The sequence below is a fragment of the Rhinolophus ferrumequinum genome, chromosome 11, assembly GCF_004115265.2.
Source record: "Rhinolophus ferrumequinum isolate MPI-CBG mRhiFer1 chromosome 11, mRhiFer1_v1.p, whole genome shotgun sequence".
Taxonomy (NCBI): Eukaryota; Metazoa; Chordata; class Mammalia; order Chiroptera; family Rhinolophidae; genus Rhinolophus; species Rhinolophus ferrumequinum.
Window position 1 is genome coordinate 3,887,352 of NC_046294.1, and position 62,327 is coordinate 3,949,678.

The 62,327-nt window shown below is 53.6% G+C and overlaps 2 protein-coding genes and 1 long non-coding RNA gene across 3 annotated transcripts; 2 read left to right on the forward strand and 1 right to left on the reverse strand.

Moving 5' to 3' along the window:
* Positions 1-12,087: 12,087 nt before the first annotated feature.
* Positions 12,088-16,288, reverse strand: LOC117030930 (uncharacterized). Its single transcript, XR_004424459.1, has 2 exons — positions 16,172-16,288; positions 12,088-12,433 (listed from the first exon to the last, which is right to left on the reverse strand). It is a non-coding gene; the product is annotated as an uncharacterized LOC117030930 (long non-coding RNA).
* A 340-nt stretch (positions 16,289-16,628) lies between these two features.
* Positions 16,629-24,584, forward strand: MRGPRF (MAS related GPR family member F). Its single transcript, XM_033121185.1, has 3 exons — positions 16,629-16,791; positions 19,679-19,796; positions 22,686-24,584. Exons 2-3 carry the CDS (start codon positions 19,749-19,751, stop codon positions 23,664-23,666), a joined length of 1,029 nt encoding a protein of 342 aa, XP_032977076.1. The 5' UTR covers positions 16,629-16,791; positions 19,679-19,748; the 3' UTR covers positions 23,667-24,584.
* A 14,564-nt stretch (positions 24,585-39,148) lies between these two features.
* Positions 39,149-40,087, forward strand: MRGPRD (MAS related GPR family member D). The gene has a single exon (XM_033120994.1). It carries the CDS (start codon positions 39,149-39,151, stop codon positions 40,085-40,087), a length of 939 nt encoding a protein of 312 aa, XP_032976885.1.
* Positions 40,088-62,327: the final 22,240 nt, after the last annotated feature.

Below are 62,327 nucleotides of genomic sequence, written 5' to 3' on the forward strand. Positions count from 1 at the left end.
CTGAATTAGAAACTCTGGGGCCAAGGCCCAAGAATCTGTGTTTTGCGTGAGTGTTGGGTACGTGGGGATTGACCGCAAAGGACACCTCCCAAAATGGAACTCTGATAATGAAATTAGGATTAAACATAATTGAGGGTAAAGTTTAAAAAGACAAATGACACACTTGAAAAAATATTTACAACATATATAAAAAGTGTTTGCAGTATTAATATAGAAAGAACTTGTTTTCTGTTGCTGCTGAGACACATGACCACACAATTAGCATAAAACAACTCCTGTTGATTATCCCCGAGTCCTGGAGGTCAGAAGTCCAGCAGCTGGGCCAGGTTCTCCTCCGAGGGCCGTACAAGGCCTAAGTCAGGGTGTCAGAGCCTGGGGCAGGCTCATCCAGGTCGCTGGCAGAATTCACTGCCATGAGGCTAGGACTGAGGTCTCCATTTCTTTTTTCTTTTTTTTTTTTTAAGTTTTTTTTTGTTTGTTTGTTTTTTAGATTTTTTTTTTATTGGGGAAGGAGAACAGTACTTTATTGGGGAACAGTGTGTATTTCCAGGACTTTTTTCCAAGTCAAGTTGTTTACCTTTCAATCTTAATTGTGGAGAACACAACTCAGCTCCGCTCCAGGTCCAGTCGCCGTTACTAGTTGCAGGGGGCGCTGCCCACCATCCCTTGCGGGACTTGAGGAATCGAACTGGCAACCTTGTGGTTGAGAGCCCACTGGCCCATGTGGGAATCGAACCAGCAGCCTTCAGAGTTAGGAGCATGGAGCTCTAACCGCCTGAGCCACCGGGCCGGCCCAGGTCTCCATTTCTTGCTGGATGTTGGCCGGGGACATTCTCAGCTCCTAGAGGTCACTGCATTTCTTTGCACATGGCCCCCTCCATCATCCAAGCCAGCAGGAAAGCATTGGATCCTTCTCATGCTTCAAATGAGATGCTTCAAGATACTGCAAGATGCTCCCAGGCTCTCGGACTTCCCTCTGCCACATCTCTTTGCTGTCAAGGGCTCATGTGATTACACTGAGCACATCAGATAACCTTTACAGACAATCTGCTTACAGTGTTTAAGATCAGCTGATTAGTCAGTTTAATTACATCTGCAACATCCCTTCTGCCGCTAACCTCCCATAACCACAGGCCAGGAGCTGAAGGTCATAGGGCTAAGAGTCTGCCTCGCAGAGCTCTGCGAAATCAGTGAAAAAAGGAAAAAAGACTGAATTCTCCACAGATTGGAAAGGGGCAAGAACAGGAACCAGATGTTCCCAAAAGAAGAGCTATCAGTGACGAGTGCTTGAAACACAACAACACCTCATTAGAATACAGAGATGCCAATTCCAGTAACGATGAAATCATTGAGCACATCAGTCGGCAAGTATTTAAAAGATGGTGCAGCTCCAGAGGGTGAGACCGTGGTCTCCCAGGAGGGGAGAGAGACATCGCAGGATGTGTTCATGGATTCGATTTTTTTTTTTTTTTTAACAAGGAGCATGCGTTTTAAAATTTGACAAAAGTTAAGTATTTTTATTCTGAAAAAAGGAAATAATAGATGCATGCAGCTCTCTGCAAAAATGGCCCAGGCCCCAGGACTTGTCTTACTGCAATTAAAGAATTCCCTTGGTATTGAGGCAGGTTAGTTAGTGTGCAATCAGGCAGTTAGAGACTTCTTGGTAGATTGAACAAAAATAGAACAAAAACAGAACACACCAGGACAGCCGTACCAGGGCAAAAATATCATCCATCATGCTCTGGGGCAACTAGGTTTTTCAAAGGTCTCACCCAGGCTGAGCAGTAGAGCGAGTCTGGGAAACATCGTATCCATAGACACGAACATTCCAGCATCCTCCTCCCAGGTAAAAATAATGATATATAAACACCAGCTTTTTGCCTTAGCTAGTGGGCATCTCAGTTTCAGGTACTCCCTCCCACTCGGGAGCTGTAACTCTTTGCTTGCTATAATAAACTATCTTCCTGTGCAACTCTTTGCCTCTCCTTGGCCCGTGTATCCATTCTTCAGCTCCTGGCATTCACTAAGCAACATCCTACCTCAATATTTGGGTGCAAACTCACAGAGACGCAAGTGGCAAGTGGAATTCGGTGCAGTGTAAGCAAGCATTTACACCAACTACACGGGGTCAAGCGAGGCTTGTTTGGATGCAGTGGGGGCGGGGTGGCTAACAGAAGGAGCTCTCACAAAAGGGGAGCGAGAAATAAACCATGGGGGAGGGGGCCCAGCGTGGTCCAGCAGGAGGGCACTGAATCTCAGATCCCATTGTACTGCCCTTGGTCCAGCCAGATTGCCCCTGGGGTGCAAGCGGATGGCATCTGGGCTATGTCCGTCACTAGTTCTCAGTAAGTCAGTCAGCTGAGTACTTAGGGGTGCCTGCAAGGAGAGAAAGGGCCGGTGGGGCCTTCTGGGTAGCTGGGTCCTCACAGCAGGCTTGCTGTCCCATGTGTGGATCTGCTGGGCCCTGGAGCACTGAGTAACCAGGGCAGTGTCGAGGGAGCAGTGCTGGCCTGAGAAATGCCAACCTGGCCTCTGTATGACCATAACAAATAACCCCCAAATTTTGTGATTTAAAACTGCACTTGTTATCTCCCAGTTTTTCTTAGACTGGAATCTGAATGAGGCTTAGCTGGATGCCTCTGGCTTGGGGTCTCTCCAGGCTGCAGTCATCGCGTGGTCCAGGGCCGCAGCCGGCTCAAGGCTCGAGGTGGGTCCAGACTTAGCGGCTGTTGGCTGGACTCATCTCACGGGCTGTTGGACTGAGGGCCTCACTTCCTCGAAGTTTAGTGCCTGGAGGTGGCCCTCAGTTCCCTGCCTTGCGGCCTCTCCACAGGACAGCTCACGACACGGCAGCTGGTTCCATCAGAAGGAATAATCCAGAAAAGCCAAAAGAGTAGGACTAACAGTCCTTCTTGACCTGTCTCAGAAGCAACATCTCATCAGTCTCGCTCTGTTCTGTTGGTTAGAGGTGCACCGGGTCCAGCCCCGCTCAAGGAGAGGGAATGCAGCCAGTATGCCAGGAAGTGGGGACTTTGGGGTCACTTTAGAAGACTGTCTACCACAATAGGTGACAAGTGAGGCTTTGTTTTCATGTTATTCCTGTGCCCCTAAAATCATCTCCCCAAACCACAATTCTCATCTGGTTCTCACCTCCGCCCTGTGAACCAAGATAACGTCACTCTCCCCATGACAGATGAGGAAACTGAGGCTGGGGGGGGGCTCCATGACATTCCTCTCAGGGTTGCATTGCCCAGTGGGCTGGAGGCACCATGTCTGAAAACAGCTGTGGCCCGCCATCAGCTAAGTCCAGGAGCACAGGACCTGCTTAGGGTGGGATAAACCCCGGGTGGACAGGCCTGGGGAGGGGCCAAGCTGGGCCCTGCCTAAAGCAGGCTTACATCACTTTGCAAAGTCATAAAGCAGTGGCTCCCTCCTGCAAGTGAGCCCAGCCCAGAGGAAGCCACAGGGCAGAGTCCAAGCCCCTGGTTTGCAAAGTAGTTGACAAAGGGGGTCCTTGGCAGGAATCCAGTCCCTGCCCTGCCCCCAGGCAAGAAAACAAACCTGAGATTCATGAGAGGACAGTGTCCTCCTCTCTCACTCCACTCCACCCACAGACACACCATAAATGAATGAAGAATCTGCCCACTAGCCCACAGCTGCATTGCCAATGTTGCTTTTGTTGCCCGTCCTGTCCCGTGGAACCTGCAGTGGAGAAAAGCATCCTCTTGGTGGGGACACTGAATGGCTCAGCCTGTGGGTCAGTTCATGCCGTCCCAGGGCCACTGTTGGAGGCTTGTGCTGTCCACAGAGAGCTTTTTTCTCCCGGAATACGCACCTGGAGGTTGCACCAAACTTGGTTTGAATGTCAGAAGTATCCCCCTCGGCTCCCAAACGTGTGCCCCGAACTATGGTACTTTGGGACAAGTGTCAACCACGTCCGTGTTTAGTTCCCACTTTGCCTTACAGGTGAATAACAGAAACTTTCTACGGAAGCTGTGCAGGCTCCTAAGTGGTTCCAAGAGGGCCCCTGACACCCTCGCAGCCTGGAGGCCCTGGCCATTGCGGGCTGGGCAGTCTGGGCCCGTTCTAGACTCTTCTTGTCATATTCATTTCCTTCCTGGATGCATCAGGCCAACTGCCCAGGGCGGGGCTGGGTTTCCTGTTACCTGCATGAGCAATGAGCAAGGGACCCCCTGGGTCTTTCTAAAGATAGCTTCATGGTTGTTATTCATTCATTCACTCACTCATCCATGCATCTATTAGGCACCTACTGCATGCCAGGAACTGACCTAGGCACTATTAACTGATACAAAAAGTGCTTATCGTAATAGTTTCAAGTGATTTCTAAAAGCACATGGAGACAAAAAATCACCCAGCCTCGTGGCGACGTGGGAAAAGCACGGACCCTGAATCCTTCAGATCTGAGTTTATATCCCTCCTCACCACTGGCCTCGTGAGCTCTGGCAGCCCCGACACCTCACTGGGCCTGGTTTCTGCACCCATAAAATGGGGTCTGCAGCAAGACGGGACACACAGTATGGCCTCAGTCCCTTTTCCTGCTGTTCCATCCACTTCCCTCTCTATCATCTCTGGGAGAAAAACAACGCAGTGTGTTAAGATGACAAAGAACTCTCAAATCGTGGCACTTGAGCCTCGAAACTCCTGCCAAGGGAAGCACAGCAATTCTCTTTCTGCTGCTCGGGGGGAACCTGAGACTCAGAGAGGCCATGTGCTTTGTCCGAGGTCACACAGCGAGTGAGGGGCACCGACCCAAAGCTGGGCCCACGACCGGAAGGAGGGCATGTGGGCTAAGCAGGGGCCACAAGCAGGGGCAGTGGTGAACGCACCCCTTATTCATGCCCTGGGGGCCATATTAGGAAAACCAAATACTTCCCCACAGGCTGCATTGGCTATTTTGAGTTCTCTTACATGACACAAGAGACAAGAATCTGGGGAGAACCGAATCATTTGTCACGTTGGGAACTGAGTTGTGGTGGCATCCACAGGGCCTGAAGGTGACGAGGGCCAGCAGGGCAGGGCGGGAGAGCGGAGAGCCGAGGCCGAGCCCAGAGGCCTGCGGGGTTGGGCTGCAGCACTGGGGAGAAGGCCCATGGAGAGCCTGGAGTGAGGGCCTGGGAAAGGCCTGGGCTCTTGGGGCCTGACTGGAAGGCCGGCTGGCCAAGGTGGCACTTGGGGCCTTGCCAGGTGAGACCAAAGCACAAACATGTCTTCCTGGGCTGGGAACCCCTGAGACAGGGTCTGAGGATTAGGTCTGGGACGGAGAAAGCTGCAGAAGGGAAGTTCTCAGCTGGCAGCAATTAGGTTCAGTTCCCTTGGGGTCCTCGTAGAACGAGTCCTGGGGAGTCATCACCTCGGGACAAGGAAGCTAAGTGTCCCCCCCCAGCCCCCTGCAACACTGGCAGTTGGCCAGGGGCCACTCCTAGGGCACGGAGCTCCCTGCACAGAGGCGCAGGCATAGGCAGGAGGACACCATCGGCCTGGCCTGGATTGGTGACAATACCTCCGGCACCCATAGCATCCGAGGCAAAGAGACCGCCCCACCCAATCTGCCCGGCATCAGCCAGGCCCCCGGCGCAGTCAGGCCTGCCCTTGGGAGGTGGCCCTCTCATCAAGGAGACGAAGAATGAGAAGAACACCTGAGAAAGAATAGCACACATTGGTCCGGTGCCAGGAAGGGCCTGCTGGACCGATAAACAAGGTGTGGCGTGGCCATGCAAGGGCGTGTTATCCAGCCGTAAAAAGGCACGAAGTGCTGCACCTCGAAAATAATTGTGCTCAGGAAGAAGCCAGATGCAAAAGGCCACGTGTATGGTTCCATTCATGTGAAATGTCCAGAACAGGTAAATCACAGAGACAGAAAGCAGGTGAGTGGTTGCCAAGGCCTGGGGGGGTTGGGGGGGGGGGAAGAGGGAGAGGGAGGATGGGGAGTGATGCCTGGTGGTCCTGGGTTTCTTCTGGGGGTGATGAAAGTGTTCTGAAATTAGAGTGGTGGTCGTTGCATACATACTCTTGTGAATATACTAAAACCACTGAATTGTATACTTTAAAAAGGTGAATTTTATGGTGAGTGGATCATGTCTCGATTCTAAACAGCCCACACAGGGCAGGCCATCTTTAGATGAGATGGTCAGAGAGGGCTTCTGGGAGGAGGTGACATTTTAGCTGAGGTCTGAAGGAGGAAGAGTTGGCCATGGGGTGGGGCAGCAGGGGGTGTGGCATGTAGTGGGGGGTGACACCAGACTGGTGGCAATGAGCTTGAGAAGAGAGGACCACAGCAAGGTGAGGGGGCAGCAGAGGCCCCGAGGGGTCTGGCATCCATGCTGAGGGGTGCAGCTCATTCTGGGGAGGCTGCTGGAGGGTCTCACACAAGAGAAAGAGACATAATGGAATTTATGTTTTTAAACGTGGTGGGAGGGGGGTTGTGGATCAGAGGGGGCAGCAGGCAGCCCCCCAGGAGACCAGATGCCTCCTGGGAATCACTGGGACAGGGGCTAGTGCTACGTGGTACGAACACGCTGTCACCGCCATGCCTTAAGAGGGGCTGTGGGGGGGTCACCTTGCTCAGCTGTGGCCATTTGCATCCCACAGTGTCTTACAGGCACCTCTGCCCTCAGGTGATGAACCCCAGGTGGGGAGAGAAAAGTCTGGGGGTGCCACAGCACAGAAAGGGGGCTCATAAGGAGGCCCACATCAGGGCCACAGGGAAGGTAAGCTGAGGATGGACAATAGACGGGGCCGGAAGCTGACCCCATGGCGGCCTGGAAAGCAGCTAGACTTTGAGTCTGCTGCCAGGCCAGCTGCCCGGGGCTCCTCGGCAGAGCACAGATCCAAAGGGCAGAGAGGACCAGGACCAGGGAGCCTGGAAAGGGAGGCCCCGCTAGACTCGAGGCTGAGGAGGGACTGGCAGTCATCAGGCTGAGAAGGGCTGGTCCTGCCTCACCCTGCAGGGGTCTAAGCCAGGCTTGGGGACCTGGTGGTTCATGGTCTGTTCATGGAGAAGCCCCCACCCTGCTCAGGCGGCTGATGGACTCTGTGAGCCCCTCAGAGAGGAACCAGGAGGCCAGTCCAAGAATAATGCCAAGGGAACTTCTGCTCTCCTTCAGAGCTGGCTGAGTGTGCTACACTGGGGACGATGGTCCCATATCAAGTGTCTGCTGTGTGCCAGGTCTTCTTGGGGTACTTGGTCAGCAGAGAATCAGCCGTGGTGCCGTCCCTGTGGAATGGCAGGCAAACACAGGACAGTCAACTAAACTGCGCACTCCCAAGGGACAGGAGCCAGGACTGTCTCATTCACCCCACCTCAGAAGCTGAACACATAGTAGGTGCTCAACAAACGTTTGTTGAATGCCTGACCAAAGCCATGCGTGTTGAATGGAGGCAGGGGTGACAGCACTTGGAAGGAACGACAAACCGAGCGTGAGTGGAGAGTGAGGCTTTATGGGGAGGCTTCCTGGAGGAGGTGACATTCAAACTGGGTCCTGTGGGATGCATGGGAGTTTTCCAGGGAATAACAGGTACAGAGAACCTCACGAGCACAGACCTAGAGGTAGGAAAGGGCCTGCACCAACCAGGAAACTGAGCAGTCCATGCCTGGGGCAGGGGTTGGAAAGCTGGGGGACTCCTCCAGGAGGGGCTTGGCCCTAGGGTCCCTCTGCCAGTTCCGTCGGGCTGGGCCACACTAAGATGGGCCAGCAACTCCCTAACTGGTTGGATTCCTTTCACTCCCCCAGTTTCTGTCTTGGCAGAGGGTCCACCTGTTCCCAATTCCTGAAGCTTCCTTCCCAGATGAGGCTGCAGACACACAGGCCAGGACAGGGGTAAGGGAGCCCTGCATTTCTGCTGGAAGTCACCTCAGTGTAATTCAGAGCCAGGGGCGTGAGCACTCACCATCTTGGGAAGCATCCTCAGGCCCAGCCTTCACTTTGCAGAACCCCCTGCGTGGAATCCCCCCACAGAAAGACACCTCAAAGACATGAGGTCATGCCCTCTCCTATAGCCAGGGACGACACCAGTAATCACGGTGTGTCCTTGGGGTAGAGGGTGCAGCCCCAGGGCTCAGCAAACGGCCCGAGCTGGAATTCAGCCCCACTCACCCTCTCAGCCAGGTGCATTTCAAGAGGGCGCAGCCCAGCGACAGTGCACGGTGGCCCAGCTTGCAGCCCTCTTCCCAGGGCTTCTGCAGTCCAGGGACAGGGGCCTGGAAAGGCCCAGATCCCCCAGCGTGTCATGCTCTGCTCTTTGGCACTGCTCATTTCTTTGAAGAATGGCCCCACCGTGAGCTGTCAACAACCCTTTAACTTTCAGGACAGATGTTTCTGCTCCTATTTAGAAAGTGAGTGTGAAGGCAACTTTGGGGAGAAGGAACAGTGATGCTAAAGTGTTTGGATCGCCCAAAGTTCCCCTACAAAAATGGACAGAACACCTCGGATAGCCAAACCCAAACCTCATGGATCACATCCGCAGGGAAACCAAGAGGCAAGGTGTCCACAGCATGCCAGAAGGTGGGGACCAAACACCGACTGCAAGATCCACGAGAGTGGTGTCAGCCACTGCAAGAGAGGATAGGGAGGGAAGTCGGCAGGGCCCTGATGGTCCTGGGAGCTGGAGGAGCTCTGACCAGCAGACACTCACCGGCAAGCACGGAGGTCCCATCACAGAGCAGGAGTCACAACGGAGAGGGGGACCATGCAGGCTTCCATTGGCCGTGAGTGTAAGGGGACAGCAGTAGGCCCAGGTGTGGCAGCAGTCTAGGCCCCAGGAACTAACAAAAAACACAGCCTCCTTCCAGGACAAAGCCCCACAGATAGGAAACTGCTGGGGAAAGCATCCGAACAGACAGGAAGGGGACAGTGGGAGGATACAACAAATCTCTCCTTCAAAAATATTCAGAAAAATTCATCTCACTGGGAAACTCATGAGCAGCAGAAAAGAACTATAGTCAAGACCCAAGTACAAAGTCACTACATGGGGGAGAGAATGAGGAGCAGAATGACAGCCCATGAAGACACGCCAAAAAGATAATGCCCTCCAAACACAAAAGCCGTGAGTTTCCCAATCTGTTCTCTGTTTCAATGAGTTTGGTGTTTTGGGATTCCACACATACGAGGTCAGACAATTAAGTTCATGAACTCGTCCTAGAAAAAGTGCTACATACTTCATTGCTGAATATCACTAGTCACCTTTGAAGGACTCCCTTTGGGAAGCTATGCACTGATGCCAAGGCCTAGTCCACCCTTTAAAGCAGTTTTGGAACTCTTTTCCTGGAATGGCCATCAGAGCTGTCGTCGTATTACCCCTTGATGTCCTGAATGTCATCAAAATGTCTTCCTTTCCTCTTTTTTTTTTCTTTTTTAAGGCAGGCGCAGCTCAAAGTGGCCCATGCGGGGATCGAACTGGCAACTTTGGTGTTAGTAGCAACGCACACTAACCAACTGAGCTAACCAGCCGCCCAAAATGCTTTCAATATTTCCTTTATCTTTGGGTAAAGAAAGAAGTCATTGGGGGCCAGATCAGGTGAGCAGGGAGGGTGTTCCAATACAGTTATTTGTTTACTGGCTAAAAACTCCCTCACAGACAGTGCTGTGTGAGCTGGTGCATTGTCGTGATGCAAGAGCCATGAATTGTTGGTGGAAAGTTCAGGTCATCTAACTTTTTCACACAGCCTTTTCAGCACTTCCAAATAGGAAACTTGGTTAACTGTTTGTCCAGTGGGTACAAATTCATAATGAATAATCCCTCTGATATCAAGAAAAGGTTAGCAACGTCGTTGCAACAAGTTCATGAACTTAACTCTCAGACCTCCTGAGATCACAGTATTTGTCTTTTTCTGACTGGTTTATCTCACTCAGTATGATGCCCTCAAGATCCATCCATGTTGTCGCAAATGGCAGGATTTCCTTCCTTTTCATGGCTGAATAGTGTCTATTATTTTATATATTAAGAAACTAATAAAAATTGTACAAGAATAGCTTACATCAGAATCAGAAAAGAAACTCAAAAACAAAGCAAGTGGAGAAAAAGAAAATTTGAAAAGAGGTGACAGAACTCAGAAAAGAATTAAAATAAAAGAGGAAACCATTTAAGAAACTAAGACTATAACTAATGGAAACGTAAGAGCAAATGAGTACTACAAATACAGCTTTAAGAAAAACAGACTATGGAAAGCAGGAACATTTAAAAATCAAAAAGAAATGTTGAGACCAAAAAAAAAAAAAAAGATGTTAAGGGAAAATTACAGATATGGAAAATCGGCAAGGAAGATCCAAGAAACATACAATAGGAATCCCAGAAGAAAACCAAAGCAATGGAACAGAACAAGAAACAAAAATTATGATCCAAGAAAGTCTCCTGAAATAAAAGCATTTTCAAACTACACAATAGATGAGCTCACTGCTCAAGAGTAGGAAACCAATTATCAAAGAGCAAACAGCTGAGGGACATAGGGTGTTATGGAGAGGACGATGGAGACCACAAGAACAAAGGACATTACGCTCAGTGAAAGAAGCCAGGCACAGAGGGAAAAACACTGTGTGGGTCCACTTTCAGGAGGTCCCTGGAAGAGTCAGATTCACAGAGACAGAAATTAGGACGGTGGGGGGAGGGGGAAGGAAGGAGACAATGGGCAGTGAGTGTTTCGTAGGGACAGAGTTTCCACTTGGGAAGATGAAGTTCTGGGCAGGGATGGTGGTGATGGTGGTGCCACAGTGTGAAAGTACCTCATACCACAGAACTGTGCACTTAAAACTGGTGCGCATGGCAAATTTTACGTTTGCTGTCTTTTACCTTAATTTTTTTTAAAGATGCTGGTCGTTTTTTAAAAGTTTAATGACTTGAAATACACCCACACACACTGTAATCTGTGTGATCTGTTCAGCTGGCAGATGGAACCAGACCTCAGGGGAAATTCCAGATCAAACTGCTGTACCAGGAGCTAAACAATCTTGACTTTCATCTGGAAAACAGCTACTTCTGCCAGAAAGTTTGGGAAGCACGGCCTCCCACAACAGAAGACACCTGATCACTCAGACTTGAGCATAAGTCTGCAGTTCAGCACTAGTGCCAGGGAAAATTGTGACTAACTTGACGTGGGCGTCAAGGCACATTTTCATTTTATTTGCACATATGTGCCGATGGCAGGCCTGAACCCAACTCCAGAAGGTGATCTCGGGTTTAGTGCAGCACCACCCCTGGCCTCCCTCCCTCCTGCTCCCCCACCCCTTAGTCAGGAGTCTGTTACACCAGTGCCCAGGAGGGTCTCACAGCCACCTTGACGGCTGCTAGAAGCTTGACTCTTGCCCTGTACCGCCTAGTTTTCGCAGCTGTCACAATGACCCACTAAAAGGGGCGATGGTGAACTGAAGACAACTGGGATTTGCTCGGGCAGGGGTGGGTGTGGAGGGGAAGGAGGAAGGGTGCAGATGAGCAGAGGGGGACCGAAGCTGAGATCACGGTTGGCCATGCAGTTTAAGCTGAGCAGGGCAGTGGAGCTACGATGCTGGATGTGTGAGTAGCACACACAGTGGGGCAGAGAAGAGGCCAGGCCACCGGCAAGGAGTCGAGCAGGAGGTGCCAGAGACCTGCACCAGGAGAATGGCCGTGGGAAGGGAGAAAAGGGGACACAGCTGGGAAGTGTCTGGACATCAGGGAAGTGAGGAATTGGAAACTGAACAGAGTCTCAAACTAGAAAGACGGGAAACCAGTCACGGCCCAGGGGTGGAACATCCGATCTGTGGTTCCAGGAGGTGGCACTACACGGGGGGCTCACAGGGACCCGGACGCCCCCCCCACCCCCAGCCTTATCACATGCTCCCTCCCTCTCCTGCCCTCCAGCCACCCTTTCTGTTCCCCTAACACCAAATCCTTTCCCACCTGGGGGCCTTAGCACCTGCGGTTGTCTATCCTGCAATGCTTTCCTGTGGACTCAGTGAGTAACTGGCTCCTCGTCCTGCCCCCATTCAGGTCTCAGCTCAAGCAGACAGTGCTTCCAGCCTGCTCTTGATCAACAGGCCTACCTGTCATTCTGTATGAGCTTCCTGTTGCTACTGTCACACATGACCACAAACTTAGTGGCTTAAAACAACACACATTTATTCTCTTGTAGTTCTAGAGACAAGCAGCCTAAAAGCAAGGTGTCTGCAGGGCTGGATCCTTCTCGAACCCCTAGGGGAGAATCCATTTCTTTGTCTTTTTCAGCTTCTGGAGGCCACCTGCATCCTTGGCTCTGTGGCCTCTTTTTCACGTTCCTCCAGCCTCTTTCTTCAGTCATCACATCTCACTCTGACCTTCCTGCCGCCCTCTTATAAGGACCCTTGTGATTATGTGGAGCCCACCTGGATAATCCAGAATAATCTTCCATAGCTTCATCACACCTGCAAAGTCCTTTTCTCCATGGAGGGTCACATATTCTCAGGATCTGGGGATGAGGACATCACAGTGTTTAGGAAGCCATTATTTAGCCTGTGCCACACCCCTCCTAGCCCACCATATACTTTTCTATCACCACAACTGTTCGTCTTCTTCACCGCAATGATCCCAGCTGGAACTCTTCTGTTCATTTGTTTCTGTTTATCACCTGTCCTCTCCTCTCATGTCTGGTTCCTCCATAATTCTTTTCCCAGGATCAACATTGTTGGTGTTCAGTAACTATGTGTTGAATGAAGATAAGAATGGATGAATGGATGGATGGATGGATGGTGGATGGATGGATGGTGGATGGATAATGGATAGATGATGGATAGATGGATAATGGATGGATGATGGATGGATGGTTGGATGGATGGACAAATAAATAGCCAGTTTCCCACATGTGGGACAGAGGAAAACGTAGGCTTCTACAGAGATCCCAAGATGCACCTTCTATCACAGATGGTCCAGCCTGGCTGGAGGAGGGGACAAGGGAGGAGAAGGGGATCCTACTCACCCTTCCCCATCAGGAAAGCGAGCTAGACCTTGGAGAGACTTTTTATCCAAGGGTTGAAACCAAAGGGCCTCAGGGATTTACCTGAGACCCAGACCATGTACACATTTGCCTGGTCTCCTGGAGGATCTCAGCCACACAGAAGAGAGAGCGGCCTGGGACCACACAGACCTAAAAACACCGCCTCTCACCACAGAAAGGAATGCAGCACTGACACCCGCCACAACATGGATGAACCATGAAAACCTTATGCTCGGTGAAGGAAACGGGACGGAAAAGACCACAAAGTGTGTGATTCCATTTCTATGAAATGTCCAGAACAGGCAAACCCATAGAGACAGAAGTACATGGTGGTCCCTGGGGCCTGGGGCATGGGGGACTAGGGAGTGACTCTAAGGAGTATGGGGTTCCTTGAGTGGGGGGAGGAGACAAAAATGTTCTATGATTAGATTGTGGGGATGGTTGCACAACTGTGAATGTACCGAAACCATTGAATTGCACACTTTAAAGAGGCGAATTGTTTGGAGTGTGAATTATATCTCGATAGACCAGCTGAGAAAAATGACGAAGCAGCCTATCAGAGCTACAGTGAAAGGAGAGGACGGGGTACCATCGATCCCCACCCCCCTCTCCATGGCACAACTGGGGTTTCCCGAAGTTTATCAGAGGCAGAGCCAGCGCGAGATCCCAGGACTCTGGAGCTCTCCTCACATCTCGATGCTCCATGCCCAGGATAGAGATGTGGACACGGAGAGGTCCCAGCCCCGCACCTCCCCGTCCCCCCGCCCCCGTGCAGGTCCTGAGGTGGGGGTGGGGGTGTCTGACAGATACACAGAGTTACTCCCTGGGCCTCAGTTTCCTCATTTCCAGAATCTGGGTACCTCGCAGGCAGAGAGCCTCACTTGTTTCATTCATCAGTGGATTCCCAGGGCCTAGAACAGGGCCTGGCACATAGTAGGTGTTCAATAAATACATGTTGGATGACTCCGTAAGTGGGGGATGTTGTGAGGATTAAATGATTCAATTTATGCAGGCCCTGGCTCACGGACACGGTAAGTGGCAGCTGTAGTTGTCGTTACCCTCGCTGCACCTGTCCCCTGAGCAGATGCGACAAATGGCAGCAGGAAGGTGAGAACGGGATAAGGAGCGCAAGATCTCCAACGGGAGATGGGGAGGTCAGTCAGAGCTGCCGGACTTGGGCCTCATCCACCCCTGCCCTCTTAGCGTCCCCTCTGGCCTCATGCAGCCCCCTTCCCCCCAATCACCTGTGCACACACCTTCCTGCCTCATACCACACAGCCTTTGCTCACACCGTTTCCTGTGCTGCGATGCCTTCCTTCCCCTTCTCACCTGAGTCACTCCTGCCCAACTTTCCCCACGGGCTCCACTGTCACCTCCTCAGAGAAGCTGTCCTGATCTCCCTGGTACGCCTGGCTCTGGCGCCTTCTGTTCAGGCGTGGTTTCACTTGTGTTTGGATCATCTGATTTTGGCCTGCCTCCTGGCTTGCCATCAGCTCCCTGGGGACGACTCCTTGCCTGTCCTGTTCATCAGCCTGGGGCCCAGCAGGTGCTCTATGAATGCCTGCAGTACGAGAGGTGTGTGCAGAGGCTCTGGGGCCCGCTGGCTCAGAGGGGCTGACCTGTGACCCAGGGAGCAGCTGTGGACCACAGAAGGGCCCTGGCAGGAGGCAGTCCTGCCCAGAGCCCCCAGCAGGGGAAGATCTTGGCCTGAGGTGGCCCGGGGTGGGGTATGGGACCACAGAGTCTACCTGTGAGGCCTATGGCAGGGGACAATTCAAAATAAAGTTCCTTTCTGTCGGGAGGGACCGAGGACGGCACCTGATGGAGGGGTGGTGGCTGTTGAGTGTGAGGAAGAATGTGGGGGCAATGCAGAGGCGGTGTCCAATGTCCGAGTGGGCCGGCACTGGCCGGTCACCGCAGGACTGAGCCCTGAGCCTTGTGGCCGGAGGGAGGGAGTGACTCCCTGATGCCCATACACTGGCCTGGGCAGGGCCCTCTGAGATGCACAAGCACTTTTCTACCAGGATCTGATCCCTTCCTCACGGCCACTCTGTGAGTCATGTTTTCTTTTCCCCACCTGACAGGCGAGGAAACTGAGGCCCACCTGACAGGTAAGGAAACTACCGAGATTGCAAGCAGCCACAGAAACCCCACATGCCAGCTGGGCTCTCTCCACTGTTCCTGCAGGAGCCCTGCCTCCAGCTTAGGGACACCTGGTGGCAACAGAACAGCAGCAAACCCAGGCGAAGGACGGCTTTCCCACTGACAAGCACCTCTCATTAGTTTTGAAAGAAACAAATTTCCATACCAAATAAGGCGGTGGACTTCAGAGCCGCTGCCCGCTTCACACAATTCCTTTTAAGTGTCCAGAGGCAATTACACTCGGAACTTGCCTAGACTTGGCCTCCCCCAGCCTCTCCCCACCTCCCCCTGGCCTCCCCACGTAAACAAGACGCCCAGCTGGGCCCCAGCTGGCCAGCCCTGGGGAGGAAGGGAGGGTCACCAGCTACCTGCGGCCTGCCCAGTCTCTGCCCCTTCAGCGAGCTCCTAGAGCACTCCTTTTGCACCTTCCCCGCCCCAGGAGGTCAGCTGGGCCGAGCAGGGAACAACAGTCCACACTCCCTCCTCACCTGAGGTTTGCATTTGGGGACACCGGGTTCCTGGGGGGGGAAGGGGGGTGCCGGCAGGAGGTCTGCGGGCAGGCCCAGGTGCAGGGGAAGCTCTATTTCCGGTTGCCCACAGAGGCACCCCACACCCCACCCCCACACACAAACTGGGCACCATTTGCTCCCGCAGAGAAAGCACTGTTTGGAATTCCCTCGGGCTCCCTGGGCCGTGAGAAAGCTGGCCCAGGATAGGGGGCCTTTCCCGCGGGGCTCCCTGCGAAGCCACTCCTCACCACCCCGTCCTCAGGCCATCCCTGGGGTACTGCAACCCCCAGGCTTTGGCTTGGTGCCCTAGGACCCCGCGGGTGCTCGTGGGGGAAGGGGGGAGTCGAGGTTGACTCATCCCCCCGCTGAACGCGCGCGCACACACCAGGCAACACAGCCGCCAATTCCCTGCTCGGCCCTAGGCGAGCGCAGTGATTTTCCACTTGCACCATCTGATTGCCATTAGGGCCGGGAGAAGGGAATTCCTGGTTCCATAAGCCGGCGGGGGGCCCTGGGCAGACTGGGGGGGGGAGTGAGGTGCCACCTGGGTGGCCTCACCGACCTGCTGTCAGGTCTACCTCTCAAAAGCGCCTGCACCACCTCCTCCATGGAGCCTTCACCCTGCAGCCTCCCGGCTTTTCTGTGTCAGCCCCTCAGCACACTTGAACCACCGGGTGGGACCCGCCTCTCCTGGGCCTGCACGCCCCCGAGAGGCCCAGCTGGAGCCGCGCGAAGGCACCAGGCAAGTGGACAGCCAGGCGCTCCCTCTCCTGGGCAGCCCTGTGGAGCTGCAGGACGCTCCGGAGATTAACAGCTGGACACTGGCAAGAATGCAAGGGGCCAACGTGACGTCACCAGGCAGAGAGCTGAGTTCCCAGTGGGGCTCTGGGGGGGCTCCTGAGTGGGCATTCCTTCCCGAAGCCTCATCCCCGCTCAGCCCCTCCTCCTCCTCCCTCTCCCCCACCCCTCCCCCTCCCTTCCCCCTCCCGCCGGGCCTGGAATTGGGTTTGGGGCGGGTTCTGCTTCCAAAGCCATCTTCTCCGGCGGCAGGCGAGGGCTCTCCTCTACTCTGAGCTCGCATTTCCGAGGCTCAGGCCCTACTCTGCGCGGGACTGCTGCCTCGTGGGTCACAGCCAGAGGCAGGCGTCACCGAAGGAGCCCTCCACAAAGGGACAGCTGCAGGTAGCTCCGTGGGGCCCAGGGCGCGCGGGGGGAGGCGGGGGGGGGGGGGGTGCAGGGGAAGGCCTGCAGGGGGAGGCCAGGCAGAGGAGAATGAGGTGGGCACCTTCAGGGCAGGCACTTCCCAGAAACCACACAGCCCCAAGCGGGAGCCCTGACACCCCTGAGAGGGCTGTCCCTTCCTACAGCCTCTGAGGCTCCAGGAGTCCCAGGGACATTGGGGATCTTTGAGAGCCCCCCTCCTATGTGGCAGGCCCTGGCCTTCTGGAAGTTCCTGATCCCCAAGCTGTCCTCCACTTCCAGCTGCTGCCCTGTCCTGCTGTGGGTCGGGGCTCCCCTCTGTCCCTCCACCACCCTCACCAGCAGCTGTCCAGCCCTGAAAGGGTGGGGAGGGAACACCCAGCGGGCAGCATCCCAACCATGGCGAGATGGCTCCCACTGCTCTCACGCACTAGGGACACGCCCCTCTTTCCATCGGGTGCGGAGCTCCCACAGCTGTGGGGCCGGCTCCGGGGTGGACACCAGGGAGGGATCGGCCTGGGCAGCCACAGGAGACGGGGTGGCTGCATCCCTGTCCCCCAGGCCCAAAGGTCCTGATGTAGTGTTGGCGTTGGATGGAGGCCTGGAGACCTTCTGGAAGGTCTCAATCCCCCGACCCCCATAAACCTCTTCAATCCAAATTGTGAGCCAGGGAATTGAGGACCTGGAGTGAGAAAATGCTGGCTCTCTGCGTCTGGGGGCAGTGACAGCCAGCGCTCTCCAGCCCAGCCCAGGTGGCAGCCTGGGGACAAAGGAAGGGGCTGGGAAGATGGATTGGAGAAGTGGGGTCTGATGGTTCCCACCTGGGCCTCCTGGAAGCCAGCCTCACCTAGTAGCCTTGGAGCCCGGGGCATAAGTTTGGTGCTGGGTGCTGGTGGGGGCAGGAAGGAGGAGGGAAGAGATGAGGAGATTCCTGAGGCCCAGAGGTGGCAGACAGGTGGCCACAGGGACCCATCCTAGGGCTTGTGTTTTGAGGGGGAAGGTCAGGAGTGAGCTGAGCTGGCAGCTTTTTTCTTTCTTTTTTGTCTGCTTTAGCGGAAGCTGGCTGTCACAGGCCAGATCCTGACCTGAGGAGCACAGTATTCTCACATGCACTCACACACGTCCCATGCACATGTCACACACATGTCTTTTTATGGCCCATCTGGGGTCCACTTGGCTTCTAGATCTCTCTGTGTGAGTGCAATAGCTTTTCAGATTGCCAGTGGCAGGGCAGGGCTCAGAGACCACCCATCGAATCAGTCCGCAAAGGTGAGCTCAGGGCCCTGACCACATGCAGGGTCCAAGCTGGGCATCATGGGTAGGTCCCAGCCGGCTGCCTTTGGGGGCACCTGTGTAGTTGGGAGTCTGACCTGCCGAGGTGAAAGGGTGAGGCTCTGGATAGCGGGGAGCCCAGACCAAAGGGGTGGTGCACGTCTGGAAGGGCCACCGAGAATAGGCACAGTGCACGGGGTGTACCTGGGGCCAGGAGGGATAGGGGTGAGGCAGGTAGGTTTGGGGTTGCAGGCACCAGGAGAGCTTGGGCAAGCCCCAGCGCGGGGAGAAGCATGCCTGTCGGTGGCAATGGGGACAGTGGCCCAACTACAGTCAAGAGTCCAAGGGGGAGGGAACAGGCTCAACATGCGCACTTTCTAGCCCCCGCTCTATGCAAACCTGCACTGCACACGCATCACCACAAACTCTCACTTATTCTCGTGCACAAGGGTTCCCCGCAACCCCTGCGAGTAACGCCCTGGGGCACCTGTGCAACCCCCACACTGTCCGGGACAGCTGTCCAGGGTGGCGCCTTCCAAGTTCTCGGGGCCTCGGGACAGCCCTGGCGTGGGGTTGGGGATCCGGGGAACCAAGGGTTAAAGAGGGAAGGGCAACCCGCGCTTACCGCCCCAGCCAATAATGGGCGCGCCTGCCGAGGCCCCGCCCCGGACTGGGAGTGTGGGAGGGAGGGGTGGCAGCTGAGCGGGACGGGCGCGTGGCGTCTGCTGCCGCAGGGAAGAAGGAATTCCGGGGGAGTGGAGCAGAGCGGGCTGCCCAGCGCTCGCCCCAGGCTGAGGAGAGGTCTAGCAGCCTGCGGCCTGGGCTGTGCCCCTGCAAAGCCCCTTCTCTGCTCACAGCCTCAGTTTCCCTACCTGCACAGTGGTCAGGTGCTTGCCTGCGGGGGCAGAGCTTAGGTTGGGGGACAGAAGTCAATTCCAGGGAACCCCTGGGCAGGAGGACCAATGAGCACTGCCTGGCCAGGGTGGAACAGTCTTTGGCGGGGACGCTCCCACTCCAAGGACTGTCACAGCTCCCAGGCCTCCCCACCTGCAGTCCCAAAGGGGAGTGATGGGTGTGGGCCAGCTGGCAGTCATTGACACAAAGATTGATGGTGGTGACAATGATGCCGATGACCACGGAGCTGTCCTGCCTTCAAGGCACCTATAGGAGAAAGACCAGACACCTTAGCATCTTACAGACACAAGGCCCTGCCAAAGACCTCCTCCACCGGGAAGCCTCCCTGCCTTCAGGGCCTGACTGCTGGGAACCCTTGGCCCACCACAGGCTAACCACAGAGGCACCCAGGACATATGGGGGGGGGCTCCAGAAATCTGGCACCCAAGGGAGAAGGGAGGGGTTTCTTCCTCAGCAAGGTCTCACTAGCATGTCAGCAAGGGGTGGATGAGGGACCCAGGCAGGAGGTGACCTGCTCTGGCCTCTGCAGGACAGTCACTGTGCTTCCCAAATGGCCCTGCTTTTAAGGGAGCCAGGTGACTGCTTGTCAGCCTATCCTCTAAGGTGAGAGGCCTGGGGACAGGGGTCTAAGTGGGGCTGGAGAGCACAGCTGGCCTGATGTGGCCCTTTCTGCCTTTGGCAGGTGGGGTGTGCCAGTCGGCGGGTGAGCTGTGAGCCGAGCTGTGAGGAATCTGGACTCGCCCGGCCTGGAGATGGCTGGAAACTGTTCCTGGGAGGCCCATCCCACCAACAGGAATAAGGCAAGGCGGCACAGGCACGGCGGGGGGCTCCACGGCCCCAGTGCTGCGGCGTGGGTGCGGTGGGAGGGGGCACACGCAGCCAGCATCTCCCCTCCCACCCCTACGCACACTGCACTGCCCAGGTCCCATCCTCTAGCTCAGGACCCAGGAGGGCAGCAGGGACCCCCTGGGCTGTGTGGCCAGGCCCGTTACCTCAGATCTCCAGTGTCCTCATCAGTGATGCCACCACAGGGGACTGGGCGCCCTCCAGTCCCTTCCCCTGCTGACCTTGGGCATCTGTTACCACCCGAGAGTCCTCCTTCCATCTCCTCCCTGTGGAGATGGGGTAGTCAGCTACTTCCCACGGCCTGGCCCTGCCAGGAAGCCCTGAGAGGCTGGCTCCAAGGTGGCCACGATGTCACGTGCTCCACAGAGCACTGCCCGCTCTGGGCCACCCTCCCAGGGTTGCTCAAGGAGGATCCATGAGTTCTGGTTTACCTCCCATCTTCAATCACCAGCCCAGGCTGAGATTCTGACAACCCATCGGGCTGACCCACTCCTCCCGCCCCCACCTCACCCCCAGACCCCTACTTCTCCAAGGCCTTCGAATGCTCTGGAATTCCCTCTGAATTCGAGCAAAACACTGTCAAGTTGGAAGGACCTTGGAGTTTACCTAAAGCAGCCTCTTCCACATGTGAGGAAATGGAGGCTTCCACCAGCGTAGTAGTTTGGCTGGGATGAGCCCAGAGGTCGGGGCAGAGCCAGGACCCCTCCCTGGGGCCCTGAACCTCAGCCCCTGGCATTTCCCTCCTCCAGTAGTGACCACTATGGAGTGGCAGCCAAGGGGAGCAGAGATGGGACTGGCTGGGAGGAGTGTCCAGAAATCCCAGAGAAAGTCAGAGCTGGGGAGGGGGCCAGGCTCCAGAGCAGGCCTTTTACAAGGCGGTATGTGTCTGGGGGTGGCAGCTCCACGCCCAGTGACTCACCCAGCCCTCCCGCTCTGACTCGGGGGACGAGGACGAGGATTGCAGGCTTTTTCCAGCCTGGAGAGGCACTGACTGATCTGATCAGTGAGATCCAGCCCTGCAGCCTAGTCCACTCCCGGTCTTGGAGCTGGCTCTCCACAGGCCTGTTTAGGCCTCTGGTCTCATGAATTACTGGGTCTGGTTCCCCAGGTGAGCGGAGACTAGTCTATGGCCTCCAACCGGAAAGCCTAAGTAAATAGCGAGCTAAGGGGCTTGGGGGTTGACAGACAGAGACATTGAGCCAATAAATGTACTGAGAGGATGATGGGATGCCCGTCAAGTGCTTGCCCTGACCTCACGGAGTCTCCTCAAAGTTTGGCCAACACCCTCCAGTCCCTGTTTACAGATTCCCCTTGACCTGACCCAGAAGTTCTCTCCCTTTGTTACGAGGTATCAGATCCAGAGAGCAATCTGGCTTTCTGCCAGAGCTGGGGCCACCTAGAAAGTGGCAGAATTGTCCTGCTTCAAGAACCTTCCCGCTGGTTTTGTTTTGGAGAGTCATGAGTGTTGGGACTGATACCTAGCCTTAGATGGGGGGATGGGGGAAAGGATGGGGGCGCCAGACCAAGGCCAGCTTCAGGCTGTGTAGTAAGGAGCTGGGATGGATTAGTGATGTCTGCCAGGGTGCGGGAAGGGGAGTGACAGGGCTTTAGGCAGCCTTTGCACTTGGAGTGAGAGGTCAAACTCCACAGCCTGAGAACTGAATCCAGCTTGTAGATGTGTTGTGTTTGGCCCACACAGTGTTTTTTAAATGTGAACATTTAAAGATCAGGAGGGTCACATTACCATCTAGAGTTCTGGCTTTTCTGGGGCCGGGGGAAGAATGATCACGGCTGGAGCAGAGCCGTTGCCCACTTGCTCAGTACAGGTGCTTTGGGGTTTGCCACCACCACCGCCCCCGCCCCTTGCCTTGCCTGGTCCACCTTCAAGCACTGATACGCCAGCCCAGACCCTGCAGGCGAAACTGTTACTCAGCTGGATGCACTCGTGCTATCAGAGCAATTGTGAAAATACTGAAGTGCTTCCCTACAGCTTGATAAATAGCCGCAGCCTTAAGCCCTTCTTCCTCCTCAGAGACCCCACAGACCAGATCCAGTTGCCTGGATTCAGAAACCCAGAGGCTTGTCCTAGCCCAGCAGGGGGCACCTCTGATACCAGGTGTCTCCGACCCCACTAGGAGCCAGGTGCACATTTTTTTTTTTTGTAACTTTCAAACGATTTTATTTTTTAAATAAATATTTTCACATTTTAGTGTGAAAAATTGCAGCATACAGAGAGCTTGGCGGAATAGCAAGATGCACACACATCCTTCAGTAAAGCAGTGATTGTTAACGTTCCTCCACGTGCACTTTCTCTCTACCCGTGGGTATCGATAGACTTTTCCTCCCAGGACTATCTAAAAACATTAGTTTGGTGCAAAAGTGATTGTGGTTTCAAAGGTTAAGAATAATTGCAAAAACCACAGTGACTTTTGCACCAACGTAGCAAATTGTAGACACCAAGCCCTTGTACCCCCGGACGGACTGTATCTTCTAAGCTCAAGGACATTCCGGACCATGACCACAGTCTCTCTTCCCTTTGATCCAGTGCCGTCCTCTACAGAGTCGCATTTCCCCAGTCGTCCCAGTGTGAGAGATGGACCATTTTCACTGTCACTCCTGTAGGCTGCTAGCTCCAGACCCGGGGACACAGAGTGGAGGCACTGCGTGGGGGCAGGGGTGTCCTCTGCTCTCGCTGGAGCCAAGTAGTTGCTCCAGAGCCCGTGGCTCTGCACGTCTGTAAGCAGGACCAGCACAGCGGGATGCGGGTGCGGGTGGGGGTGGGGGTGGGGGTGGGTGCCAGCGGCCTCACCGGGTGCCTTCCTCCCCCCTCCGTGGCTGCACAGATGTGTCCTGGGAGCGAGGCCCCCGAGCTCTACAGCCGCGGCTTCCTGACCATTGAACAGATCGCCATGCTGCCGCCGCCGGCCGTCATGAACTATACCTTCCTGCTCCTGTGTCTGTGCGGCCTGGTGGGCAACGGGCTGGTGCTCTGGTTCTTCGGCTTCTCCATCAAGAGGAGCCCCTTCTCCATCTACTTCCTGCACCTGGCCAGCGCCGACGTGGGCTACCTCTTCAGCAAGGCCGTGCTGTCCATCCTGAACACCGGGGGCTTCCTGGGCACCTTCGCCGACTACGTCCGCGCCGTGTCCAGGATCGTGGGCCTCTGCACGTTTGTCGCCGGCGTGAGCCTCCTGCCGGCCATCAGCTCGGAGCGCTGCCTGTCCGTCGTCTTTTCCGCCTGGTACTGGCGCCGGCGGCCCAAGCGCCTGTCGGCCGTAGTGTGCGCCCTGCTCTGGACCCTGTCGCTCCTGGTCACCGGCATCCACAACTACTTCTGCGTGTTCCTGGGCCGCCAGGCCTCCGGGCCGGCCTGCAGGCACATGGACATCTTCCTGGGCATCCTGCTCTTCCTGGTCTTCTGCCCACTCATGGTGCTGCCCTGCCTGGCGCTCATCGTGCACGTGGAGTGCCGGGCCCGGCGGCGCCAGCGCTCCGCCAAGCTCAACCACGTCATCCTGGCCATGGTCTCGGTGTTCCTGGTGTCCTCCATCTACCTGGGGATCGACTGGTTCCTCTTCTGGGTCTTCCAGATCCCGGCCCCCTTCCCGGAGTACATCACCGACCTGTGTATCTGCATCAACAGCAGCGCCAAGCCCGTCGTCTACTTCCTGGCCGGGAGGGACAAGTCTCAGCGGCTGTGGGAGCCTCTCCGGGTGGTCTTCCAGCGGGCTCTGCGAGATGGCGCCGAACTGGGGGAGGCCGGGGGTGGGACACCCAACACGGTCACCATGGAGATGCAGTGCCCCTCTGGGAACACCTCCTGAGAGGCGGGCACCTGGAGAGGAGGCCGGGGCTGGGAGCAGCCAGGACCTCCAGAGACCCTCTGCGGGGACAGGAACTGGGCAGCCGCCCTGGTGCCCCAGTGCCCGGTACCCAAGTGCAAGGAGAAAAGTCTGTTTGCCGCCCCTCTGGCCTCCTTCTCCCTGGGCTGGAGGCTCCATGGGTGGCCAAGAGACCACGCAGCCACCTGCAAACAGACCCTGGGGTCCTGCCAGGCTTTCCCAGCCACTCTCGTCCGTCAGTGACACATTGTACAGAAGTTGTCCCAAGGGGTGGGGCTCTCCCCGCCACGGGCTGGTCTGGAAAGGAGAGGAGAAGGGCCACCCAACCCTGTCCACCTCCTGCCCCTTTCAATCAGCCCTCATTGAAAAATGACACAGCCAGCAGCATCACCAATCAGGCCACCAGCTTCCTCCCTGCCACTGGGGTACCTGTTCTCGCCATCCCATCTTCTCAAGTCCATGTTAGTGGCAGACCTGAATGAAACGGTGCTACCTGGGAGCGGCTTCTGGGTAACCTGACTGGTAGCTCCGACTCTGCAAATGACATCCCTGCCCGCTGGATGTGTCCTATGGTGACTGAAACGGGTGCATTTCTAGTGAGGGGAGCAGCTGGAGACGGGAAGGACCTTCAGCCAGCTTGGGTGAGGCGCTCTTTTCTGACTCCATGCCAACCAGCCCCGGCAGCCTCTTGGAGCACATGGTGTGTCCCCTCTGCTGCCCACATGGACCCTGGGCACCTGTAGACCATCCCGGCAGTCTCTGGGCTCCAGCCCCCATCTGAAAGTGGGCATTGGCTCCACCTGGTCACCCCAGCCCACCTACAAGCACAGTGGCCCAGTATAGCCAGAGGAAGTTTTATGAGAGAAAAAAAATGTACATCAATAAACATTTTATATCTTACTGCCTCTGTCCTAGCTGTGGTCTTATTCACACACTAAGGCTGCCCTCAGCACCTGGAGGCCCTGACAGGTAGCCTTTCCACCCCCTGAAACCTGCTCTGTCCCCCAGCTCTTGTGCCCCCTCTCCCGGCTGGTCTGCGTACACCTCTGGCGTGCCCCCTCTCCTGATAAGGTGTCTGTTCCTCTGGAGGAATGCGCTTCGGTGCGCCAGCCACACCATCTTCTGTTGGCGAACCCCAGTGCCCACCCAGGCCCCCTGTTCCCCCTGGGAACCTGTTTTCGTCACACCTACTTGGTGCCAGTCCCTGAGCTGGCTACTACAAGCCCTGCCTATACGGAGCACAGTATTTCCACACGGAGGACCCCTGGGTTGGGGGAGGCTGCATCTTCACCTATTGCTCCCCATCCAGAACTCTGTCGCAAACTGCCCGAGGCAGCGCTGGTGCCCTGTGCCCAGGGGGCACCTCCCTACATCTCAGCATAGGCTGCAGCTCCTTGCAGGAGACGGCTTCCACGAAGGCCGTCAGAAAGAGTCCTGATGCCCCTGGCCTCTGCTCAGCCCCATCTTGGGCTCCTGGTGTCCAGCCTGGGCCCCGGGCCCGGTGGGGAAGCTCTGGAGAAGGCTGCTCACTGCATAGGCCCAAAGAGAGGCCCAGGTCAGAAGCAGGCCCCCCTCCTGTGCGGAGAGCTGGGAGAGGGCAGGGAGGGTGTCTGTCTGAGCTCTGGACAGGCGGGGCGGCTAACAGTGACATGCCTGTCAAGGGAGCAGCTCCAGCGGCTGGCACCTGCCGCAGACCAGGACCTGCTCTGCCTTAGCCTGGTGGTCCCAGCGCAGGGACTGCAGCCCCACCCTCGGGCAGGCTCACCCCCATGTGCATTTCCCTGGTGACCGGCCCCCAGGCAGCCCGACTCGCCTCTCCTGGCCTCTCCTGGCCTTTCCAGGCCACTGCTCCCGAGCTCTCCTTTCCAACAGCCACTGCTCCCAGCAAGGCGACTGCTCTGTGGACAGAGGGGACCCAGTGTATTTCCAAGAGCATCACGTGCCAGAGGTCGGGTGCCCGCCTGCCCTCCCAATCTTCCCACCCTCCCCTCCCTGTGCCACACAGAGAGTTCCAGAAGAGCAGAGTTGGAGGCCAGCACACTGACACTTCTGGGGACTCAGAGAAACCAGATGGGGTCCTGAGGACACACAGGAGGTGGGGCCAGGACCCATCTACCCGAAAGCTTCTGCCAGCTTTCCACACAACGGAAGCACCTCCCAGGCCTGAAGGTGGCGGAGGGGACCATGGGGGGACCTGGCTCCTCAATCCTCAGACTTCACCTTTTTCTCAGGAGACCCCACTCCAGGTCTCCAACCCTGAGCCCTTGTGGGGAGCTGCCTCCACCCCCAGGAGCTTGAAGGGGCCTCTATGAAGAAGCTCAGAACCCCTGCCCGGTGGGTGGGTGGGCAGCCCTCACCCACTACCAAGGCCTGGAGGTGAGGAGAGGGCTGGGCCCGTGTGTGAACATGTATTTGCCCTTACTGGGTCCCAGGCCTGGGTGGGCGGGAGTGGGGAGGAGGGTAAACTCCAGGAATCGGGCCTCTCCCAGCCTGTGGACCCTTCTCATGCGCCCTACACTATAGTCTAGCGAGGGAGTGAGCCTTCCTGTCCCCCCCCGGCCCCATAGTCCCGGGAGAATTCCTGCCTGTCCTGCCCACACCCTGGACCACCTCCCTCCTGTGCTGATGGTGGGAGGCGGCACAGATGCCCGTCTGAGCGGAAGCCACAGGGCTGCACCAGCTCCCTCCTCCCTCCTGTGGTATTTAATTATCAAGGCCCAGGGAGCTGCTGCAGGGGTGGGTCCATGTGCTACCGTCCAACCCTCCCAAGGCAGCGCTCCTGGGCTCCCCAAAGCTTCCCTGCAAGCCTCCTTCTTTCTAGACGTCTGGTAAGGGCAGGAGGCCCCAGACCCTGAAACTGTCTGGAGCAAGGGGTCTGGCCGTTCCCCCCTGACAACAGCTGGTCCACAGAATAACCCAGTTGAGATGCCGGTAGTGGGAACCGCCACGCCTACTAAGGAGCTTCTAGGTCGCTGGACAGAGAAAGGACACGTGTCCCTCTGCCAGCTGCTCTGCTTAGTACTAAGCGTGACTTTCTACCCCCACAGGACATGCAAGGGGAGAGGCGGAAGGGACATGCTGGGCCCGGGGCAGGGCAGGGCTCTACGCTTTCTCATACTTCCGGTCACCACTGGCTCTACAAAAAGGAGCAGGTGGAGAAGCACACTTGTTTAGACAATGCAAGGGGATGAACAGGGCCAAATTTGGAAAGTCAAGAGTAAGCCTCGGGGAGGTGGGCCGTCACCTACCAGCCACGGGACCTCGGACTTGCTGTGCCTCAGTTTCCTCCAGCACTGCGGTCAGGCATTGGAGCACTGGGTGGAGGGAGAGGAGGCTGGTGACCTCAGAAGGAAGGGCAGTCACCAGAACAGCCCACGCCAAGCACTGGTGATTAGGGCAGTGACTGCCACTTCTCGAGGACCTAGTATGTTCGGGAGGCCCTGTGCTAAGGGCTCCACATACAAGTCTCATTAGATCTGTACGGCAGGGCTCCACGGTACCAACTGTCAGCGCCTGCGGTAGAGCCAGGGCTGACAGATGGAGCTCCCGTCCCAGGTCGTCCCACCAGGTGGACAGCCAGGCTGGAGCCCCCGTCACCGTCCATAGGCTCTGGCACAGTGGCCACCTTGCTTCCCTGGAAGCTCAGGCCTCTTAGCTTTGTGTTTCCCGTCAGCAGAGCACTGGGAATTGGAGTTCGGAGTGGTGTGTGGACTAGACAGGACATCCCCGGCACAGCCCAAGGACGCCCCAGACCGTTCTTGTTGGATTCTGCACTCGATCGAGACCAAAGGCAGAGCACCGTTTCGGGCGGTCAGCTTCTGAAACAAAGTGGGGGTGGGACAGGGACACGTGCCCACCAGACAGCACAGAAAATGTCCTGAAAGCGGACGCCTCTTCTTGTCTCCAGCTTCCATCGTAATAAGGGAATCGGAATGCCTCCCTGGCATCTGCCCAGCTTTCCCGAATCCCCTGCCACCGTGGTTTTGAGACAACGTGGGTTTTGCATTGTAGGCCAGATTTTTAAAGTCCCAGATCTTTTGGCACATGCACAGCTTGATCACAACCCTTAGCCAAGAGGGTTCCCCCTTCCCAGGAACCAAAGGCTTCGTCTAGAAGGTGGGACGGCGAGACGGCTGCATTTATGGTGCACCCTCTGAATACCTGGGGAGAAGCCCAGGTCCCAGGCAGTTGGTGACAAGAAGCTATGCACACGCCGCACAGAGACCTTCCTTCCCGAATCGGGACAACTGAGAGTAGGAGCACAAAATGCTACATTTTGAGCCAGTGGAGTCTGGAAAAGAGCCAGTAGGGGCTTGGAGAAAACAACAGGGCAGAGTTCACAAAATTAAGACTCATGGAAAACTCTGCTTCAGTGAGTCACAGTGCCAGCGTAAAGCTTCCTGGCAAGTCAGGAGAAGGTTTACCCAGCTTAGGAAGATTTAAAAAAAAAAAAATCTTTGTAATCAGTTTAATTACAGTCTAATTTACACCCAGTAAATGTGCCCACCTGATACATATAGTTCAGTGACCTTGGACATGTGTGTAGACTGTGTCCTCACCAAATTGATGTAGAGAATGTTTCCATTCCCCCCAAAAAGAACATTTCCATCGTCTCCCGCAAAAATTCCCTAGTGAACCCAGGGCACCCAGCCCCTGCCACAGCCTGAGGCGACCACTCATCTCTGCTTTAAGCCACTAGAGATTATAGATTATAGATTATAGATTAGTTTCATAGGCACATGTTTATACCTTATCAGCCAGGATGATTGGTGACAAGTAACAGAAACCTGAGTTTAATCTAACTTGGGGGGTGTAGGTGGGAGGTGGGGTGTAGGAGGGGAGTGGGGGTATAGGTGGGGGGGGAGGTGGAGGAGGGGTGAAAGTGGGGGGTGGGGGGTGGGGGGTACACATGTGTTTAAGGGAATTAACTGATTCACAAACCAAGGAACTCCCAGAAGTAATCTTCACTTCCCACGTAGCTGGATCCGGGGCCTCAAATAATGTTCTCGAAGTTACTTCTGCTTGTTTCCTGTTTCTCATCTCTGTTTTCGTCTGTGTGGCGTTTCTTCTCAATGAATAAACTAAATGGCAGGTTCCCAGTTTACACTCAATGAATTCAACAATCCCAGCAAAAAGAATTCCCTGATAATTCTAGCAAATGTCTCCACAACCAATCGAGTGCCCTCCCTGGCCAGGCCCAAGTCACGTGCCCTGCGCTGGAGCAGGAGGCAGGGACGTGGCATTGAGGACGATGGGCCATCTCACCTAAAGCCACCAGGCTGAGAGCGGGGATGGGTGAGCTCACGGGAACACCAGGGTGCCATGGCATAAAAGGGAGATACTGGCAGGCAAAGTGCCAAACAGACCACGTTCCTCCTGGACATCACCTCCCACACACCCACTTCTTTCCCACAGATGATTTTAAAATGTTCCCACCCCACACCCATAGCTGTATTATTTGCAGCAGCAAATGCACTCCCCTCTCTGCCCACCCCAGAGGACACAGACAGCCCAAAGTCAATTCCAGCACCGAGCCCAGAATCTGGGGGCTATTTGCATCCCTCTTCATCAGATGCAGACACTTCCTGGTACCCGGACTGGTACCCGAGAGCCAAACGATGGCAACTCTCAAGACACACAGATCACAGTGCCCAGAACCAAGGGCACAATCGTGATTTTTTTTTTTAAATCCCGTTTGGAAAGAACAGAAACCGCGCACAAGGCACTGGTCCATAGCACACTCCGTACCAGACAGGGAGCCGTAAGGAGTGGCAGGTGGAAGGCCCTTGGTCAGCTAAGGAGCATGGTCGTGAGAATTCAAGATGGAGCCAAGGATCACAGCCTATGCGATCCCATCCCCGGAGTGTGGGCTGGACCAGGTCGCTTGCTTCTGACCAGTGGCCTGGAGCCAGGATGATTAGGACGCATGAGACTCTGACTTCCATATGGCTAGCAGACTCTCGCTCTTGCTGGCTTCAACGCAGCAAGTCCCCGCGGCAAGGAGCTGAGGGCAGCTTCTGGCAACCACCTAAAAGGAGCTGAGCCTCTCGGTCCAATCGCCTGCAAGGAACTTAATAATGTTTGGCTTCTTTGCTTTCTGTCAGCTCCGTGAGCTAGTAACCAAAACTAGATCCCTCGTTGAATCACAGGCCCTGAATCTAAACCCTCGTCCAGGGTATTCTCGCTTGGGTCTTAGCTGAATCACCTCCCTGAGACCCCCAAGCAATGAAAACAACCGCCATGGGGATGGTAAAACAGAGCTGATCTGCCTCCTGGTACAGAAAGTACGTCACTGTGTCATCGGAGCCCCCATCCATCAATCAGTAACTGGTTAAGAAACATGAGCATCTGTACGCGCCAGGCGGTGTTCTGGGGATAGAAGTTACAAGAATGTGGGGATTCCTGCCTTCCGGAAGCTCATGCCCTCTTGGGTAGTTTGCTGCATCTCTTGGGTCTGGTCCTGTGTTTCTCTCCCGGCCAATTCTCAGGCTCGTCTCACTCCTGGAGCCAAGATGTCCACCATGGCCACAGCTCAGCAAGCCTAGAATAAAAGCCTATGACAGTCCGAGCTGTTCCTGTAAAATCAGGATGGCCCATGTCCCCGGGGGACGGCCACGAGAGCGATGGAAGCTCCCAGTCGTAAGTCACTTGTTATCAACATTGATCTGGGGTCAGCAACAGTTTCGACGTCTGAGTTCCTGCTCTTCCTTTCTTCCGTCACATATCTTTCTGGAGCTGATGCCCTGAGTCGCTCACCCTCTTCCTCCCTCACACGCAGGGCAGGACAGTGAGGAATAACACAGCGGTTCCTGGAGCCTCAGACATCAGTTGCCCAGTGCCTGAGGTCCACCCAGCACCTGCTCAGGTCCAGCAGGTCACCTGGCACGCCAGGTGATACAGGTGCGATGTCAGCCTCCATCCTGCCCTGGAGAGAATCCGGCTTTGTCCAGATTCTTCACTTACCAGGCAGGAAGTGGGGGCTGTGGGAGGAAGGCCCCCAACCAGGGCTGAAATAATCCCTTCCTTCCCACTTGTCTGGTGAGGCATCTACGTTGTCTCCGATTCTCGATTCTCGATTCAAGGGGGGCTGAGGAAGGCCAGGGAGGCATCCAAGCAGCTCAAGTGGGGATTGGACACTCAGAGAGGTCCCTGAAACTGCATGGTCCCCAACTACCAAGGGGCAGAACTCGGACTTGAAATAAGGTCCTGGACTCCAGGTGCAGTGCTCCTCCCTCCTCACCACCCAGTGTGCAGAGGGCTGAGCGAGCCCATTAGCCAGAGCCTCCCTCTGCGGGAGTGGTTGGGGGCAGATGTAATGGCCTCTCCTAGCCCACGACCGCCCCGTTCCTCCACTGCCCTACCCTGACTCCTGATGACAGAGCCTAATGCTCTGAGGTCTCATTGGCCGTCCCAGGCGGCCTTCGGGAAGGGAAGCATTGCCAGGACGGTGTAGGAGAGGGGTGAGCCTCCCACCGCTCCCCACGGGCCCCCAGCCCCATCCTCCATTTGTGGGCAGGGGGCCGGGAGGGCGTGCCTGGCAGGCCCATTAGCCCCTCTCCCGCTCTCAGCAGGCCTCCCAGAGGGTGGGGTGGAGGCCTTCCTGCATTTATACCCACGCTCTCTTTCTGGCTTCTCAGAGGGAACCAGGTGCAGGTTCTTTGAAGTGTCCGGGGCCAGGGCTCCTCTGAGGCCCGGCACTGGGGAGACCAAAAAAGACTGCCTGGCAGCCCTGCTGGCACAGGAAGGCACAGGAGGGCCTCAGGGGCCTGGACCAAGGGGCATTGCGGCGGCCGACCAGCACCAGAGTGATGGGGAGGCCGGCTACCCTGGCCTGAAGGACGGAGCACCACGTCACGTCGGGAGCAGGTGCGAGGTTTCCTGTTTCGGCTCTCTAGGTGCAGGTGGGACAGCATGCTGGGGACAGGTGATAGCTTGCAGCTCCACCGGCCCCAGGTGAGTCCTCACTGCGGTACCGCTGGGTGACCTGGGCCAGTGTCTCAACTTCTCTGATCCTGCATCTTCTAAACGAAACCCGGTGAATGAAGCCCACCTCACCCCCATTGCAAGTGGCGGTGAGTTCTGAAATGACTGGGTGGTATATTTTCATGTGTGTAAAAACATATCTACATGTAAAGGCACAGAAAACAATCCTTCAAAGATGTAATCACACCGTTAATGGTGACACCCAGGGCTGACAGGAGGCGGGGCAAGATACTTGTTTACCATTGGAATCTTTTAAAATAAGACTATTTTGATATCGCCTCTATGCAGATTTGTTTCAATCTGTAAAGTACAAGGAGAAATGGATAATATGATAAGAGTCATGGAAAATAACACATTTCCATAAGTCTTTAGTGGAATAGACAAGTATTCCAACAGGCTCTAGAGGACAGGAATTAAGGCGAAAGCGTAAATAAAGTCTGCACTTTAAGCCACCGCCCACCAGCCAGTCGTTACTGAGTGTTTATTTTGTGCAGGCACCGGAGGGGCACGGGGGTACCTGGAGAGGGATCTAGTCACATGCAGGCCTGCTGCGGGCATCATACTCCAAGTGACCTGCCGCCTGAACTAGCGCGGTGAGATGGTGCAGGGGGAAGGAGGGCCGGGATGCGTGTGTGTTGGGGGCTGGTACCGAGCATAGCACCTAGCCTGGGGGCACTCCGCATGTATTGAGCGCCCACTGTGTGCCAGAGCCTGATTCAGGTGTGACCGTGACACCCACAGGTCACCTCACTGAGGAGAAGCAGGCCTCACAATCACGTGGTCCCTTTTCACGTGGCGTGTGGGTTGTTTGCGTTTATTAGGAACTACTCACAGGTCACGATTTCCTTTTAGTCAGTGCACTCATCAGCTGAGGAGGCCATAACTAAATAATGCAGGGTGGGACTTACAACAACCGACATTTATTTCTCATAGTTCTCATTTATTTCTCATAGAAGGAGGCTGGAAGTCCAAGACCAAGGGGCTGGTCATTGGGTTCACGGTGAGAGCTCTCTTCTTGCCTTGCAGATGGTCCCCTTCTCATTGCGGCCTCCCATTGCAAGATCCAGGGTGGGGAGCGCCCTCTGGTGTCTCTTCTTAAAAGGACACTTATCCTACTGGATCAGGGCCCCACCCTTATGACCTCATTTCACCCCAATTAACTCCGTATAGGCCCCATCTCCAAAAACAGTTGCAGTGGGGGGTTGGGGCATCAACAGACGAACTGGAGGAGGACACAGTTCCGTCCACAGCAGTTGGGATAAGGGCTCCACTGTCTCCAACCCCTCCCCCCTTTCTTTCCTCAATCTCGGTATTTTACCTCCCTTCTATTTTCACTGAAAAAGAGAATGCCTAAGAAAAAGCAGCGTCATCTTCCCCCTTTGTGTCCCGCAACCATGGCGGGGTCCTCCACTTCTCCCAGGAGCTGCGCCAGCTCCCAGCTGGGCCCACCCCTCCACTGTGCTGGGTGCTGCTCACCTGTCACCTTCCCCGGAAGCCCCTCCTACAGCTGTGGCCTCTTTCTTGCATAATCAGCTTCTCCATCTACGCGGAATCACTCCCATCCACATACAAGTAATGTCCTTCTTAAAAAAAGCAAATAAACCCTCTGCCTCTGTATTTCATTTTTCTGCCCCCCCCCATTACAACAAACTCCTCAGAAGGTCACCGCACAACCGAACTCCAAGCTGGCTCCTCAGTGTATTTGGGGGGGGTCTCTGCTGCTGAATGCCACCCCTTTGGGGGGACTTCTGGAACCACCGCACCTAAAATACCATCTCCACCCTCCCCTTGGCGCCCTATCCCTTCATCCTGATCTGTTACCTGCTAGTTTCACGTAACAGCTGTGCCCCACTCAGGACGAGTTATCATGTGGGAAGCTGCGTTCTCCCTGCTTCCCAACCACCTCCTACTCCAGGGAGGCAGCGAGTGTCTGTCTTCTTGTCCCCAGGGCCCCAGGACCTGGAACAGCGCTGGCCCAGTCTGCCCTCAGTCAGCGTTTGCGGGTGGACACCGAGTGACCATTAGGAGATGCCCGGGTAATCTGAGGACCCCTGTCCAGGCCCCTGGACCCCTGACCCAGAGCAGGCAGGGGCAGGCTGGGCCCGATGTGTGTGGGGAGGTGGGGGGTGTAGACCTGGGGACCCCAGTGTCAGAGGACTGCAGGCAGGAATGTGCAGGCCCGCCCTCCCCACTCAGTCCACGTCCTCCCTTCTGGGATGGCTGCCCAAACACTCCTTGGGGTGGCCTTTGAGTAAACACGTGTTCACTGAGCCCCACGGCATTGGAGAAGGGGTCTCGTCAACTAGGGAGGGTGCGGAGTTTGGGTCTGAGCCCCCAGAGGAGCCCCGCTCAGACCTTCACGGTGACCCTTCACCTGGCCTCTCCCAGCTGCCCTCTGGCCTCAGTACCTCTGGCCCCACCCACCTTCTGAGTCCCCCACCTTGTTAGTCTCCCCTGGGCGTGGTAGCAGGTAATCGTGCCTAATTGTGTGTTTCCTCCCCTGGACTGTGAGTTCTGTGAGGATAGTCTTTGTCTATCATGGTCATTGCTGTGTATATGCTGTGTGTGCGTGTGCACATATATATGTATGTGTGTGGTGTGCGTGTACACATGTATGCATTTGTGTATATGTCTGTGCTATTATGTGTATATGTGCGATGTATGTATGCGTGTGTATTATGTATATATACGTATGTGTGCTATTGTATTGCTTCATGTGTGCACATATACATGTATGTGTGTGGTGTGCAGGCATGTGTGTATGTTATGTGTACATACGCACACGTGCTGTTATATGTGTGTTACATGTGTACGCATATACTACATGTATGTGTGTGGTGTGTGTGTACGCATGTGTGTTGTTTCCGTGTGTATGTGTGCCATGTATATATGTATGTATACATGTTATGTATATATGTATGTGTGCTGTACATACAAGGTCTGACAAGTAAGTTCGCAAACTCATCCTAGAAAAAGTGCTCCACACCTCACTGCTGAATATCACTATGGTCACCTTCGAAGGACTCCCCTTGGGAAGCTATGCACCAACGCCTGTGCCTAGTCCACCCTTTATAGCAATTTTGGAACTCTTTTTCTGGAATGGCCATCAGAGCTGTCGTCGTATTACCCTTGATGTCCTGAATGTCATCAAAATGTCTTCCTTTCAATATTTCCTTTATCTTCAGGTAAAGAAAGAAGTCATTGGGGGCCAGATCAGGTGAGAAGTCATTGGGGGCCAATATAGCTATTTGTTTACTGGCTAAAAACTCCCTCACAGACAGTGCCGTGTGAGCTGCTGCATTGTCGTGATGCAAAAGCTCCTTCGGGACCATTTTTGCACACACCTTTCTCATGCCAAGATTTTCAGTTAAGATTTTCCTAACTGTTTCTCTATCAATATTTACTTGGTCTGCTGTGCTTCTCAGTCAGCCAACGATTTTGACCCACAATTCAATGAATGTTTGCAATGTTTTCATCAGTTCTGCTTGTCACCGGCCACCCTGACCTCTCTTCATCAGTGACGCGTTCTCTCCCCTCAGAAAAATGTTTAATCCATTTGTACACTGCCATTTTCTTCATGGCATTATCCCCATAAACTTGGACTAACATGTCCCTGATTTCACTTCCACTCTTGCCAAATTTAGCAATAAATTTAATATTTGTTCATTGCTCTAATTCAAGCTCAGACATTCTCACGACAGCACACAAAACCGTGCAACAACAATAATGAACGCCACTCAGCAAGACACCGCCACACGTCAACACGAACACAGCTGTGAGACTCTGATATACGAGGGTTATGAAACCTCACTGAGCCGCTTGTACAGTGCTGCCAGTGTAAGCACACAGTGGTAAGTTCGCGAACTTAATTGTCAGACCTCATAGGTATATGTGCTGTGTCTGTGTGTTACATGTATGTGTGAATATATATGTGCTATGTGTATACATGCTGCATATATATGTACGTGTTATGCATGTGTGTATGCTATATATATATGTATGTGTATACATACATATATGGTATTATGCACGTGTATATATATGTGTTCTATATATCTGGCACATAGTATAAGTCTGATAAGTACTATTTAACCTTGCGTTGAACCTAAAGAAGAGACTTCTGATGGTAGTCACAGTGCACCTTTGGAGGTTGGAAGTGAAAAAAACAATAGAGATGGGGGGAAAAAACTGTTCTCAAAATACAAACTGTTGGCAAACTGATAAAGAAAATAAAAGGAGCAAAGGCACAAACAAAACATGGCAAAAAGAATTACATTTTTAAAAATTATAAGAATACTGTGTAAAGTATTATACCAATAAACGTGAAACAAGAAAGCATGAACAATTTTCTGGAAAAATAATATTCCCTACTCTAACTCAAGAAGAGATTAAAAATCTGAATAGACCTAAAACATTAAATAAATTGGAGTTGTAAGATTTTTTTTCAAAGCCATGTATATCCACTAACACACAAAAATTACCAGACCAGATGGTTTTACCTTCTGCCAAACCTTAAAAGAAAGATAATCCTTTCATGATACAAATTGTTCTTGAGGGTAGAGGAAAAGGGCAATCTCTCCAAGTCATTTTCTGAAGCCAGGATAACCTTAAAGCTTTGGAATTAAAAAACAAAACAAAACAGACAAAGATAGCACCAGAAAGCAAAATTATGGTCCAATTTCACTTATGAACATGGATGATAATTTTCTAAATAAAATCAGAGCACCTGGGCAGGGGGAAACAGAGCAAACTAAAAATGGTTTCTCCTAGAAATATAAGAGGGAATAAATACCAGAAAACTTATAACTATATATTTACCACAAATATAGATTAAGGCAGAAAAAAAGAAAATGATTAAGTAGATGCAGAAAAATAATGATAAACTTTATCATGCATTTAAGATTTAAAAAAAAAAACGCTCGAAAAACCACGAAGGAAATTTTCTCACCTTGACAAAAAATAATTCCACAAACCTAGAGTAATCATCATATCTAATGGAGAAACTGCAGGCACAGTCTCTTTAAAATTAGGAAGAAGGTAAGTGTGCCTGATTCTAGCCCTTGTTCAGCAGAGCACTGGATGTTCTGGGCTTTGCTATAAGACACGAAATATAAATTGGAGCTATGAGGATAGTTGCACAGAAAATGAGAACATTCCACAGTCAAACTGATAGCTATGATCAAATAAATCAGGATGTTTGCCTGCTTAATAAAAACTACACAAATTCACAGAGCTCCTCTACACCAGCAATAAGCTAAAGGAAGCTATAATAGAGGCATTTCTGTCTGTGACATGACGGAGGGAGTGGTACTGGGCCAGCCCTCTCACTGGGAACAACTAGAAAACTGGAGAAAACATAAGGAACAACTGTTTTCAAACATTGGACAAGAGACGTCCCAGGACTGTGGACTCTGAGAGAAGAGAAGTAGAAGAGGTGAGCCCTGTGATCACCCTGGCTTTCTGTCTGGAGGGACCCTGGGGACCCTCAGGCATGGGAAAACCCAAAACAGCACGGTGGTCTCCCTGAGCTGAAGATACAGAAGTCAGACTTCAGGGAGACTGAAGTGGTTGGAATTTGAGAGCTGGGGAATCAGGCAGAAGGGAGCACGCTAACTCAGAGAAGGGACTCTAAAAATCTGCACAGGGGTCCCCTTGAGTCTTTGGCTGAAAACTAAGCTGTGCATAGGATAAACCTCCATGACACTAGGCAAAGAACAACAACCAAGTAGCTATCAGCTGAACAACTCCCAGAGCTCACACAAAGCCATATATATTTTAAAACACAACAGTGTAGGAACAGACAAACCAATGGGGCAGCATGGCGGGTTCAAAACAGTCTTATGTGTAAATGGGAACTTGGTAAGTCAACAGGGAAAGGAGCAGCCATTTAGGAGATGGTGTTGAGAAAACTGGCTCATGATACGGAGGAAAAATCACACTGTATCCTTTCTGTGTCCCACAGAAAAATAGATTCTGATTGGATTCAAGACCAAACTCTAAAGGGTTTTTGAAAAAGTACAAAAGTAAGAGAGAAAATGATAAGGCAATATTTTTTTCACCCAAGGATATGGAATGTCTTAAGATCCAAAAGGCACAACATTTTGGGGTAAAAACTGTATGGAAGCCGGTTATACCAAAATTGAGCGTGTCTGTCCACCCAAGTTCACAACAGATAAAGTTACCACACTGAAGAGCGTTCTCATAAAATCATACCTGCAGTGTCTAAACACAGAGAGTCAAACAACCCTAGAAAATCAAAAAGGAAAAGAAAAAGAAAACAAGAAAAAAAAATGGAAAAGGAAAAAAACCCGCCTGAAAAGTGGGAAACTGATATAATCAGCCAATTCAATGAAGAGGAACCCCAAGTGGCCGGCAGATATATGAACTGACTGTAATCCCAGAAAGGCAAGTTCAAACATCAACAAAAGTCCCCGTCGCAACAATCAGACTGGCAGAAATTAGAAAATTGGATAATACCAAGTGTTGGTGAGGGAGTGAGGCAACGGGTCCCTTCCTGCCTGCTGGTGGAAGTGACACCTGCAGTAGCACTTTAGGGAAGTAACCAAACAATACTCAGTGAAGCTAAGCGTGCACATGTCCTACGACCCAGCAATCCCACTTCCAGAACAGACCCCAGAAAAATCCTGAGCCATGTGAAGATTGTTGTGAGGATGTTGGACGTGATGTTTATGGTCACGGGAATGAAGGAATGGATAAATAAAACGGGCCAGTGCACATCATAAAACTTTAAACCACAACAAACTACTTTTCTATAGTCACCTGTAAATATCCTAAAGACATACTGTGGAGGGGAAAAAAAAGAAAAACAGCAAGAACTCTAAATCACATTTGTGGAAATTAAAAACATTTCCAGAGAACCCCTCCATTTTGACAGATGTTCAAGGACATTTTGACAGATGTTCAAAAACATATGTTGAACAGGTTAGAACAGATGCGAGGGAGGGAGAGAGGCTAGGATGGAGATGAAGAGGGAAACTTAAATCATTTTATTTGACTTTAAATGGCCTCATGACGACGGTGTGCTGGAAAGTGGGGGTGTAAGTAATTCTACTCTTTTGTATTTGAGGTCCAGTTTAAAAAAAAAATTAACTCACAGGATTTGAAGATTACAGGAGAAAAGAAAATGGCACGATCTATAGATGCAGAAAAAGCCTCTGATGAAACTCAACAACTCTTCATGACTGAAAAAGTAACTAAACTCAAAAATAGAAGCGAGCCCCTTAACGTGGCAAAGGGCCTCTGAACAACTCGGGGTACATAATGGTGGGCCTGGTGGCAGATTCAGGAGGGGTGGGAGCCACAGGGATTGGGGAAAGTGTCCGGCCTCCGGAGCTTGGCCTGCTGCCAAAAGAACCCGAGTGAGGGCCCCGAAGCATGAAACTTGGGGTGGGGAGGTCCCCAGAAGTCCCCCGGGGCCACACAGCACAGCATCTCACGCTGGTCCATCTTTCTTCCACAGGATGAACCAGACTCTGAACGGCAGGCATTTGGGCCCCAGTGATGGCCCCAGATGGCCCCGGGGTGGACGCGCTGGACGTGGTCTCCTGGGTCACGCCCTGGTCACGTTCACCTGCGTGTGTGGCATAGCGGGCAACAGCCTGGTGGTGTGGCTTCTGAGCTGCCGCGTGGAGAGGACGCCCTACAGCATGTATGTCCTCCACCTGGCCGTGGCCGCCCTGCTCTTCCTGCTCGGCCTGGTGTCCCTGGTCAGTCTGGAGACCAGCCCGCTGGCCAACATGCAGCCCCTGGCCCGGGAGCCGCTTCACAGAGTGAAGTACTTCGCCTACACCGCCGGCCTGAGTCTGCTGACAGCCATCCGGGGGCCGCGCTGCCTGTCCATCCTCTTCCCCATCTGGTACAAGAGGCACCGGCGCCGGCGGCTGGCGGCCGGGGTGTGTGCAGGGCTCTGCGCGCTGACCCTCGTCATGGACACGCGGGGCTCGGTCTTCTGCCGCTGGTCCTGGCGCTCAGACGAGAAGCACTGCTTCACGGAAGACGCCGTCCTCATCTCCTTCATCTTGGGCCTCTTCACCCCCGTGATGGCCGGCCGTGTCCAGCCTGACCCTGTCCGTGAGGGTGAGGAGGTCGCCCTGTGCGGGCGGCAGCGGCCCACGCGGCTGTACGTGGTCATCCTGGCCTCCGTGCTGGTGCACCTCCCCTGCGCGCTGCCCCTCGGCCTCTGCTGGTGCTTCCTGTCCTGGGACCTGCAGCCCCAGGTGCAGCTCCTGTACGTCTGCCTGGCTCGCCTCTCGTCCTCCGTGAGCAGCAGCGCCAACCCTGTCATCTACTTCCTGGTGGGCACTCGGAGGGGCCAGGGTCTCCGCAGGGTGCTGTGGGACACGCCGGAGCTGGAGGGGAAGCAGACGCCCTCCTCCTACACCAACGAGGTGGGGGGCTGAGAGCTGCAGCCCCGGAGACCCGCCGGCCTGCCCCAGCCCAGCGCCTGGCTGGCCTGCGGTCAGAGCCCCAAGGACTTTGCATCTCACCCTGTTGGTGTCCCTATCCTACGAACAAAAGTTCCCCCACAGCACGTCGTGTCCCAGTCTCACAATGCCACTCAGCTGGAAGATGAAATGTAATTTCTTTGTTTGTGGAGGACCCTCCTGTTAGAGGACAAACGTTAGCTTTCAGCCCTGGCCTGGCACATTCTCTCAGAGCCTCCTTCTCTCCTAAGGTGGCATCTGTACAGGAGGTGGAATGTGGCTCCTGTGACCTTATGGCCCCATGCTGGTCCTTGGGCATGTGCTAGTGGCATCGGATGGCCCCCAGGGCGATGCCTCTGGTCCATCTTCCAGCAGTGTCCTGCTGACGCTCTCCAAGCCTACAGTCTGCCGTCAGTCAGCGTGTCCCCTTTGCTGACCCAGCTGTCGCTTATCCTCCCTAGGACCCCTGCACTTCACCCCTGGCCTTTGCCTTCTGGTTGCTGTGCACCGCCACCCATGCACCCATGGCAGGTCTGCTCCCTGTTCTCCAGGGGGCTACACTGGCCTCCCTGGAGATGCACAGGTGCCCTTGATGGGACGGTGGCCGGATGGTGCAGGCAGCCTGGAGGCAGCTTTCTCCCACAGGCCCCAGAGACTAGCAGAGAGCTGACCCCTGATTGACTGCCCCTCCCAGGGTCTCCCTCAGTTTGCCCCAAACACTTCTCCCCTCTGGGGACAACGCCCAAAGGAAAAACTGGGGACACATGCTTAGCTGTCCTCCCTCACTCTTTCCCTCCTACAGTCTCCTGGGTCCAGAACAAGGAGTGTTCCTGCCATCCAGTATCCAGGCTCGTGCCTGGGGTCTTGGGTGGGAAGGAAGCCTAACAGGAGGTCCCTGCAGAGCCGGCCTTGGCCTTGGACGTAAAGAGGTGGGAGGAGGAAAGACAGGAAGTGGAAAGACCTGCCCTGGAGACCACGGCCCAGCCCACAGGCTGGCACCGGCTGCGTAATCCTAGTTGGTGTGTTAGAAGCTGAAGAATACCTGTTCCTTGTTTGGAAACCTTCTGAAGCAATTCCCAACCTCCTCCCGAAAGATGGAGGCTCCCAGCCAACTGGGCCAGAGGTCAGATCCTCCGAAAGAAGATAAAAGCTCACTAACAATCTATAAAACGTTACCCTGTGGCAGCAAACCTGCCAATCTGTAGATCTGAGCGGGGGAAGGCAGCAGGGAGGCCTGGGGACTGAGATACTCGTGCATCTGGACTGGGGACCCATGTCCCGGCTTTCCCTGGGCCGTTGCTAACCTGAGCGGGGCTGTGCAAACCCTGGAAGGAGAAGATACCCTCTGAGTGCCCTCAGTTTCCCCGTCGCCTGCTTCCCCATCAGACCCCTGGGTCTGTGAGTCTCAGGGAGGCATGTGGGCTCGGGGGCTCCTTGTCAGTCATTCCAGGCCCCGCCCCGTCCTTGCATGCCGTAAGCACCTAGAAGTGCTCGTCTAGCTACCAAGAACAACTGAGAGCTGTACAGTGCTTTGTAGCGGTGGGGCGCAGAGAGGCTAACGTTTTGCCCAGCGTCACACACCCAGTCACTAGAAGGGCTCTGATTCAACCCTTATCTTTTGAGCACAAGCCCCATGCTCCATGTCCCTTCTCTAACCTGGGCAGTGACAGAGTGGTCCATCCGAAGCTGACGGTTGGGAGGAGCCCTAGAAATTGTCCACACAGTTATTTACAATATTATACATCAGTAAAGACCACAGTCTCTCTCTACTCCAACTTTCCCTCCATCGTGCTCCACCTCAGGCAGGTGGCATGGGCGGAGCCCCAGGTCTTTGGAGGATTCGGCCAAGGGAAAGTTGAGTTGGTGGTACCTGCAGTCTGGGCTGCATGGAGTACATTTCTGCGGTTCATTGTCACTTCTGTGTATAGTTGGGTCATTGCTAGCTGTCCTGGCTTAAGAATGACTTCCCACAGCCCGCTGTGCCAAGTCAGGGAGACAAACGCATAGCCAGAGGCTGTACGCAGATGGGAACACCACCAGCAGTGTGTGCGTCGTGGGGAGCAGAGAAGAAATGAGATTTGAAATGTCCAGAACCAGAAGCCAGGCTCTGGGGAATTCCTCCAGTCATCAGCCGTGTAAAATCGTCAGCGCAGGTTCAGTTCTCAGGGGTGCCTGGTGGGAAGAGTGATCCTCTGTTACGCTCCATGTGTGATCCTAAAACATGCTATACTTCGTTTTTTTGACTGGAAATGTGCAGAATACAATTTATCAGACGTCCTGTCTCTGTAGGCATGATCCTGGAGCATGAGAGCTGTGGAAATAAATGCCTGTGTGTCTGAATGAAGCTGCATGTCTTTTGCATCCCAGCTACCAATATTTACAACGAAAGCTGATCAATGAGGAAAGACCAAGTTATCTGTCTTCTCTGCAGATGGTATTACACAATGTGCCAGGACAAGAACTCCGGGTCGCATAATCGGGGTGCAGGGAGGTGGAGCCTGCCTCCCTCACACACTAGCTCCGGTCTGGTCCTCGTGAAATTGCTCAAACTCTCTCGAAGATGTTTGCATCTTTGGAGTGGGGCAATCTTAGTGCCCGTGTCACGGGTTTGCGGGGGGCTCCGTGAGATGGGTATGCCGTGTTTAGCTGTATCTGGCACACAGCAAGGACTCAGTCAATGTTTACTGGTTTTACACACTGGATATTTTGGAGGGCTGGGGACGGGTGCTAGGCAGCCTCTAGCCCCTAGTTTGCCCCTAGTCCCTTGCCCTCGCTGCAGGACAATATCAACGAGTCCACCACGCCACAGACGGTAGGGCCCCTGAGTCCCTTCCTACCAGGTCCTCAGCATCCCTGAATATCTAAGGGGCTGTCCAGGACCTGAAGCGGCCAGGCCAACTCTCTCTTCCAGGACTGAGTCCTGAACAGAGTGATGAAGACAGGAGAAGCATTTGGAAGCCGTCCATTCCCACAGTGGCATCCTGACATTTAATTTCCATCTTGTTCCCACGTCTGCTCTGTTTTTATGCCACGTCCTCTGGCCTGTGCTCCAGCTGGGAGAACTCTTTGATCTCTTTCCAGTTAATTTCTTTATTACTTAACTTGACCATAGTGGGGTTTTGTTGCCGGCCACCGAGGGACACTAACTCACACAGAAGTATCGGAACGGGTGTGGCCGCAGAGGGGGAATAAATGCGTGACCTGGAGGCCTGAGACCCAGTGAAGCTGATAAAGCATGAGTCCCAGAGCTCCCGCCATGAGGACTCCATCTGAGGCCCCACAGTGCCGTGAGTTCACGCAGGCGTGTGTTGGTGAAATTTGCACTGTGGCATGTTCTATCCAGGACGTGTTACGCTTGCTGGTTCATTCTCCAAACTTCTCTGTCACTCTCTTCTTCATGCCAGTGGCATTGGAGCAGCACAGACTGGACATTTTGGGGGAAGCTGAGTTGGGGACATATTCAGGTTCGGTTTAGTGGAATAAGTTTACATCGCTTACAGTCCCTCCTATGGAACTATCGTTCCCCAATCTGGTTAATGGACTTCAGGACACAAAGGGGCAACACCAGAGACTGTCTGGAGCTATGAGGGCTGACAATTAAGTTCGTGAACTTGTTACAACGATGTCGCTAACCTTTTCTTGATATCAAAGGGATTATTCATGACAAACCAACTGAACAGTTAACCAAGTTTCCTATTTGGAAGTGCTGAAAAGGCTGCATGAAAAAGTTAGACAACCTGAACTTCTCGCCAACAATTCATGCCTCTTGCATCACGACAATGCACCAGCTCACACAGCACTGTCTGTGAGGCAGTTTTTAGCCAGTAAACAAATAACTGTATTGGAACACCCTCCCTACTCACCTGATCTGGCCCCCAATGACTTCTTTCTTTACCTGAAGATAAAGGAGATATTGAAAGGAAGATATTTTGATGACATTCAGAACATCAAGGGTAATACGATGACAGCTCTGAAGGCCATTCCAGAAAGAGTTCCAAAACTGCTTTGAAGGGTGGACTAGGCGCTGGCGTCGGTGCATAGCTTCCCAAGGGGAGTCCTTCAAAGGTGACCATAGTGATATTCAGCAATGAAGTATGGAGCACTTTTTCTAGGGTGTTCGCAAACTTAATTGTTAGACCTTGTATGATGGAGCCCTGTGGGTCCTGGAACACGAAGGATGCAGGTGGTGGAGGAGAAATGACAGAACCAGAAGCCCATCTATGAGGAAGTCTTCCAGTCATCAGACATGTCACACTGTAAGTGGAGAGGCTTTCAGAGAAAAAGCTGGGCCACATTATTGTGGATGACTTCAGTGTTTCCCGTGGTTATAGGTTGTCTTTTTCAGTTCCTCCTGTAAGTGGAGTATTTTAACACAGGAGGGCTTGACTTTCCCTTTTAGAGAGCTTAACAAGATGGGCTCCGTTACAAGGCTGCTCAGTCCTTACATTGTGGGTACAGTGACATTGTCAAGATGCTAAAATATATATATATATATATATATATATATATATATATATATATATATATATTAAGATTTTATTGGGGAAGGGGAACAGGACTTTATTGGGGAACAATAAATTGGCCTGTCTTCCAAGTCAAGTTGTTGTCCTTTCAATCTTAGTTGTGGAGGGTGCCGTTCAGTTTCAAGTTGTTGTCCTTTCAGTCTTAGTTGTGTCGGGCGCAGCTCAGCTCCAGGTCCAGTTGCCGTTGCTAGTTGCAGGGGGCACAGCCCACCATCCCTTGCGGGAGTTGAACCGGCAACCTTGTGGTTGAGAGGATGCGCTCCAACCAACTGAGCCATCCGGGAGCTCAGCGGCTGCTCAGCTCAAGGTGCCGTGTTCAATCTTAGTTGCAGGGGGCGCAGCCCACCATCCCTTGAGAGAGTCGAGGAATCGAACTGGCAACCTTGTGGTTGAGAGCTGTGCTCCAACCAACTGAGCCATCCGGGAGGCAGCTCAGCTCAACGTGCCGTGTTCAATCTTAGTTGCAGGGGGTGGAGCCCACCATCCCTTGAGGGAGTCGAGGAATCGAACTGGCAACCTTGTGGTTGAGAGCCCACTGGCCCATGTGGGAATCGAACCGGCAGCCTTCGGAGATAGCAGCATGGAGCTCTAACCGCCTGAGCCACCGGGCTGGCCCCAAGACGCTAAAATATATTTTTGAAGACTGGATTTGGAAAGAAAATACAAATTGCAAACAAAAAGAAGAGTTTATTCAAATTTAGAAAGGTATTTTGCAACGTTTCAAAAAATAGTGAGAAAGGATAAACTCTTGACTTAAATGGATATGCAAGGGACTGTCTTTGCTATCTTTAATTTTATTTGTGAAAGAAGAAAGAGAAAGTTCAGGTTAAAATTAATGAACTATGGGGCTGACCCGGTGGCTAAGGTGGTTGGAGCGCCATGCTTCTATGGCCGAGGTTGCCGGTTCGATTCCCACATGGGCCAGTGAGCTGCGCCCTCTACAGATAAGAAAGTGAACAACGGCTGTCCCTGGAGCTGGGCTGCCGTGAGCAGCCAGAGGTCGGCGTTGGCTGCCGTGTGCTGCCTTGAGTGGCCAGTGGCCAGTATGAGTGGCCGGCAGCCAGCATGAGCGGTCAGCAGCCAGCTGCCGTGAGCGGCCAACCGATGACTGGTGACCAACTGCCTCAGCCGGGGGAGCACAAGGCTCATAACACCAGCATGGGCCAGGGAGCTGCGCCCTACACAACTAGACTGAGAAACAATAGCTTGAACTGGAAGTGGGGGTGGGGGGAGGCGGAAGAAGGGGGGGAAATTAATGGACTAATAAACAAAAGGAGTAAAGATAAATACTGGAGTCAATAGAAATTAATTTGAAACTGAGAACCAAATTGTAATCAAAAGTAGTTCATTAAGAGCAAGAGATCATTTGGGAATAGAAGGAACCAATATTGGCTGTTGGATTTTTATAAGGTTAATGACGAGAAATGCATTTTATAAACATGCTGGGAAATATTTACATTTCGTGCTGACTTGACATCAATGAAGACAGCTTAAACTCCTAAATTATCACTAATGGCAAGAACACTGGCAACTAAGTAACTTATAAGTGTCATCAATTCAAAGATTATTTCCGCTTAATCACCTACAAGAAAACTTGAAATGCCCTGAAATCTTTTTTTTTTCAATTTTATTGGGGAATATTGGGGAACAGTGTGTTTCTCCGGGGCCCATCAGCTCCAAGTCGTTGTCCTTCAATCTAGTTGTGGAGGGTGCAGCTCAGCTCCAAGTCCAGTCGCCGTTTTCAATCTTAGTTGCAGGGGGCGCAGCCCACCATCCCATGTGGGAATTGAACCGGCAACCTTGTTGTTGAGAGCTCGCGCTCTAACCAACTGAGCCATCCAGATGTCCCTCCGGAAGCTCAGCGGCGGCTCGTTGTCTTCAGTCTACTAGTTGTGGAGGGTGCAGCTCACTGGCCCATGTGGGAATCGAACCGGCAACCCTATGTTCAGAGGTCGTGCTCTAACCAACTGAGCCAACTGAGCTATCCAGCCGCCCCCGAAATGCCTTGAAATCTTATCATTCATGTATGGAGAAACTTCATAGAGGGCTTCCCAGATTTGGTAACAGTCCTAAAAATGTATAAGATGTACCAATAATGAGTTGTGAAGCTAAGAAACATTTTTTAACTATTAATAACACAAAATAAATTGTGATCTGCCGAGCTAAAAAAGGATGGAATTATCTTTCAGTTCTCTCTATGGAAAATAATCAAAACAGTAGACACGAAAAGGCATTCAAAAAGTGTGCAGTCAAAAAAGGAAGGAAAAATATTACAGAGTTTTTTGTGTTTTGTATTATTTCTGATATTTTTCAGCTTTTAAAAATCTGTGATTTGGGGCAGCCAGATGACTCAGTTGGTTAGTGCGTGAGCTGTTAATATTAACAACAGGGTTACCGGTTCGATTCCCACCTGGGATGGTGGGCTGCGTCCCCTGCAACTAAAGACTGAAAACAGCAACTGGATTTGGAGCTGAGCTGCGCCCTCCACAACTAGATTGAAGGACGACGACTTGGAGCTGATGGGCCCTGGAGAAACACACTGGTCCCCAATATTCCCCCCCACCAAAAAAGAATACTAGGGGCAGCCGATGGCTCAGTTGGTTAGAGCATGAGCTGAACAACAGGGTTGTCGGTTCGATTCCCACATGGGCCAGTGAGCTGAGCCCTCCACAAGTAGATTGAAGGACAATGACTTGGAGCTGATGGGCCCTGGAGAAACCCAATATTCCCCAATAAAATTAAAAAAAAAAATTTAAAAAAGAAAAGAATACTAAAGTAGACATACAAAAGGATGTTAAATTGAATAAAGGAAATGAAGTTAAAAAAAATCTGTGATTTGCTGTGATTTTTCCCATTCTAAATAAATACTGATTGTTGTACCTAACTGTGTACTATAATTTTGTATTGTTTTTCTTAGAGGAGTACCCCCTCTTGTTCATAAGCTTTGGGCCCCACAGAATTTTCCCTGGATGGAAGGCAGAGGAATTCCCAATGAAATGATCAGCAGAGCCTGTGGGTCACGTGAGGACAGTTTGAGGGGGTGAACACAGCTATGGCCAGATATCCGTGAAGAGAGGGGGCTGCTTCTGACAGCACTGGATACCTTAAGTCAACAGAATGACAACCCAAATCCCTAATTCCTTGTTTTGAGATCTGGACTGACATTTGAGGACTTTCTATGCCAATGCTGAAGGAAATTTTTTTTTTTTTTTGGGTAGACTGGAGGCTGAGATTGACTTGGGGAAAAAAAAACATGCTCCTGCAATTTGTTGAATTAGAGCATCTGTTGGATTCACAACTGTACAGGTCTGTTATTCACTCAACAAACATTTATGAGCACGTATTGTGAGCCAGACATTGCTCACAGTTACTGCACATCTGCCCGTGGGAAATGAGATATCAATATAGAAGGTTCCAGAAGCCACAGGGCAGCTCCTGACCCTGAAGAGCCCACGTTTGTGGAACCTCCTCCTGCCTTGTCTGAGGAGGCCATCCCTCCTGCCTCCCGAGGGAGCTCCATCCATTAAACTAGTTTATAGTCGCGTCCTGCCCCCCCATACAGCCACCCTTACCTTGGATCGGATGCCCACCTACCAGGGTGGGCAGAGAGAAAAGCAGGAATTCCACACTCTATTAATACGTAAACATCAGGTGACTTTGTGGGAATGGGTTTGGGGGAGTGCTTAATGGAGGGGGGGTGCAAAGGTACTTAAGACCGAGAGGAATGTGTTGCTATGCATGTGTTTATAGAAACTGTACCCGAGTCCACACCCACGTGGTGGGATGTGGTCCTAGGAGTTTGCACGCCGGTTAACACGAATCTGAAACGCCCAGGCCAGCGGCTCAGGTGGCAGGAGAGCCCTCGGCTTAGTGTAGATGGAGGGACCCAAAGAGCTCAGAGAAAAGGAGGGAATCTAGCGTGGGAGTCCCACTCTCCAGTCACCACGGCCCCCGGGGGGACGCAGCAGACTTGAGACACACGGAAAAGGCAGTGCTAGGACATTCGAGACGGGAGATGGTCAGCAGTGAGGGGAGGGGTGTTTTGGAAATGTGTGAATTAGGAAAAGAGCATGTGCGGGTGGGCTTGTGGCCAGGTGGTCCAACATCCAATCCCCTTTCTTTTTTTTTTAAAAGATTTTTTTATTGGGGAAGGAGAACAGGACTTTATTGGGGGAACAGTGTGTACTTCCAGGACTTTTTTTCCAAGTCAAGTTGTTGTCCTTTCAATCTTAGTTGTGGAGGGTGCCGTTTAGCTTCAAGTTGTTGTCCTTTAAGTCTTAGTTGTGGAGGGCGCAGCTCAGCTCCAGGTCCAGTTACTAGTTGCAGGGGGCACAGCCCATCATCCCTTGCGGGAGTCGAACCGGCAACCTTGTGGTTGAGAGCCCACTGGCCCATGTGGGAATCGAACCGGCAGCCTTCGGAGTTAGGAGCACAGAGCTCCAACCGCCTGAGCCACCAGGCTGGCCCCCTAATCCCCTTTCTAAAAGGGCCAGAACGTCCTTTGTGGGAATGGCCTCCCAGCCGTTTGTTTTTAGTTAGGTTGTGTGTGGTTAGGTTGTTAGGATATGGTGTGTGTTTTTAAGGTGTACAACACAGTGATTTAATATACACACACATTGTGACATGATGACCCTAATCAAATTAACACATCTTCGCCGTGTGCGTGCGCGCGTGCGACTTTCCATTAGACAATACAGTATGATTAGCTCAAGGGACCACAGTGCGTGCTAACACCCCAGAACTTACCCGTCTTATAACTGGAAATTGGTACCTTTTGGTACCAACATCTCCCCATTTTCCCCATGCTACTCTCTGGTTCTATAAGTTCCACTGTTTGAGATTCCACATATAAGTGAGATCACACAGTATTTTGTCTTTCTGTGTCTGACTTATCTCACTTAGCATAATGCCCCTCCAGGGTCATCCATGTCGTCGCAAACGGCAAGGTCTTCTTTTTACAGCTAAACAATGTTCCATGGTATGCATGTACCCCATTTTTTCTATCCATTCGTCCATCCACGGACACTTAGGTTGTCCCCATACTCTGGCTATTGTAACGAACGTGGTGGTAAACGGGGTGCACACATCTCTTCGAGATGCTGATTTCATTTCCTCTGGACGTGTGCCCAGACGTGGAACTGCTGGGTCATAAGGCAGCTCTATTTTTAATTGTTTTGAGGAACCTCCTCAGTGTTTCCCATAGTAGCTGCACCAGCCTCCCTCCCAGCGTGATGGGGGTGGGAGATAAATCTGGCACCTTCTGCCACAGAAGCAAAGAGCCCCCTTCCTGCAAACCCTTCTTCTCATCAGCTCATACAACTAAGGGGTGTGGACACTGGGCTGAATAGTGTCCCTCCAAATTCATGGTCACCTAGATCCTCAAAATGTCACATTTGAAAAGAGGGTCAACAGATATAATTAGTTAAGATGAGGTCACACTGTATTGGTGTGGGCTCTAAGGCCAAAGACTGGTGTCCTTAAGAGAAAGTCACATGAAGAGACAGACACAGAGAGGACAAGGCCATGTGACGTGGTGATGCAGCCACAGCCAAAGAACGCCCAGGGCTGCCAGGAGCGGACAGAAGCTGGGGACAGGCCTCAGATCCTTCCCTAGGGCTCCAGAGGGAACCCACCCTGCCCAGACTTCTGGTCTCCAGAACTGGGAGAGAATCCATTCCTCCCATTGGAGTTGTTTCAAGTCACTGAGTTTGTGGTCATTTGTTGTGGCAGCCCCAGGACACACATACAGGGCCTCAGGTGGCCCTGTGACTTCCAGGAACTGAGTCTTGAGACAAGTAACCAAAGAGAGAAGGACTTCGGCCACTTCTGGGCCTTGAGTGGTTCCTGTACTTTTTCCAGACTGTTCTCTGGGCAGCAGCGATCAGCTCAGTGGCTCCCTAACAGGCTTCTGACTGATGTCTTTCCTTTTTCCGCTGAGGTCAGCAGGGTTGATTGTCACTATGTCAACCAGAGAACCCAAACAGACATGTGTCATTGTCATTCGGGTAACTCATGAGCAAAGATGCTTTACGCAGCAAGTGAACAAAACGGACATCAAACTGGGTAAGTGTGAAAAGGAACTTACTGGCTTTTATAACTAAAAATGCTCCCAAAACATCATGGCTTCAGGTGTGGGTGGATCCAGGCGTCTTCGGGAAACTGGTCTCCCCTTTGTTGGCATAATGGACCTCACTTCTCAGATTCCCATCCTCCCTGTCCTACAACCCCAGAAGGAAAGCACCTTTTCCTCAGTGTTTCCCAAAACACCCCAGGATCAAGTGCTGTTGGATACACTGGATTCTACTCTTACTGGACAGGAAATCACGCACCTTTTCCCAAAAGAATCACGCAGCCAAGGGGATGGAATTTGCTGAATGTCTGAGTCTGAAGGACGTTACATTCACGTGGAGCCAGACGTGAGGTCCACATCCCCACCAAAAAACACACCTGGGATTCGTCTCAGCCCCTGAGAGATCGGGGGTGCTGGCTGGCCAGGCTCGGGGCTCGGCAGCCGGCCGGCTCCCTTAAATAAGCATGGCTGCCCTGAAGAATATGACCATCCATCAGCTCCTTGGGCTCCAATCAGAGCCAAGTCACGGTCCTTTAACTGCCACGGTGGCCGGGATGCCCCTCCCAGCCCCCAGCCCTCGGCTCCCTCCCGCCTGTGTCCGGCTGGCCCGTGCCATACGCTGGGGTGGGACGCATGTCATGCCACTGAGCCTAACCGTCTGTGGCACGTCCAAGAACGTGACTGACCATATGTGCTGTCAACAGAAGCACTGCCCGGGCAACCGCAGGATGGACTGAGAACGAATCACAGAAACCAGGACGTCACGTAGTTCAATGACCGACACGAGTGGAAGAGCTGCTGACTGTTGACTCAGAGCAGGACAAGGGCTACAGCTGTCACTTTAATTCGATATAAACGGAGCTGGAAATCCACCAGGGCTCTGTAACCACTCGGCCGCCTCCCTGCGGCCGGGGCTGTGTGTGGTGGTGATGGTTGCTCAGGGATGAGTCACTAACTTGGTATTTATAAATGGATGTGTCCCTTTGGGTCTTGGTTTCTATTTCTCCTGCAGGGCTTACCTGCTGTGCCCCGTGCCCAGGGCGCAGCTGAGGGGACAGATGGCTCTTGCAGTTGGGATAACATCCAGCTTCTCAGGTGGAAGGTGTCCATTGGGGGCACTTTCCCAGGTCAGGCGACAGGACTCCTGCCTTTGCTGGAACTTCGGCTGGAAGCAGGGGGTTCACTGCTCCCTACGGCTCAGGTCATTTGACTCTCAACCCCTTGAACTGCAAACCCTGGGCAGGAAGGACCTCTCTCTGCAGTTTCATTATCCCTGTTTTCAGATGATTCGCCTTCCAGGTGCACGACCTTACTGAAGACCCGCCCGGAGCCTCTGAAATGCTGACCTTTTTATTCATTCTTCTAAGGCTCTGTTATTGGCTGAACCATTCCGCCCGCCCCCGCCAAAGTCCTATGTTGAAGCCCTAGTCCCCAGCACTTCAGAATGTATTTGGAGACAGGTCCTTTTAAAAGGTGAGTAAGGTAAAACGAAGTCATTAGGGTGGGGCCCTCATCCACTGTGACTGTGGTCCTTATAACAAGAGGAGATCAGGACACGACCGTGTGGGGACACAGGGAGGAGATGGCCGTCTACATGCCGAGGAAAGAGGCCTCAGAACCAGCCCTGCCGACACCTGGCTCTTGGACCCCAGCCTCCAGAGCTGGGGAGAATCAATCCTGCAAGCCCCCACGCTGTGGCATTTGTTATGGCCGCTGGAGCCAAGTCATGCAGGCACTTCCCTTAGTAAACACACAGTATGAAAGTAACACTCAAATAGTTTGTGCAAAATAGTTTGCACAATGACTCACTGCCTTGCAGCCAGGACGGCTAATGTCCGCTGGGCGCTGGGAGAGCTCCCTGCCCACGCCCCACGCAAACCCCTCCAACCCCACACACTAGGTCTGCCACAGGCAGCATCCATACCCAGGGGGCAGTTTCCGCATCAGCTAGGAACCTGTCAGTCGCAAGCGACAGAAACCACGGAAACCAGAGGCAGCACAGTCCTTCCCAGAGGCTTACTGACGCCCTCGATTAAAATGTGCAAGGCAGGTCTTGCTTCAGGCACAGCTAAATCAGGGCGTGGTCTTTCTCCTCCACTGTCATCTTTGACTTCCTTTGTCAACTACTTTTCAGGCTGACTCCAGGCCCCTGAGGACAAGTGTGCCACCAGCACCTCTAGTCCTTTATGGTCTGGCTGAAAATCGAACACTTGCCAATGTCCCAGAAAAAGATGGGCCAGGATTGACACTAGGCTGCCTAGAGCCACATGCCCTTTCCTGAAGCAATGACCTTGGGCAGGAGGTGGAATGTTCTGTGGCTGGCCTGGAATAAACGTCAACTCATGAACCCACCTGAAGCACAGAGATAAGGGGAAACCCAGGTGGTCTTCTGGGAAGAAGAGGAAATTAGTGCTGAGCTGGGAAAAGAAACAGATTTCCCTACAGTGACTGGGGTTAACTGGAGCACCTCCCAGGATCCCTCTGGGTCCCCAGGATCCATATTACTGGTACCTCATTATGTGCAGTCCTGGCTTCTCCATCTCCACACACATTCTCTTTAAGGCTTACCACTAGCCTTTACTGATGCCTGACGGGACTTCCAGGAGCACCAGGAGGCCCCACCCCCACCCCAAAGCTGGCCCTGCCCAGGGGGAAGCAGCAGTGGGCAAGGGCCGCGGCTGAGACCCTCCCCCAGAGGACAGGACGCGGAGGCCAGCAGCAGTGAGAGGACTCGTAGTGTGGGCGGCCGGAGTGTGCAGTGGTTAGGAACATGCCACAGGCCTAAGTTTGAGCCCTGCACTCGGCCACTCACTCACCACCGGGGGACACTCGGATGCGCCTCTGACCTTTGTCAGTGTCCCCTTTCTCTTCTGTCCAGGCAGACAACCAGACACTGACGGCACCCTGGGGACCAGATGACAGGCCTACCGCTTACGAACGCCTCTTCCACATGTCTGTGTCCATCCTGGGGACACAATAATCTTCTATTCATTCAAAAAATAAAAAGAAACAAAGCAAAATTGAAAGAGTGGAATATTTTTCTTCATCTGCTTTAATGGGTAAAAAGTAGGTGGAAAAAAAATACTGATTTGTGAATAATGAAAACCAAAGGCTGATTTCAGGCAATTTTTGTTCCCCTTTCAGCTGGTACTACTTCACTAGCACAAACAACAGACCCAAAATTCCTTCCATGCCTCGGGCTTTCCTGAGGTGGTTGTTTATGTTGGAAAGCAAGGGAGAGGCCCGAAGCCAGCTTCCTGGGTCCCCGCCTGGGTGGGGGGCCGAGAACATTCCTTCAAAGCCAATGGTGAGGCCCAGAGCAGGAGGGGGTTCTCCTGGCAGGTGACCCACAATCTGTGCTCCTCTAGTTCCTTCACTGCACACCCACCATGAGCCTGTGCGTGAGACGCTGTGCCATGCTGACAATGCTCTCACAGGGGTGGCAGCCACCACACAACAAATTACACGGTTAATTACTGGGCCATCGTTGTGGGAAGTACAGGGGTGAGGACAGCACATAGGGTCTGAGTGGGGCCTGGACTATGACTCCGCCAGCAGTGGGGTCTGCTACCAGCAGGAGGTGCCTCTGCCCCATCCGCCCTCGCATGTCATGGGTCAGAAGTAACCACGGCCTCTGCTTCATCAGGGCTGAGGCTCAATGTAGTCGACTGAATGGTGGCCCCACAGAGATATGTCCACGTTCTAACCCCCAGTACCTGCGAACGCAACCTATTCGGAAAAAGGGTTGTTGCAGAGGCAATCAAATGAATCGCGATGAGGTCATCCTGGGTTACCTGGATGGGTCCTAAATCCAATGACAGGTACCCTTTTAAGAGACACACAGGGGAGACACACGCAAGAGAGGCAAAAGTCATGGGACCATAAAGGCAGATGTTGCAGCCTTCTCCAAGGAAGGCCTGGACCCCCAGAGCTGGTGAGAGGGATCCTCCGGGAGAGCCTTGGGAGCGGGCATGACCCTGCTGACACATTGATTTTAGACTTGTAGCCTCCAGAACCACGAGAGAATCAATTTCTCTCCAGTTTGTGGTGATTTGTTACGGAAGCTACAGGACACTCACACACTTCATCTCCATCTCATTTCTGTTTTATTTTACATGTTGTTTGCCCGTGGTTTTCAAAGGAGGCAGCAGTGGGATGGAGATGGGAGATGGAGATGGAGACAGTGACGGAGATGATGGAGATGGAGACGGAGAGGGAGAGGGAGATGGGGAGATAGAGATGGAGATGGAGACAGTGATGGAGATGATGGAGATGGAGACAGGAAGACGGAGACATGGAGATGGGAGATGGAGATGGAGACAGTGACGGAGATGATGGAGATGGCGATGGAGAGGGAGAGGGAGAGGGAGATGGGAAGATAGAGATGGAGATGGAGACAGTGATGGAGATGATGGAGATGGCGATGGAGAGGGAGAGGGAGAGGGAGATGGGAAGATAGAGATGGAGATGGAGACAGTGACGGAGATGATGGAGATGGCGATGGAGAGGGAGAGGGAGAGGGAGATGGGAAGATAGAGATGGAGATGGAGACAGTGATGGAGATGATGGAGATGGCGATGGAGAGGGAGAGGGAGAGGGAGATGGGAAGATAGAGATGGAGATGGAGACAGTGATGGAGATGATGGAGATGGAGACAGGAAGATGGAGACGTGGAGATGGGAGATGGAGATGGAGACAGTGACGGAGATGATGGAGATGGCGATGGAGAGGGAGAGGGAGAGGGAGATGGGAAGATAGAGATGGAGATGGAGACAGTGATGGAGATGATGGAGATGGAGACAGGAAGATGGAGACGTGGAGATGGGAGATGGAGATGGAGACAGTGATGGAGATGATGGAGATGGAGACAGGAAGACGGAGACATGGAGATGGGAGATGGAGATGGAGACAGTGACGGAGATGATGGAGATGGCGATGGAGAGGGAGAGGGAGAGGGAGATGGGAAGATAGAGATGGAGATGGAGACAGTGATGGAGATGATGGAGATGGAGACAGGAAGATGGAGACGTGGAGATGGGAGACGGAGATGGGGAGCATGGAGAAGGCTTTCAAGGAGTTCGCTGAATGGAAGAGTTGGAAAAGAGATGAGGTAACGAACTACGGTCAGGCTGAAGTGAGGACTGTTTTGCCCCCACTGTTACTGCGTTCTGCCTTCTGCATCGGACGGGAAACGGGGTGGGGGGCTGATGGCGGGATCACCATCGGGGGTGAGGGGCAGTGCTCATTGGGCAGGTGGGGTTGGCAGGGGTTGGTCCACCTCTGGAGCAAGTGGAAAATGGCTCAGGGCTCCAGGTGCAGGACAGTGAGTAGATTTCAGGTGGGAAGAGGCTCTAGTGCAATCGTCACTGTCACATCTTCAGTGACATTTCTCGGTGGTAACTGGGGTGTCAGAAGGGGGTGGGGTGGTGAAGGATTGAAACAAGAGGAGCAGGTGTGAAACAGCACACAGGAGAGAACTGACAGGGAATGGGGGCCTGCTGGGTGGGCAGGGGGCACCCCGGAGAGAGACAGTGGCCAGGGCCGGCTGTGGGGCTCCCACACAGAAGGGCGCAGGCTTGGTTAGCACCCCGCTGTCTCAGTCTTGACCTTCCTAACCCCTCTGAACAAGCACATCTTTAATCATCACGGGACTCTACAAGCTACATCGCTATTCCTGTCTGTGAATCTCACCGCAGCAGGACGAGACGTTCACACATCCCTCCTCCCTCTCCAGCTGCCCGGGCAGGTGGGGACGAGTTGGGCTTCACCGGGGTTGGGTTTCACCAAACCCCGAAAACAGACAAGGTGGAGCTGGCCTGGGGAACACAGGCCAGTGGGATACAGGGGGCCTGGTGGGGGTGGGGGGACAGCAAGCAGCAGGAGCCCGGTTGAAATCCATGGATTGGCAGTTCTGAGAGCCAAGAGTTTCTAGAGTGGGGGGTGCTGGGTGAAATGAGCTGCCAGGATGCTCACCTGGAAAGGGGGGCTCCATCCTCTGAGCCGCCCCACACCCCCCTCACCCGAGGCCAGCAGAAATCCGTGGGCCCCTTGTATGGTCGGCTGAATGAATAATGGTCCCCGGAGACGTCCCAAAGCCCGGCCTCACTCTGGAAAGCTCCAGCCGAGGCAGGTATGTGTCACCTTGGGGCTGGGCCAAGGGGCACACGCCAACTCCCTCCGGGGCCTGCCCAGCACATCTTTCTGCTTCTGAAGCCACTTTCAGGCCGGGGCCAGCGCTCGGACGGGCAGTCAGTCCCCAGTGCGGTCAAACGGTCCTGTGGGATGCTGGCAGGTCCCTCAACCTCTCTGAGCCTTTCTCACCCGTGAGATGGATGTTAACAATTCCTCCCCAGATTCCTTTCTAGCCCGAGAAGCAATCAAAACCACTCCACAACCAAGTTCAACAGACATTTCTTGCTCCCTAGCCAAATGCCAGTCCCTGGGGAAACAGCTATGGACTAAACCAACAAAACCCAGCTTTCGGGGAGAGACAGAGTATAAACTGAGTGACAAATGCCTATGCAACTGGTGTGTGGAAAGAAGATTCCAAGGACAGGGATGGAAACAGTCTTACTTTTGTCCTGCACCTCCCTGTAAGCTTGACCCACTAGCCAGGCCTTGGAATTTTCTGCGCAGTTTTCAGTGACAGTCCCAGAGTCATTTTAGGTTGCAAACACAGTCTTAACTCTAAAATTAAGATGTCCAGTGCCAGGTAATGGTCAAAATGACAAACTTGACATGGCACCTCGTTCCGGCCCGCCCAGCACAGCCCTGCAGGGCTCAGGGGAGGGGAGACCGGGGACAGGGGTTAGGTGACTCGCCCAGTGGCCTCAAGCTCCCTGGGCCTGGCGATCATTAGGGCAGCAGCCCTTCGTGAATGGCATGGCCCTGGTGGCCCCAGCCTGCAAGCCCTGATGCTGGCTGTGGTCCCTGTTCCCGATGGGCCTAGCAGACAACGAACAGAGACTCCGTCCCCAGGACTTTCCTAAGTGGACAAACCACTGTCTAGGATTCCTTCCTCACCTCCAGCCGCCTTCTGCTGAGGTGGCCCTACTGGATGGAGCCAAGGAGACCCCACACTGGCCACCTCCCCTGCCACGGCCACATCTGGGCGACAGGAGACACTTGCCCAAGGCAGCAGCCTCCTGTGACGCACTGCCAAAACAGCGGTCAGCCTTTCTCTCGACTTCTGGCTTCCCCAGCTGAGTCACACCCAGGCCACGGTCCCTCTGGATTCCATGGTGTGAGGCACACCCGGGCCTCTTCTGGGACCACATCCCAAAGCCCTCCCAACCTCTCCCTTGAGCCCCTCACCAGCTTAGGAGTAGGCTTGTCCCTCAAAGGGGGACATATCCCCAAAGGGGCCAGGTATCAGCGAGCACAGGTGAGATGCCATAGCCAGCACCTCACACAACCATGTCCACCGATTCTTCCCCCTAATGAACATGTCCCGCCACCTCCCGCGAGACAGACCCTGGGGAGCCACAGGAAGAGCTGGGGCCCTGCCCAGGGACTGGGGAAGGGCTAGCTTCCACCTGTCCCCGTGACGACAAAGAGCTCCCAGGAAGCCCCACTGCCACCCAGGGGGCCGCAGCCTTCCCCACTTCTGCCCCCAAGCCCATGCTGCCCCTGGCGAGGGTCCCAAGGACCTTTGGTGTCACCGGCAGATGCCAATCGGCCTGACAGGGCTGGAAAGTCCCGAATTCCTCACACGCATACATTTCCAGGCTGCAGAACTTCTGGGCAGCATGTGCACATTAAAACTGAGCGGAGCACAATTATTACTAGGAACATCTGGGGGCACTTCCTGAGCTGTAAGTCTCCTGTCACCCACCCTGTCACTCACCACCCCCCCCCCACTGGGCCAGGCAACAAGTTAAGCCGTGAGCAGACAGCATATGTGCCTGTCCACTGCCCTCCACCTGGTCACGTCCCCAGACTACTGGGGACCCACCCCCCGTGGCCCTTCCTACAGGGTTGCTATCCACCTCAGACACCTTCTCCTCTGACCATCAGCTTTTCTAGAACACAGATCGGGCCTACCTCCCCCTCCTCCCACTGGTGTGAGACCCAGGCTCACCCCACAGGCATCCGGGACCACACGAGGCCGAAGGTGGAGCAGGGCATGGAAGACCCCAGACCCCACGGGGTTCTGGCCCTCCTTGGCTGTGACCCACTCTACTGACCAACCAGAAACCCAGCAACAGGAATTGTTCTGTTCTGATTACAAAACCAATTATCACAGAGGACTTCCGGGTAAGATGGCGGGTCGAATACACCCACAGATTGAAGCTCACTAAAGAGACTCACACCACAGAATCGCCAAAGACTCCAAAATTGGCCCTGGGTGCTCAGGAAGTGGTGCCAAGGGGCTAAAACAGGAGGACGGATTAGTGTTTCAGAGAAGGAACCGGTCATAGAGACAGGAAGCAGACGGTGGGTGCCAGGGCCTGGGGGAGGGGGCGGGGGTTAGGGTTTAACGGGGACAGTTTCCATTTGGGAAGATGGAAAAGCTCTGCAGATGGAGGGTGGGAATGGCTGTACAGCAATGTGAACGTGCCTACTGCCAGCCACTGAGCTGGATGCTTACAAATGCTTAAACGGTAAGTTTTTATGTTATGTATATTTTACCACAGTTTATAAAAATGAAAAAGCAATCACATCCTTAAAGCCCACCTGCTACTCAGTGGCGTCTCCTTCCAGGAGTGGGAGACTAAACGCAGGGCTAGTCTGTGCCGTGGGTGAAACAGGCAACTCTGCTCTGGGGTCCAAGGGAAGAGCAGGGCAGCAGGTGAGGGGGTCCCCACAGACGAGGCAGTAAGTGGGGGGTCCCCACAGACGAGGCAGTAAGTGGGGGGTCCCCACAGAGAAAAGGCAGTAAGTGGGGGGTGCACAGAGACAAGGCAGTAAGTGGGGGGTCCCCACAGAGAAAAGGCAGTAAGTGGGGGGTGCACAGAGACAAGGCAGTAAGTGGGGGGTCCCCACAGAGAAAAGGCAGTAAGTGGGGGGTGCACAGAGACAAGGCAGTAAGTGGGGGCCCCACAGAGACAAGGCAGTAAGTGGGGGTATGAACAGCGGATGCTGAGACACTGCCCCACCCCACTCAGCTCCCAAAGCCCCGGGGACCTGACGAGTCCAAGAGAAAAGACAGACTCCGACCTCTGACCTTCCCCAGTTCCACAGTTGGAGCCAACTCTCCAGCAGAGCCCACAGAGGACAAGGCCCGTGCACGGCTGAGAGTCAGCCCCTCACTAGATGTGAACAGCCAGCAATCTGAAGACAGCTTAATGCACAAGGCAGGCAAAAGCAGTTTGGGATAAAAATGCTGCAGGAAGAAGAGAACAGGGGAAAAGACACCAACCACAGGCTGAGATGGAGACCAGATGAGAACAGTGCAATCCAAACGACACAAAGACTCCTTACACAGTAAAAAAGTGATCGCGTGGATTTCTAAATAGAATGGTTGGAAAATCAGGGTGAGACACGTCTCATAAAAAGAAAGCAAAAGATCCAGAGAGGGAAAACGGGAGAAGAGGTAAGAAGATTAGCAAATGCATCCGGATTGGCCCTGCAAATGAGAGTTGCTCCAGGAAAAAGGGGAGAGAGAAATCCCCGGGGAGAAAATAATCAACAATGTGATTTAAGCAAGTTCCCCTGGACAGAATCACGCAAGAGCAGTGTAGGGGCATGGACCCTAGACAGGCACTCAACACATGTGGACCAGAAAGCTCCACGACAGGCCAGGGGTCGGGGGTGAGAGGCAGACCTAGCCCCCTGCAGCTTACAAACAATTTTAACTAGACTCACAGAAAGAAATGCATTTACATCACATCCAGCACACATGCAGACGGGGAACAAGAGTCATCAAACAGCGCTCGCTTTGACTGCATTTGTGCCACTCCAGTGGTTCCTATTCTAGCTTGTTGTTTCATTTCACTTTTGTTAAAACACTGGTCACAGCTCAGCATACAGATGACACAGCCCACCGCCAGGACAGGACCTGCAGTTACAATAAAACGCTCAAGCTAGAGGGGCAGGCAGGCAAGGTAACAGTGGTTAAAATGAAGTTTCCCCACTTTGCTAAGCTTGGTGATCTCCCTCTGGAGCCTGCTGCGGGCACAGCAGGAGTGTGAGGATGTGCTTTGCTAAGCACAGCACAGCACAGACAGGGGCTTGGGAGCAGAAAGAAGCGATGTCAACAGCCAGCAATCCTGAGGTACGAGTGGGGTGACCAGAGGGGAGCCGGGGGAGACCACCGCTGTCCTGGACCAGCCAGCTGAGCGGGATGGAGAGACACAGTCAGATTCCGAGTGTGTCTTAAAGGCAGGGCTGAGAGGGGTTGCCAGCAGATGGTGTGAGGTGTGCGGGGGGTGAGAAGCGGGCACAGGACGGTAAGAACGTCGGGAGGGGCAGCCTGGAAGGTGTGTCAGTGTCCTGGGGCGGCTGTAACAAATGACCACCAACTGGGCTGCTTCAAACAACAGAAACTTATTCTCTCATGTTCTGGAGCCTGGAAGTCGGAAATCAAGGTGTCACAGGGCTGAGCTCCCTCCAGAGGCCCCAGGGGAGGCTCCTTCCTGCCTCTTACGGCTTCTGGGGGCACGAGGCGCCCCTTGGCTTCTGGCTCCATCGCTCCTATCTCTGCCTCATGGTCACATGGCCTTTTCTCATGTGTGTGTCCTCTTCTGTCTAAGGACACCTGTCATGGGACTGAGGACCCACCTGGATAACGCAGGATGATCTCATCTCGAGATCCTTAATTACATCTGCAAAGACCCTTTACCCAAACAAGGTCATGTTCACAGGTTCTGGGTAGTAGACACAGACCTATGCTTGGGGGCCACCACACAGCCCCCCACCAAGGGGCAGACCAGGTGCTCAGACTTGGACGTGAAAAGTCTGAGATGCCTCTTAGACCCAAGTGGAGGTGTGAGTAGGCTTTCATTGGGCAGGGGGGCGCGGAAAAGGACAATTTAAAGCCATGAGTCTGGGAAGTAGCGTGGCCCGGTTTCCCGAACGCAGAGCCCAGCGGGGACACAGCTGCATGGTTCATGGGGAACGGCCACCGAGGAGAAAAGTGAGGGAAGGAAGGCGGGCTCAGTGACACAAGCGTTAGCCTGACCCCATGGCAGCACTAGGGGACACATGTCACCAGGGTCATGCGCCTCAAGGCAAGGGGCCACCTTTTGAACTTCTGAGTCCCGCTGTGCTCTGTCCCAATTCCTGAGCCCCAGGACCCATGAGCAAACCAGAGTTTTGGGTAAATCTGTTATGCAGCCATAGAAACGGGAACAGCCGTTTTTTCCTCTGATGAATCGGAAAGCGGGCCCGGCCCGCGTCTCGTGTCAGGCTGTGAACCTGGCTCCAATCCCACCCCTGAACCGCCCTCCTCGCCCAGTATCCACGGGAAGGGCAGCCCCGCGCCCGGCCAGGCCAGGGGCCCCGCAGCCCCCAGCTTCCCCACCTCTGACAGCCCCATCCCTGTCTGGTTTCTGGAATATGGGGGTGTCTACCTTCTTTCCAGTGAGGTTCTAAGTTTTTAAAGCTCTTTTTCTATTTCTCAGATCGCTGAGCAGTGGTGGGCCAGGCAGAGGTGGGGGTGCGGTGCCTCTAAGCAAAACTT

Coding starts and splice junctions, on each gene's coding strand:
- MRGPRF (XM_033121185.1), top strand. CDS start 19,749: ATGGCTGGAAACTGTTCCTGGGAGGCCCATCCCACCAACAGGAATAAG. Junction 19,797..22,685: donor ATCCCACCAACAGGAATAAG/GCAAGGCGGCAC, acceptor GTGGCTGCACAG/ATGTGTCCTGGGAGCGAGGC.
- MRGPRD (XM_033120994.1), top strand. CDS start 39,149: ATGAACCAGACTCTGAACGGCAGGCATTTGGGCCCCAGTGATGGCCCC.